General features: G+C 58.1%; 1 protein-coding gene across 2 annotated transcripts; it reads left to right on the top strand.

The window, feature by feature from the left end:
- Positions 1-7,502: 7,502 nt before the first annotated feature.
- EPHA8 (EPH receptor A8) lies at positions 7,503-42,804 on the top strand. Of its 2 annotated transcripts, XM_044769962.2 has the most exons (17): positions 7,503-7,713; positions 12,968-13,032; positions 18,683-19,346; positions 26,554-26,709; positions 28,817-29,152; positions 33,342-33,466; positions 33,535-33,697; positions 34,913-35,006; positions 36,211-36,278; positions 37,076-37,240; positions 37,407-37,592; positions 37,856-37,917; positions 38,460-38,669; positions 39,699-39,848; positions 39,942-40,132; positions 40,485-40,649; positions 40,797-42,804. In XM_044769962.2, the coding sequence occupies exons 1-17, from the start codon at positions 7,620-7,622 to the stop codon at positions 40,909-40,911; spliced, it is 3,009 nt and encodes a 1,002-aa protein (XP_044625897.2). In that variant the 5' UTR covers positions 7,503-7,619; the 3' UTR covers positions 40,912-42,804. The 2 variants fall into 2 exon arrangements, 1 of the variants encoding a protein (XP_044625897.2); XR_006527623.2 differs by lacking the exons at positions 33,535-33,697; positions 34,913-35,006; positions 36,211-36,278; ... (6 more) ...; positions 40,485-40,649; positions 40,797-42,804 and adding an exon at positions 29,822-29,932 and having other exon boundaries at positions 33,342-33,467.
- The last annotated feature ends 20,987 nt before the right edge of the window (positions 42,805-63,791 follow it).

The raw sequence follows: 63,791 nt of genomic DNA, 5'->3' as shown, positions 1-63,791 counted from the left end.
GGATATTAATGCTCCTCTTTCTGATAAAGAGCCACGGCCTGACCCCGCCTGCTCCCCGAGGAAAGTCTTGGGGCTCTGGGGTGGGGCGGGTGGTGGCAAGGGCCGTGATGCACAGGGGCCTCCTGTATGCCAGGCGCCTTTTAATTTCCACAACCCTAAAGAGCAGGTGGTGGTGTCCCCATTTTATAGATCGGGACCTGAGGCTCAGAGAGGTGAAGTGCCCTCCCAAAGCCACACAACACACAGGAAGGGTCAGGCCTGGGATTTGAACCAGGTCTGACTCCAGGGCCCAAGCTCTTTGCTGCCTCTCAACAAACCCCCCCCACTGCTGCCCGGGAGCCCTGTCACCCTCATCACCCTGACACTCCAAAGGAGGGCCCTGCTCCACCCCATGGTCAAGCAGAGAGTCAAGCCCAGCTCTGGCTCTGGCTCTGGCCCAGGCCTGGCCTGAGAATCCAGCCTTCCTACAGGGGCCAGGTGAGGCTCTGGGGACCCCAGATTTGGCAGAACCTCTGTCCCACATCCCCTGCAGCTGCCTGGCGGCAGCCCCCATGGGCCATGAGCTCCTCGGCCTTCCCCGCAGAGTCTGAGGGCTCGGGGGAGGGTCAGCACACCCACAGTCAACAGCTCTCTCCCTCGCCGCTGGCCAGCCCCTCGTTCCGGCCTGTGTACTCACTGGAGTGCCCGCCACTCTCCCCGCTCCCAGCTGCCTCGTGACTGAGCGCGTGGGCTCCCGAACACAGATCTGAGTTTGAGTCCTGAGTCTGCCACTTAATAGCTATGGCATCTTGGGCAAATCATGTCGCCCCTCCCCACCTGACTCTCCCCATTTACAAAGTGTAGACAATACCAGAACTTTCTTCAAGGGGCTGCTCCTAAGATTAGTAAGCATACTGACTGTTCTGCCATATTGTCCTAGAAGTTGAGAGCCCTTGGAGGCCCCCCAGGCTCAGCAGCACCCCAGAGAGGTAGCGAGATTTACCTAAAGTCACACAGGCAGCTCAAGGCAAGGAATCTGGCCTCAGTTCCAGGTCTGATGAGCCAGGCCTCAAAAGGGAGCCAGGGCCAAGGCAGAAAGTCCTTGTGGAGGGCTGCCCACAGGCCGGACGTTGAGGATGTGGTGCCCAGGAGGAGCAGAGAGGGTCCCTGCTCTCCCAGGAAGGTGACGTGGATCAAGGAATCACACACGTGCTGCAGGATTCCAAGCTGAGCCAGGTTCTGCGAGAGCCGACCTAGGCCAGCGGTCAGGCCCGGCTTCCCTGAGGATGGACAGGGGTCCTGGAGGTGGGGGGGGGGGCGTCCCGAAGAGGGAGCTGCAGAGGCAGAGGCTGTGTGTTGGAGAGCGCACGGTGAATTGAGTCAGTGCAGAGAAGGAGGAGGTGGTGACCGGAGAGGTGGCAGGGTCCAGACCACCTGGACAGGGGGTGAAAAGGATTTGGGTCTTTATCCAGAGGGAGAGTGGAAGACTCTGGAAAGGTTCTAACCAGGGGAGGGGAGGGCATGGGGCAGGGCCGACCACGATGTTTTGCACTGAACGGCCTTCCTGGCTGCAGTGTGGTGCACTGCACAGCTGGAGGGGCCCAGAGAGTGCACTTGGAGGCCAGGGATGTGGCCACTGCAGTTGCCCCGGTAAGAGGTGATGGGGCCTCAGACTCGGCTGGCAGCAGTGCAGAGGGAAATGGGGAGGAGCAGATAGATTCGAGGGAGGTTTGGGTGGTAAGATGAAAGGACTTGGGATGTCGTGGATACACAGCTGATGGAGAAGGAGGTGCTGGGACAAAGTTCAGGTTCCTTACTTGTACAACTGGGCGGATGGTATGCTGGACGAGGACCAGGCGTGGGGCAGAGAATCACGGCGTGTCGGCCTGGGGCAGGTGGAGCTGGGGAAGCCAGAATGGATGAGGAGAGACTGAGAGAGAAAGAAACGGAGTCCGTGCGAATAGACGATTCCTTCAAGAAGTGTGCTGGGAAGGGGAAGAGAGAGGCAGAAGGCAGGAGGCCAGGGGAATGAGAGACAAGGGGATGGTTTGGTTGGTTTTTCAGGACAGGAAAGACTTGAGCATAAGGATGGAGCAGCCCAGACCTCTGAGGCCATCCCGATCTAGTCATCATCTACTCCATTCTGCTGCTTGCAGTGGTTCTAAAAGGTGGAAGTGATTGATTATATGTAAACAGGAGGAAGCAATTAGTCTGTGCATGCCCGGCCATTAATAAGCCTCTTCTGTATTTATAACAACACCTCGTCTACCCTCCACCCTGAGAACAAATATCCCGAGAACAGGCAGGAATGAGCAGAAGAGACTGAGCAGCCACAGTCACTGACTCTAAACTCGCATCCTTGACTATTGGGGAAGTCCCTCCTTTAGAGCCCATTGACTCTTACTTTACGTACAATTCTAATAAGCATTCACCTTCTTTTTTTTTTTTTTTTTTGGTCCACAATAGATAGACGCAGCAACTTAGGAGGCAGTTGGGAACCGTCAGAGGCAGCAGAGAGAAGAGGCAGCTGACAGCCTGAGAGCGAGGGAAGAGAGAGAAACGCCATTCAAGCAGAGGAGTCTGGGGTCCTTTGGTCTCAAACGGCAAGTAGGTCCACACACCTCTGTGGCCCTGAAGGCACCTCTGTCTTACTCTGTCCCACAAGCAATGGCTTGAACTAACTCATCTCTAGGTCCTTTTCCACATCAAGATTCAATGATTCTTTGTTCACGGCAATGACTCTGAGGCACTGAGAGACGGCTAAATTACATTCAGTATTTTCTGCTTAAAGAGGACTTTTTAAAAAAATATTTTAAATTGTAAATTTTATTTTACGTTTTGGTGCCTACAGTTGCTGAAATATTCCTTTATGTGGAAGGGGATTTTGTGATTGCCTATTGAATTATCTGCTTCCCCGGCAGAGTGAGGCTCGATGAGAAGAAAGACCGCGTCTGTGTGGTCCGCCACCTGCCCGGCACCCGGCACCGGGCCACGGGCAGGGCTCGATCCAGCGCTGTGGAATGAGTGAATCGACTAAGAAATTCACATTACCTATGAGGCAGCATTCATGCAAATATGTTATTACACTTCATTTCACCTGTTTCTTTTTACTTTTTTAATTTAAAAAAATGGAATTACATATGTGGTGCACGCTGTGTCTCTATCCTACAGGGCTGTCGGAGACACGCCCGCCCTGCCCTGGCTCTTGAGACAAAGCACAGTTTAAACACATCCTGGGGTCCAGGTAAACCTCCCCTATGTGATGGGTCTACTTCCTCTCTCGTCCCTGGGGGCTGCCTCCCCTGCAGCCGGGGAGCCTTCGAGGGCAGGGTCACATCTTATCCCCTGGGAACTCCAGTACCAGCCCAGTGGTGTGCCAGCGCCGCACTCCCTTCATGCCCATCACAGCTCGGGAAACGGGAGGACAGGCCCATCTCCAGAAAATGGAGGCCCTGAGCAAGGAAGCAGCACGGGCCTCACGCCCGGGAGCCAGCTCTTCCTGAAGTCTCTGGCGGCTCGTCCTCCAGCCCAGGGAGAAGGACAGACTCCCGTGCAAGCGTGAGGAATGCCTGATCGCTCAGTCCCCTCACAGAGCGAACCAAGCCGAGGGGGAGAGGGGCTGTGGGTGCGGGGAATCTCTGCTGGAGTCTGGGCCCCGAGTGAGACAGCTTGGGGCAAGAAGACAGTCAGGGGAGGGCTTAGGGTGGCTCGGGTGCGAGGGGATTTAACCACTAAAAACACCGCCCCCGCCCGCACATGGGCACACCCGTCTCCTGTCAGAACATCCCTCCCGCCCGTGCCTGCAGTGGGCCCTGCGTAGTTCACCCTTTGCGGGGCAGAACTGCCCAGCTCCAGCCTCTCCTCTAAGTATAAGAATGCCTTGACCCAGCAATTCCACTTCTGGGTATTTATCTGAAGGAAATGAAGACATAACTCAAAAGGATATACGCACCCCATGTTCATTGCAGCATTATTCACAGTAGCCAAGACATGGGAGCGACCCAAGTGTCAGTGATGGATGAATGGATAAAGAAAATGTGGTATATGTGTATACAGCAGTATTATTTAGCCATAAACAGAAGGAAATCTTGCCATTTGTGGCAACACGGATGGACCTTGAGGGCGCTATGCTAAGAGAAATGTCAGACGGAGAAAGACAAACACCGTATGACCTCACTTGTATGTGGAATCTAACGTATATGGACGTATTTCTGTGCACGTTAATCCCTTCCAGTCTTAGCCCTCTTCACAGGTCTCCAAGTGTGTCTGCGTCTGTGAACTCACATGAGCGTCCCAGCAGCTCTCTGAGTCGGTGGCATACCCTCATTTGTATAGCTGGGGAGACTGAGGCTCAGAAAGGTGAAGTGAGAAGAAATACTCCTGGGAGGGTCCACGTGTAATGAAGGCTTGTCTGATGTCCCTGCCGCTGCCCTTCCCACGCCCAGAAAGTAAAGACAAGGGTCAGGAGGGGCCCTGAGGGAGAGGAAGGGCTGGCTCAGAGGCTGCCCTGCTTGGCCAAGTCCAGCTCCACCCCCCCACCCCCTCCTTGCCTGCTCCATACAGCAAGGTCCCCCATGTGCCGACGTGACGATGGTTGAGGGTGAGCCCTGTTCAGATCACCCTGGGAGAGTCGAGGTCGAGCCCACTTAGCAGGTCCGGCTGGCACACCTGCACAGCAGCGCAGAAACCACTGTCCTGCAACCCCGACCCAGCTTTCCAGCAGCGATCGCCTCCAGCTCTTGGCCCGTGGGGTGTGGGCCTTTGCACGGCTGCTCAGTCATTTGCTCAGTCATTCAGCAAACATTCCTGGAGCACCTACTCTGTGCTAGAAGGACCAAGCATGACCCAGCCGAGCCCCTGCCATGGCCTCTGCCCTCGAGCGGCTCAGAATCCAGTGGAAGAGAGGAGACAACTAACCACAGCCCTCGGGGATCCCAATCCTACACTCACCGAGCCTCCGCTGTCTGTCAGTCCTCCCGACTCTCAATCTCCTTGTCTTTAGAGTGGGGTGACAGCCCTGTGTGACGGGACTCGGTAAGAGAAGGGACGGGGAGTCCAGCCCAGGATGTGCGCAGCGAATGACAGCACCGATGGTGAGGCTGGGGAAGCCTCGCCTCCGGCCCATCCCAGGCCCGCCCTCTCCAGCTGCCCTGCCTCTGCTTGACCGCTCCAGAGAGGAGGGAAGGCACCAAGTCCAGAGGCCCTGGTGAGACGCCCGTTTCTCCAGGAGCGGGGTCCACTGGCTTCCTCCTTCCCACTGGCAGATTGGCAAGCTGCCACTTTGAAACACAGGCCAGGCAGAGGGGAAGGGGTGGGAGGCAGAGACCCTGGGAGTCCCAGAGGGGTCGGGAGACAACCGAAAGCAAGCTGCTCTTGTTGCACAGAACGTTTGCTGAAATGAATTTCTTATTTTGCTAAAGAGGATTTGGAATATGGAGCAGACCCCTGAGGGGGAACCGCCCTCGTGCCCACCAAGCCCTCAGGGACTCCCCAGCTCCAGGAGACCAGCTTTCTTCAGTTTCCTCAGCTGCGAAATGGGCAGGTCTGGCTGGCTCCACCGGGACCTGGGGATGCAGAACCCCAGCCCCTGGGAAAGCCCCACCAACAAATGTTCCTGGGAGCCCTGGCCGGCGTAGGGGATGCCCAGGAGCGCTCACGGCTGCATCCCGCACTCTGCATTTTTCTGCCCCTCCTCGCCCACCCCCAACACCCCAGGAGCGAGTTGCCAGCCATGGACTCTTCCATATTTGGAGCCCAGAGGAAGGTCTGGAGTCCTGTGGGCTGTGGCCACTCCACCCACAGGTTGGCCCACACTGTGGTGTTATTAAGATGTTTGCATGAGCTGCCAACTTTAAATATTAGGAAGCACCACATCAAAAGTCCCGATATATAACGTCTCTTGAAAATGCAGAGAATTGGGCTCCCATCCCCACGGCAATGTTGGCAGGAGCTGGGAGCGCTGCTGAGCAGGTTTCAAAGAGGCGCCCGTCTGTCGGTGTGGGCATTTGAGTTTGCCTCTCTGGGTCTCGTCCGATCTGCTCCCCTTCACAGCATTCCAGACCTGTCTCTAGCTAGTGTCTGCTTGAATGCCTCTGGTGACAGGGGGCTTACTACATCTTTGAGGCAGTTGGTCTGAGCTATTAGAAAAGGGTTCCTAATTTGGGCTGTCTTCCTTCTTTCTGTAGTAAAGGAAGGCGCATAGGAAAGAAGTGGGCGGTAGAGTCCAGCAGATCTGAGTCTGAGCACCTCTCTAACATTTAACCAGCTGTGTGATCCAAGGCAAATGCTGGCCTTTCTGCTCTTTACCTTCCTTGGCTGCACCTCTCCTGCAGGGCTGCACGAGGCTTAAAGTAGAGCAAGTTTGTGAAGCGCCAAAAGCAGGGTCTGGCACACGGCACGCACGCCCCAGGCAGCCTTTATCAGTCTACAGAACCGTAAGCCATGAGTCCAACTCTTCCTGGGCGAGCACAGGAGCTGGGAGTGAGTCAGAGGGTGCTGAGCAATGGTCTGTGCCAGCAGGGGGTCAGAGGCGGAGTCAGCACTTGCCTCCAGCAGCACCCACACTTCAGGGCCAGCCCCCAGGAGCTGCAGTCTCTTATCTGCTTCCCGGACAGCTGGCCCACCAGGTGCTCACAGGTGATAGAGAGGGTGGGAGGGACCCAAGAAGGAGCCCTGCGTCCTGACCCTGCCCTTCCCCACAGCCTGCAGCCTTCCCAGGATGAGATCCCTGCTCCTGGGAACGGAACTGGAGGTGGGGAAAGTCAGGGGAGGAAAAGCAGGGGGTGAGCTCCAGCATCCAAGCACAGCTGCCGTCACTGGCCACCTGGCTGTGGGTCCTTGAATTTAATTCTCACAACCACCCTAGGTCGTGGATACTGTTATCCCTGTTCTACAGGCATGGGAGGTGAGGTTCAGAGAGCTTAAGAAACTTGCCCAAAGCCACACAGCCGAGATTTAACCGCTTGTCTGGGGTCCCCGAGCCTGAGCTCATGACCACCGCACTCTAAGACCTCCCTGAACACGGGGCCCCCTTCACGCCCAGGCGTTGGGGGGGGGGGGGGGAAGGGAGAGAGTTTTTAACTACAAGTGCTTCTGAGCTCCTCTCTGATCCCCTGCCCGTGAGCTAGTGTGTGCTATCCGAGTGTGCCACCGCACGAGGCACCTTGAGTGGGCGCGTGCGTCTGAGGGTGGTGCGTGTAAGAGTGAGTGTGTGTGTGCGCGCGCGCGCAGGGACTCCCCCGTGGGTCTGCGGTCCCGGCGCGCGGCGGCTCCGAGTCCACGTGCGGCCGTGGGGCGCGGGGCGCGCGCCGCCCCCGAAGGTGCGGGCGGGTGAGCGCGGTGGGTGCGAGCTTGCGCACGTGCGGCGGCGGGGTCCGCGGGCCGGGTGTCCGCCGCGCGGGCTCCGTGTCCCCCCGCCCGCCTCGGTGCTGATTGGCTCGGCTCCGTGACGGGCCGGCCCCCGCCCGGGGCGGCGGCGGCGGCGGCGGGCGCGGGTGCCCGCGTGTGCGCTGTGTGCCGGCGTGTGCGCCGGTGTGTGCGCCCGGCCGCCGGGTGTGCGGGAGAGGCAGGGAGCGCGCCGACGCGCGGGCCGCCGCGGCCGAGCCCGAGGGTGCGCGGCGCCCCCGCCCGCCCGGTCGGCCATGGCCCCCGCCCGGGGCCGCCTGTCCCTCGCGCTCTGGGTCGTCACGGCCGCGGCGGCGGCGGCCACCTGCGTGTCCGCGGCGCGCGGCGAAGGTGAGCGGCGGCGGCGGGGTGGGCCGAGGGGTCGGGGGCGCGGGGGGCGCGGGGGGCGCTGCCCGGGGCTCAACTTCCTTCCTCTGGACCCTGAGCGCCAAAGGGGCTGGGTTCCCTGGGCCTAGGGGGGCCGGGATGGCACCGCGGGAGAGACCCAGGGTCAAGGGACAGAGCGATGGAGATGGTGACAGGACTAGGGGACAGGCACCAGAGGGCTTGAGGATGAGGGACAGGGGGACAGGGCTGAGGGATTCCGAGCTGGGGACAGAGAATTGGACACTGGGGAAGAGGGGACAGGATAGGGGGACAGAAGACAAGGGAAGAGGTATTGAGGAAAGAGGGGACAGAGAGACAGGGCAAGGGAGAGGACCAGGGGACAAGGGCGGGGACAGAGTGACCCAGGGACACAAGGATGCAGGATGAGGTTCAGAGGGCTGAAGAAAAAGGGATCTGGGGATGGCGCTGAGAGATGGGGAGCACAAACTGAGAAACAGGACCAGAGAACAGGATGGGGTTTAGGGGAGGGCAGGAATGGGGGGCAGTGAGTGAGTCTGGGGAGCTGCGGGGCTGGAAGACTGGGGGCAAAGGAGGGACAGCAGCTAGGGAGGAGCAGCCGGAGGGGAGGCGGCTTTGGTGGGCAGGAGGGCTGGCCTTGGGAGGAAGGGCCGTTGAGGAGAGGGTGAGTGGCTGCAGAGGGACTGAGGCAGGCAGGGCCCTGAAGAGCAAGGCCAGGGTGGTCCAGTCACTTGGGGGACATGGGGGTGGGGGGTAGGAGCATGGGTGTGGGCTGAGCAGTCAGGTCCAGAAGGGTCTGGGAGGTGACCAGAAAGCCTGGGAGGGGGCACCCATCAGGCTTCCCCAACAGCCGGGGCCTCCCAGCTGCACACACACACCCCTCTTAGCCCCACTGGACGCTCCAGGTCCAGCCCAGGATGCCCCCCTGCTTCTGCTCCTGCCCTGTCTCCCACCCTGGGCCTCCTCTGCTCCCCCAGCTCTGTCCCGAGGAGGCCGACTTGGCACTCTGTGCAGGATCCCGGGGTGACGTCCTGGGTTCAGCGCTGGGTTCCCAGCCTGGCAGGATGAACTTCCAGAAGCGAGGGAGCTCCAGAGCCCGTGTCCCTCATCCCCACTCGGCTCTACCGCAGATCTACCCCTCACACGCGGACAGCTCACGGAGGTACAGCTGTATCCACTAGCACACACGCACACACGGACACACATTGGGATTCACGCACATGAACCCAGGCCTGTAGAGACTCACACGCATGCACAGCTCCCCCCACACCAGCCACAGTCATGTGCACAGCCATGCAGCCACCATACATGTGCACAAACACACATGTGCACACACATACATGTACAGATGCATGCAAATTCATGGGCAGATAGCACATACATAAGGAGACCTTCAAACTTGCGTTCATGCCCACGGAAGTGCATGTGCACAGAAAAAACACGCACAGAGATAAATTCAGTCTCCAGTGAAACGGGACGTGCAAGGGAGCTGCAAGGCAAGGTGGCAGGCAGGGTAGGGCCAGCTGGGGGGATAGTGATGAGGTGCAGGTGCCTGGGACACCAGGAGAGAACTGAGGAGGGGGCTGGGTGAGTAGGGAAGAGGACAGGATGGGGCACAAGGGGCCTGGGGGCTCTCGGAGTGTGGCCTGAGAAGACTGCTTTCCCAGGGTAGGGTGGGGGGAAGGGGACGGTCAGCCAGGAGGATGCTGAGGGGCCTGCATCAAGGCTGCCGGTGCTGGGCCGTGCACCCCAACTCCTTGCTTCAGCTCTGTTCTCTGGGGAGGAGCCAGTACCCTCTAGAATTGCAGACTGGCAACCCCAGAGCCTCCTAGGGAGGGGACTTTGACCATCAGCCTGGGAGAGAGGACGTGTCAGGGAGGGCAACAGCTGGGGAAGAGGCGATGTCGGCAAAGAGAGGCAGGCAGGAAGTCTTTGTCCAGGATGGAGGGAGGCATCGTCCAAGGGCCAGTCCATATCTGTCCGATGGATGCAGCAGGGTACCCCAGCGGGACAGGGGTTACCCACGTAGGTGGGACAGCCCTGGGTGGAGGCCTGGGGTGTAGGTTCTACACGGGACCGCCAGGAGTCCTTCCTAGTGTCATCCCTGGGCTGGTGCAGAGCCAAGACCAGCCAGGGAGGTTGTTGGAACTCAGGCAGGGGGCTCTGTTCCCAGCTGGGGTCCTGCAGAGGTGACAGTGTCCCAGCCCGGCCAAGTGCCCCTATGCCAGGTCCCTCACAGGGCTGGGGGAGGGCCCTGCAACTACAGAGATGCCCCCTGAGTCCCACCAGGCTCACGGCTCCTTATCACTCTCCGGTGTGGATTACCCACCACTTTGGGGTAATCTCCGAGGCATTCACATCCTGGCTGCCATCCCCTGACCACCCCGAATTCTCCAGCCTCACCATCATGCGCCGCGTCCTCGGGGAATGTAAATCAATTTAAGTATTAGTCTCAGCGAAATGGAATGGGGGAAGGTGAAAAGAAATCACATAATGCCTTCCACAGTGGAACAGGAGAGGCTGAGGAATTATCTGTGCTTCTCAGAGCAGGAGAGGGGCCCGTCTGATCCCCCAGAGCAGCCCAGGCAGACCGGCTGGAGAGGGATGCTACAGACGTCCTGCAGCCGAGGAGGCTGACGCACAGAGGGGTTAAGTGGCTCACTTTGTTGAAGGCCCCGAGAGACTGTCCAGTCCGGTCCTTCCATTCGCCAGTGGGGAGACAGGCCCAGAGAGGGGAATTGACTTCACACATGTCACACAGTCCAGCCACACAAGAGGCAGGAGAGAGCCCAGGCCTGGTGACCAGAGAGTCTTGAGTTTCCAGGAGGACTCAGGCCACGGCTGGGTGGGCCTGATGCTGGAATTCTCTCCAGCCCTCAGGGACCCTCTTGTGGGCCTGGAGCTTCCCGTGGGGGACACTGTATTTTCCCCACGGGAGGGAACGTGAGGTGGAGCAGAGGGGGACAGAGGGAGAGAAGGGGAGGAACAGAGAAGGGCCTGAAAGGAATTGGAACAAGCAGCCGTGGAATCCTATAGCTCTTCCTGACTCTGATAGAATCGACTTTTGACTTATCTTTGGATTATCTGAGCCCTCTAGCTGACTGATCAAGAATCAGCCACATATGTGGGGCCTCCCAGGGGAGGGAAGGGCCTAGCAAGTGGGGTCTGCAGGCGGCTGCCCCTGGAGTCAGGGTGTTCCAGGGGGAGAAGTCCAGGCGGTGGACGGTCATTCGGATCGCCCCCCGCGTCGGGGCAGGACTGAGCTGCGTCCAGGGGAGGCTGGAGAAGGGGCCGCCTGGCTCTGAGACCCCGTCTGGGATGCGGGTTGGAGTGGGGGAGCCCACAGGTCCCCTCACCCCATCCTCTCCCCCAACTAGGCCCTGCTGGTCTGGGGGAAACTGCAGTGCGGCCCCCTCCCCCTCCCACCAGCCAGCAGGAGGAGAAGGCTCGCCTGACCCAGTTTTCTCTCATTGCCTGAGAGGGAGGGAGGGAGGCGGGACGGCGCTCTGCCTGCGCCCCTGGAGTGGGGCTGGTTCGGGGAGGGGAGATCCCTCTGTGGACGTTGGCTCCGTCCCCTGATCCCACCTGGCCCCTGGGGACCCAGGGAGGAGCACAGAGGCCCCTCCCTGGTTCTGCAAGCCGTCTTTCCAGCCTGCCAGCCTCCTGGGCCCCTGACAGTGGGGTGGGGAGAGAAAGGGGAGGGAGAAAAGCAGCAAATAAGAGCATCCTCACTCCAGCATTTCCTGAGGACACTTGTCTCCATCTTTGAGGGGCAGGCGCAGAGCTATGCACATCGCAGGCAGAAGGACACCCAGCCTCCCTGCAGGAAAGTTCCAGTAGGGCCCCAGCTTTAACCCTCTGTGACCTGCCCAAGCCGGCCGACTGGGTTAGTTGGAAGCCCATGATTGCTGGCTGCGAGAAGGGGTGCGTGGAAGAGAGAGTGAAATGGAAAGCCTTCCTGGAGAGATCAAAGGCAGCAGGGGCCCAGAGAGGTGAAGAGACTCACCCAAGGACACACAGCAGTTAGAGACAGCTGGGATTTAAGCCCTAATTTCTTAACAGCCAGCTAGGGTACTTCATCACTGTAAAGTGGGTGGGTGGGTCCAAGGTACGTGGAGAGAGGTGGGAGGGGCAGAGGCATTGACTCCAGCTTCACAGCTTACCCTCACCCACCCCTAGGTGTTATTATCCTCATTTTACAGATGAGGAAATTGAGGTTCAGAGAGTGAGGGTCACCTGCCACTAAGTAGCCATGTGGAAATGTGAGCCCAACGGCGTCTGAGTCTGGAGGCCGCTCTTCTCTCTGCCGTGTTGTTGAGACCCTGCAGGGTCCTCTCGGAGGGTCTGGCTTAGCAGAGGCTGGCCTTCTGGGCCAGCGCCCCTTCCCCGCCACGACTGCTCGGAGGGCCTGCTTCCTGGGTCCGTGGATGCTGCAGCAGGTGCGCTGGAGGCCAGCCCTGCCGCCACACCTGTGCAGCTCCAGGCTTGTTCCTGAACTTCCTGAGGCCCAGTGTGTTCATCATAAAATGGAGATAGGAACGACCACCTCTCGGGATTGTCGTGCGGGTCACAGATGAGCATCTCAAGTGCCCCTTGCAGAGCTCAGGTGCCCACAAGAGGCAGCCCTTGTGCCTGGCAGTCCTGCATCGGGTGTGCACAGGGGGCCTGTTAGATGCCGGGCACCTCCTGGGGGGCGCCGATGATTGCAGAGCTGGGCCCAGCCCGCCTGGGGAGGTATGCCCTCACAGCCAGTGCTTTGCATGCCATCCTGTCCCATGAGTGAGACAGGGCTGGGCCCTCCTTACAACCCCTGTGAGCCAGGAACCACGATCACCTCCATTTTCCAGAGGAGGAAGCTGAGGCCCAGGGAGGGGAAGGGGCTTGTTCAGGGACACATAGCTCCTAAGTGGGTGAGCTGGGATTCTGACCTGGGCCTCCCAGTTCCTGAACCCATCCCTCAGCCACCCACCGCACCACCAGCAGGGTGCTGTGCCCGGGGCGGCTTGGGTTCCAGGGGTTTCGAAGATCACATGTTGGCCGAGGTGGTAGAGGAAGGCTTCAGGGAAGAGAGGGAACGTGAGCTGAGCCTTGAAGGATGGGGGAAGGGAGACAGGACACAGAGACGCGGGCTGGCATGTGTGGGGCTGAGAGCAGACCAGTGGGGCCGGGTCGGGCCGCTCTTGAGGGCCTGGGGAAGGGGGTCCTCCTGTCTGATGCTCTCTTGTCTCCTGTTTTACAGTGAACTTGCTGGATACGTCGACCATCCACGGGGACTGGGGCTGGCTCACGTATCCGGCTCACGGGGTAAGTGATGGGCAGTGGGCCAGTGTCGTCCCTCTGAGCAGAGAGAGGCTGTGATTCCAAGCCTTATCATCAGATCAAAAGGAAGCAGAAGCCCAGGGAGGAGAAGGGACTCTCCCAAGGACACACAGCAGTTAGGACAGAGATGCAGCTGCTGATTTCTTAACGGGTCAGTGCATGCAGACCCTTGGGATTGCAAACCACCCTGGTGCCAGACTCCTGATTCTTCAAGTCTGAGGCCCTGGATGTGGGATCCTCATGTCTGTGTCCTTGGCCTACAGATTGATGATGTGCCACAGCCGGGCCCAGGGTAGACTGGGACGAGTTAGTGTCAAGGAACAGGGCAGGAGGGGGCCCCAGCCAGGCCCTTCACCACTTCAGAATTGACCCCCTCCCTCATAGCTGCCCCGCCCTCACCAGGAGCTGCCAGGACTCCCAGGGCCCCCGCTCATTTCTCTCTTCATCAGAACCACCACGTGGCACTGCCCGCTCCCACTGTGGCTGAGCCCCCGGGCCCACCTGGCCTCCATGGTGACCCGTCGGGTCCCTGTGGGTCATGTACTCATGGGCGACGCCCCCTCCCACCCTCCTGGGGGTGGGTCTGGTAACCCCCTGGCGTCCAGGGACAAGGCTGCACTGCTCAGTCCCTCCGTTTCTCTTATCCAGATCCCAGAGGGCAGGGTGGTCAAGCCAAAGTGAGCCCACGGCCCCGGCGGGGTCCCGGCTCTGCCATCGATGAGCTGGGTGGCCCTGGGTCACCACTTCACCTCGCTGAGCCTCAGTTTCCTCATATGTATAAAAGGATGAGCGTGTGACTACGTCAGGGGGATTGCTGCGAGAGTGAGGGGCGAGGACAGGTGGTCTTGGCGCCGTGCCTGGCACACGGCGAGCCCCCTCTAACTGTGTTATTACTGTTGTCTTTGTTGTTAGTGCTTGTTGTGATTGTATCTCACCTGGATTGCCTTCCACAGACATGCTCAGAAACACACACCCACATCCCCACCACAGGCACGAGACACATGCACACAGCTTCAATCATGAACGCTTCTGCTTCCATGGCTGGAGACGGAGGGATAATAATATTATTCATAATAGTAATGATAATGACACCAAGAGTTACTATTTGTGAAGGGAGGGTTTCTTTATTTTGGGGTAGGGTTTTCATCCGGGCCATTTGTTTCATGTGGCCTGCGGCTGGAGTCAGGACGGAGCCTGCTCCTCTCTCTCTGGGGGCCTCGTCCCAGGGTAGCAGGCAGCTGAGTGCGCTGTCATCAGCCCCCGGCACCAGGCTTCCAGGAGTTGTAGGGCTTTAAGCAGGTGAGGCACGTGACCGGCCTTGTGCTTGATGGTCACGCTGGGACTCCAAGGTTCTTTGTTCACGGGGCACAGAGTTCTCACGTTTCGTTTGGGAGTTAGACAAATAATAACTTATATTCGCATAGCTCTTAGCAATTCACAGACGTTATCTCATTTAATCCCCAAACCAAGCCTGTGAGTAGACACAGCCACCCCATTTCAGAGGCGAGGAAGCCAAGGCTTGGGGCGCGAGGAGTAGCCTGCCCGCCCTCAGCCAGGCTCCACGCGATGGACTCGAACTCAGATCTGTCTGGGCCTGGAGCCCGCGTTGAGTCCCTCGTCCTCTCTTTGGTCTGTGTCCCCACTGTGAGGGGGTGGGAGGCAATCCTGCATTGTCTGCCGAGCCAGGGACCATCTCCCATCCTCATGGGGCCTGGAGATCGAGCTTGTCCCGACGGGAAAGAAGGCTGGATGAGATCCCTGGTTCCCAAACTCTGGACCTTGATCTGTTCCAGGCTGGCAGGTGAAACGTGCAGATGCCCATGTCCAGGGGGGCTGGGGAGGGGCCTGGGAATGTTTGGTTTAATAAGCTTTCCAGGTGATTCTCCCGCCCTGCCGGGTAGGGAGCTCTGGACACGGGCCCAGTGGTCCCGTCCACGCCTCTGCTCCTGGAGTCGGTTAAACAGCCTGAGTACAGGGGTCATCAGGGCTGTCTCCAGCATCAGCAAAGTTGCCAGATTGTCAGGCAGGCCGCACAGCCTGAAGGCCAAGGGTGCTGGGGCTGGATGAGCCGATGGTCTGCGGCCTCTAATTGGTGAGACTCAGGCAAGTCACTTCACCCCGCCTCCTCATTTATAACATGGGCGTGATCACAGAACCTGCCCCGGGCGGTTGTCGTCAGGGAGGATGCTTGGGAAGGACACTTTGCTGATGAGAAACCAGCAGCCCTGAGAGCTTAAGGTCAGGGGAGGTCTGGCCCAGAACCCATGCTCTTAATCAGGCCCTGCCCCTCCCTCCACATGCTGGGATATGCCCCACCTCGTCTGGCGATTGACGGCCGCTCACAAACGCCGGCTTAGATCAGAAGGCACACTTGTTTCCATTCCATCGTCTCACTTGATTCTCACCACCCCCTGGAGTAGATGGAGGGGGCAGGCATTAGCTGCCCTGTTTCACATGTGAGAAGCCTGAGGCTCAGAGACGGGGTGTGCTGTACCCAGGGCTGCACAGCTGGTTTGCTGCATTCTGTTCCAGAAAGAGGACAGAGTTCCAGAGCAATGGTGGGGGTTGGGGAGGAATGTTCCCAGGGGCTGGGGAGGCAGCCAGGTGGGAGTGGCACCCAGCATGGGGTGGGGGCGCCCCAGGTGGCAAGCAGGCCTGATTCCACCCTTGCGCCAGCTTCCGGGAATTTGTGCCACCCTGGGTGCCTGCAGCAGCCCCTGGGGCTGGCGGGTCTAGGCCAGGCCATTGGCACCGGTGGGGCGGCTGGAGAGGACTCTGATCGAGCTGATTAATTTATCTGGGTCCCTGGCAGGAAACAGACAGGGAGCAGCTGGCTGGCTCTTTGGCGCTCCATTAATTGTGACATTGACTTTAACCCCAGATGTGACATAGCGCTGCCCAGAGACCCCATCTACAGTGTGGGGTGCTGGGCAGGGGTCCTTTTGGGATGCGGGGTGCAGGAGGCATAAACTCTTTCAGGTGAGGCTGGCGTGCCCTGGGCCTCTTCCCCAGTGGTCCCTGGAGGCAGTTATGGGTGGGCTGGGAAGATGCTGCCAGGTCAGCATCATGTAGTCCTTTCCCCGTGGTGCCTTCCCGTGCCAGGCCAGGCTAAGCACTTTGCAGGCTTCTCGTCCTTTCCCCCTCTCACACCTCGCTGAGGTGGGGCCCGTCTGAGCCCCAGTTTACAGATGTGCGCGCTCAGTGTTGAGACCACACGGCTGGCCAAGACGGGGTGGGACGGAAGGGCTTTGTCAGACAGGAAAGACTTGACTTGCCTGTGGTCCCCACTCTTGTGCTTGTGCAGTAGCTCAGAACCCCACAGACTCTCAGATCACCATGAGGAGTGGTCTTTACCTCCCTGCCCCAGACCCCCCTCAGCGATCGGATCTCAGGTTCAGGGACAATTGCACACAGAGGCCCAAGAGAGAGAATCAGGGCGTTACATCTCTGGTGAAGCTGGGACAGGGACCCAGAGCCTGTCCCCTCCATCTGCCCTTCGCCCCCAGCACCTCCTCAGGGCCCTCACATTTCCACTCAGCCAAAAATGACTGCTCCCGACCAACCGGCATTCTGCAGCGAGGAAACTGGGGCCAGAGAGGAGCAGCGACTTGCCCAAGGTCACACAGCAGGTTAGAGATTGTGCTGGGCCTAGAGCTGGGCCTCTCAACTCCCAGCTCATTTCTCAACACTGCGTCTTCGATGTGACTCTTCTGTGTCCAAACCGATGCTCCCTGGACAGTACCTAACACCCCCAGCCTCGCTGGGGCTCTTCCTCCCATGCCTGCAAGAGGGTCCTGCTTCAGCCGCGCAGCAGCTTTCGCCCGCCCCCCGGATGCCTGCTCCGTCCAGCACCTTGTCTGATGGACTGTGGGGCGTTGGAGGGAGGGAGTATTTCTGGTGTATTTCTTTCTTTTTTAAAAAAGTTGTAGTAAAATATGCATAACATAAAATTTAGCATCTTAACCATTTTTAAGTGTGCAGTTCAGCGGCGTTAAGTACATTGACCCTGTTGCGTGACCGTCACCATCCCCCATCTCCAGAACGCCTTTCATCTTCCCGAACTGAACTCCTGTTCCCGTTGAACACAACTCTCCATTCCCCCCGCCCCCAGCCCCTGGCAACCACCGTTCTGTTTCCCGTTTTCATGAATCTAAGTACCTCGTAGACGTGGAATCGTACGGTATTTGTCTTCTTGTGGCTGGCTTATTTCACTTTGCATAATGTCCTCTAGGCTCACCCATGCTGTTGGTCGCATCTGAATTTCCTTCCTTTATGAGACTGAGTATCATCCCAGTGTCTGGATGGACCGCATTTTGTTTATCCATCCCCCTGGCAATGGGCGCATTTGGGTGGTTTCCCCCTTTTGGCTGTTGTGAACAATGCTGCTGTGAACACGGGTGTACAGATATCTCTTTGAGGTGCCGCTTTCAATTCTTGTGAGTATATACCCAGCGGTGGAATTGCTGGGTAGTGTGGTCATTCCATGTTTAACTTGTTGAGGAGCCACCATACAGTTTCCCTCAGCAGCTGCACCATTTTACATTCCCGCCAACAGTGCACGAGGGTTCCACTTTCTCCCCCTCCTCGCCAACATTTGTGATTTTCTGTTGTTTTGATAACAGCCGCCCTAATGGGTGTGAAGTGGCATCTCGTTGTGGTTTGGATTTGTGTTTCCCTAAGGATGAGTGATGCTGAGCATCCTTCCATGTGCTGTTTGGCCATCTGTGTATGTTCTTTGGAGAAATGCCTATTCAAGTCCTTTGCCCATTTTTTAATTGGGCTGTGTGATTTTTTGTTGTTGAGTTGTAGGAGTTCTTTGTATATTCTGGATATTAATCCTTTCTCAGATATATGATTTGCAAATATTTTCTCCCATTCCGTGGGTTGCCTTTCACTCTGTTGATGGGGTCTGGTTTATTTCTGGATCACTGATGCCTGGCTTGCGCCTGGCACAGAAGCAGCCACACTCAACTCTCCCACATTCTGGTGCTCCCGTTAGTGGAACGCAGGCTGGCCCGCGAGCTGCCCGCCTTAGGCAAGGGCAGAGGGAACATCAAGAAGAGCACGGCAGAGGGAGTCTGTCCATCGCGCAGTCACTCAGTAAACACCAATGCAAGGCTGCTGCTGAAGGACGTGCTGCAGGGCTGCAACAAGGTCAGGGTCACGTGCTAGAAAGATCCCTCTGGCAGCTGATTTGGAAACCACCAGTGGGCTCACTGACTTCCCCAGCAAGGTCCCCCCACTCTGGGAGCGATGGGAGCAGCCACATGGAAACGAGGTCAGAGTGTTGTAGCTCTGGCATTGGTTCCAGTCGTGGCTCCGTCACTCACCAGCTCTGTGACCTCAGACATGTGGCTCACGTGTCTGACCCTCTATTTCCTCATCTGCAAAAAGGCAGCAAATAACAGTTCCCCAGAAGGATGTGACGCTCTCTGAGGTCGCATCTGTGGGTGCCAGGCATCTGGTGGCTGTGACAAGCCACTAGAAGATCAGCTCCTCCAGGGCGGAGAAGGTTCTGGCTCCTTCCCCAGGACCCCCGCCCCTCCAGCACGTGCCTGTGGCCCATGGCAAGGGTGACTGGCAGGAGGGCGAGGAGCCGACTCTCGTTTCAGCCGGCTGTGCTCTCTGCCCGCAGTGGGACTCCATCAACGAGGTGGACGAGTCCTTCCGGCCCATCCACACGTACCAGGTGTGCAACGTCATGAGCCCCAACCAGAACAACTGGCTTCGCACGAGCTGGGTGCCCCGCGACGGCGCCCGGCGCGTCTACGCCGAGATCAAGTTCACACTGCGGGACTGCAACAGCATGCCCGGCGTGCTGGGCACCTGCAAGGAGACCTTCAACCTCTACTACCTGGAGTCGGACCGCGATCTGGGCTCCAGCACGCAGGAGAGCCAGTTCCTCAAGATCGACACCATCGCGGCCGACGAGAGCTTCACGGGCGCGGACCTGGGCGTGCGGCGCCTCAAGCTCAACACGGAGGTGCGCGGCGTGGGCCCCCTCAGCAAGCGCGGCTTCTACCTGGCCTTCCAGGACATTGGCGCCTGCCTCGCCATCCTGTCCCTCCGCATCTACTACAAGAAGTGCCCCACCATGGTGCGCAACCTGGCGGCCTTCTCGGAGGCGGTGACAGGCGCCGACTCGTCCTCGCTGGTGGAGGTGCGGGGTCAGTGCGTGCGGCACTCCGAGGAGCGGGACACGCCCAAGATGTACTGCAGCGCCGAGGGCGAGTGGCTGGTGCCCATCGGCAAGTGCGTGTGCAGCGCCGGCTACGAGGAGCGGCGGGACGCCTGTGTAGGTGAGCGCCCCGCAGCCGGGCGGCCCGGGTGTGGGAGGCATCATGGTCAGCGGGCGGCCGGGCGGTGGACACAGCGCCTGGGAAGGCAGGGGGACCTTGGGGTTCCTGTGTCAGCAGATACTCCGGGCCACGTGTGTGTGCGTGTGCGCGTGTGTGGTGCAGGGAGAGGGAGGAGAGAAGGAAGTACTATGGCGGGTGACCCCGTCCGTGGGCAGGGTGGAGACGTACTTCTAAGGACCCCTGGGTGATTGAGTACTCTCCTGAGTACTTACTGTGAACTAACTTGTGTCGGGCATTGTTCTAAGCACTTTTCACATATCAACTCATTTAAGCCTCACAACTACCCTATGAAATAGAAAATACTGTCGTTCTGGTTTTATGGATGACTCTAAGGCACAGAGAGACAAAGCAACTTGCCCAAGGTTGCACAGCTAGGAAGTGGCAGAGCTAGGACTTGAACTCAGAAGTCTGGCCTCCAGAGTCCATGCTCAAAACGACTGACCTTCTAGCCCATGGAGTGTGGGGAAGGACAGGCCCTGGGTGAGGGTGTGTGGTGTGGGGCCACTGTGGAGGTGTGCGGCAGGGCGCTCAGGGAGCACTGCCCAGGTTGGGTACGTCACTGGGGCACCTGGAGCAGCCTGCCTGTGTTCAGGGGGCGCTTATCCAGTGAGCTGTGGGAGAGGACAGCCAAGGTGCCTGTGAGGGAGGACAGCGGAGAGAGAGACCCTGGTCATGAAGTGGGCTGGCACCTGTCCCCGTGGGGCTGCTGCTGGGGCCCCCACGTCAGACCAGCAGCAGGGCCCAGACCCCAGGCCGTGTGTGCGGGTGTCACAGCTGCACTGTGCCCCGTGTGGGAGCGGGGCAGCCAGGCGCCCTGAGAGCCGGGAACCCTGGGGGAGCTGTGTGGACAGACACCTGGGGCCCCAGCTGTTACTGGTCTCCGCCTGGTTGCCCTCTGCCCTTCCTTGGCCTCCCCAGGGACTGGAAACGTGGCAGCTCAGCCCCTCAGGGCAGTGAAGCCTGTTGTTGGGGTCATGAGTTCTCTGGGGGAGGAGGATGTGCCTTTGCGGGGGTCAGAGAGATCCGGGCCTGTCCCCAGGCAGCCTCAGTGAAAACTGGGACAGGGCCCTGTCAGCCCCCAGGAATATCCTCCGAGCTCTGTGGCCCTGAGGCCACAGTCAGAGGGAGCTTCACCCCCCTCAGCTCCATCCCTCTACCACTAGCAGGCAGGACAGGCCCCTTGGTGCTCGCAGGCCGGAGCAGGGCACAGGCTGACCATTTCAGTGATGCACAAGGTGGTGCTCCGGGACCAGGCCCTTCCATCCAGCCCCCAGGCCCTGCCCAGCCCCTCTCTGGGGCTCTCTGGCTTCCTTAAGGAATCTTTCTTCATGCTCCCAGCGGCTGCAAGCCTTCCCCTCTCCTGGACCCTACACCCCAAAGCACCACCTGTGACATTTGCCTCTTTCTGGAGTTGTTGTACCCTCTCTGGCCTCATTTGCCAGGCTTCCCAGGCCTCTAGCCTCTCCTGGGTCCTCTCACAGACATCCCTGACTTTTCAACTTCCCGCTGGGTAATAGTAACGACAAACATCCCTATTGCCTTTACAGCCTGCAAGGGGGTTCCTCACACATCAGTTCATTTGCTCTTTGTAGCAAGGTGGGTATTACAATTCCATTTTACAGAGGGGGAAACTGAGGCTCGAGAGGTAGTGTCGCCTGCTTCGGTCTCACAGCTGCTGAGAGGTGGGGCTGGGACCTGAGTCAGGTCGGTCCGCCTCTGAGCCATGTGTGGGCTTTTCACCCATCCCTGGTCCATCCCCAGCCTCCTTCCCCACCAGAGCTGCCTCCCAACGTCACGTCATGCTCGTGGGGGTAATAAGGTCCCTTAGTGACAATTTTTCGAGTATTTGCCGTGTGCCAGGCACTCTACTCAGCACTTCTTACACGTCACATCAGTTGCTCTTTCTGTTGAGCGTCTGCTGTGTCCCAGGCACGGGGGACGTAGGCACAGGGAGACCCTGCGTTCCGGGAATCTGCGCGGTTTCGCATCCTTCCAGCAGTCCTCTGGCTGGGGATTATGTCTGCATCCTACGGATGCGGAAGTCTGAGGCCCCTCAACTCAGGTAGTGGAGTGGGGATCTGCTGCCCCTGCACCTGACCTGCTTCTCTGCCGCCAGACCCCCTGCAGAGCCCCCCTTCCCTCTGACCTGGGGTGACGTTCAAGCAGTCAGTAACTGGTACAGTATAAGCCGTGGCAGTCGGGCCGGCCGGCTGGTGGATACCTGCTCAAGGTCAGCCGCTACCCCTGCTCTGGACTTGGCCAGTGAGTGCAGGCCACATGTTTGTCTGTGTGCGCCAAGGTACACTGCCCATGGAGGGGAGACTGGTCCTCCTGATTTCGGGGTCGAGGCCTCACTCAGAGCTCTGGGTCCTGCTCCAGCCTCCCTGTTTAACAGAGGAGGGAAGTGGAGCCCAGAGAGGGAATGCGTCTTGCCCAAGGTCCCACAGCGTGTCAAGGGCAGGACTCAGGTGGAAACCCCAAGGCCTGACAGCTGGACCTCCCGGGGCTGGGAGAGGCCAAGGCCGCTCCCATTTCCTGGTGCTGCTGGCACATTCATAGAAAATAATGGAGAAAAGCCAAAGCAGGGTTAGGGAATTGCAACGTATTTTGAATTTTACATTTAAATCACAATACAGCATCATTATGCCAGTTGCAAGATAATTACAGGTTTTATAAAAAATCTTAATTCATAGGGCACGCAGGCAGTGAGGTTTGGGAATGGAGTGCCCGTTTTAGGTCGCATGAGGAGAGATTTTTCTCAGCCCTGTCGGTGGAATTCTGTGACTGTCTGTGCGGCCTCCTTTGAGGAAGCAGCACAAACCTGAGGCCTCCACAAGTGGGGTGGGGCCAGCGGTCCTGCCAGGGCCCCATCCCCACCGCCCCCCTGGTGAAGGTGGTGGCCTGAGGATGAGGAGGATGGTGGCCAAGCAGGAGCCAGGAGCGAGTGGGCGGACCTATCTTGGGCTGCCTGAGACGTCCTCTCAGAGCCGTGCCCCCCAGCCCCAACCAGAGGGGGCCTCCTGAGGTCCTGGGGACCCCGGCCGTCTCTGCCGGGTGGTTCCCTCTGAGCACACTGTTGAGGAGAGGAAGCGGGAGGGGGTCCCGGCTTATCCAGCCCTGAACCCCCACTTCCTTCTAGTGATAGGAGAAGAGATCCAGAGCGTGAGACCTGCACAGGGACCAGGCCCACGGTGACAGCTACCGTCCCAGCCGCCAGGCTCCCAGCTTGCTGGTGTTGTCCTCACAGCTCCCCTCAGAAGTGGCCGGGCAGCCCTCTACTTTACAGAGAAGATGATAAAGCCCAGGAGAGGGGACCACCCCAGTCACACGGCTCTTTAGAGGCTTTACCAAGACTGCACCCAGGCCTCAGAGACCCGCGGAAGATTATCAGAGCCATGCGGAGCTAGTCCAGTGTACCAGTGGGGAGACAGAGGCCCAGAGGGGCAAAGTGACTGGCCCAAGGGCACACAGCTAGGACTGGTTGATTGAACCCCAAATTTTCCAACTCCCCAACCAGTAGGCTCCCCACGCCTCACCTTCCTGACCCGGTGACCTCCCCCACCGCTGGCTGCACTGCCCCCCTCACTCCAGAAAGGGGAAGGACCCCTCAGAGTGTCACCCGATGGGGCAGCAGCCCCGAGTCTGCGGTCCCGGTCGCCGTCCTTCCTGTCACCTGGACTCAGAATATAAATCACCCTCGGCGGCCCTAATCATCTTTCTATAAATACCAGAGTCTCATTTCGGAGGGGCGCATGAACGACGAGCTCTTTCGCCTTCCTGACTGTGTTTAAAATCTGATTTAGAATTAATTTCCTTTGGTCGTCCACCGGCGGACACCTTATTTGTCAAATCTTCAGCTCCTCGCGGGGGAGAGGCGAGAGGTGGCTGGGGCCTCCGGCAGCTGCTGGCCTGACAGGCAGCCGGCAAGGTGCCCTCTGCGGGGGGAGCCCCTCCTGGCCGGGGCTGAGGTGCCCGGGCCTCTGGAAGCGCCCCAGGGCGACGGGCAGGGCCGGGCCTAGCCCGGAGCTGCTCCATCTGTCTGGCCCGTTAATTCCCGGCTCGCCTCTAGGTCTCCAGGCTCCCCGAGGCCTGGTGATTAGTATTCTTATTAAAGATTATTTTATTTTCATTGCGAGGATTAATCTGGCCTTGACACAGTATAGCCGTGTGGGTATTAGCCAGGCGCGTGAGACGGCCCCCTGGTGAGCCACAGAATGGTGGGGTCTCTGAGCCCCACTGGTGTCGAGAGGCTGGGGGAGGCCCGGCTCCCTCCCGAGGCCCCTCTACCTGTGTGTGCATGGGGCCCCCGGGCCGCGCCAGCTCCCTGGCCTGTCTCCTCTGCCGACTACAGAGAATTGTACGAGTAGGTGCCGGGCGCTGTCCTGGCCTGACTTCACCTGTGTGCGCTCATGCCCTCCTCCCAAGGGCCCGAGCAGGTGGGTACTGTCATTATCCCCATCATGCAGACGAGGAAACTGAGGCCCAGCAGCTTGCCCAGTGTCCCTTTGGCCAGGTGCAGGGGTCAGACAGGAAAAGGCCCCCAGGCTCCTGCTCCCGAGTGTCTGCTCCTCCCCGATAGGGCTCGACGGTCTGAGCGGTCAGGGACTCATGCGGCTGCTCTGTGGTGCCTCCATCATGCCGGGCGTGACACTGAGATGTCACCATGTGTGTTCTGCCTGTCACTGCTCTGAGAGCTCCTTGAGAGCAGGACCAGCTCTTAGTTATCCTGGGTCCATAGTAGAAGCACGGGAAATTTGGGTGAAGGAATGAGTGAGAGACAGAATAAGCCAGGGTCCCCGAGATGCTCCTCAGCATGGATCCGATCACGTGAGGAGGATTGCTGTGTCTCGGGTCAACAGCAGGCTCCCCAAATATTTGCCCTCTTCCCCTGCAGCTTCCTGGGCTCTGAATGGAGCTCCTGGGCCGTGCCCCAGGCCTGGGCCTCCCGGGGGCTTCTGGGAGGAGGAGGCAAGATCCCAGTGTGTCAACTAGGAGCCCCCACCACTCCAAGCTCCCAGCCCCCGGTCAGGCCTGAGCCCTCTTGGGGTCTCCCCAGACTCCCCGACAGCTAAGCCCCTCTGCCTGCCTGGTCTCTGAGTCTGTGAAGCAGCTTCAGGGCGTTATCATCTCTCCTGATTTCAGGTTTTCTCTCAAGTTTGTAGAATTTTACAAATTAACCTAATTTTAGCTATTATAATAAAGAGATACGATCAACATCCAAGGAAGAAATGACAAGATGTCTTTTCAATGAAGCTTCTCTCAAGCGCCAAGTTCTCCAGACGGGATTTGTGCAGAGAGACACCCCGAGCTTCCTGGCCATCCCTCTGTGATTGGGTTCCGTTCCATAGGTGGAGCTGGGAGCCGCCTGGATGGGTGGCGTTGGGTCCTCCTGAACCCCCGGGGTGTCTCTCTGCCCAGAGCAGACAATGGTGGGATTAGCTCAATTTGAAAACTCCCACCAGCATTGACAACTTCTGCCCTGAGCCAGCCCTGGCCCAGACGCCGGGAATTTTGAGAGGAATGAGGCAGCCCTGGGCTTATTCTCAAGGATCTGCCCACAAGGACCTTCTGGTCTAGGAGGAAAGTCGGACACACAGATAAATAAAAGTCTAACCATAGCGTTACAGGTGGTGAGACTGAGCAGGGACTGCAGAAGCGGGGAGAGGAGTAGTGGCTTTTATGTATGTGTGTGTGTGTGTGTGTGCGTGCTCGTGTACACGTGGAGGTGTGGAGAGGTCCAGAAAGACTTCATTGAGGGTATGGTTAAATGAATCTTGAAAGAATTCCACAGGTAGACATAGGAGAAAAGGCAGCCCAGGAAGAAGGCATGGCACATGCAAAGGCCCTGAGGCAGGAAACAGCCTGCTGGGTGTGGGGAAACAGGCAATCCTTTAGTTCAACCTGAGGATGGGGCGTGAGAAGTGACACTGAAGGAGGCTGCAGGTGGGTTTTGGTCTCACAGAGAGGGCTTTGAATGCCTGGGTTTATTGTTTAGGCCGTGGGGAGCCCATGAGGGGTTGCACTGTTGGTGATGGAGTCAGATGTGCATCCGGGAGAGTCCTTTAACCTGGAATGTCCCCACTCCCCGCATGGCTGACTCTTCTCCTTGAGGCCACCGCTCAGATAGCCTCTCCTTCTCTGGGAGGGCAGCTCCTCCGCCATTTCCCCTCTGCCACATCTTCTGCTTTATTTCCTTCCTGGAGGTGGGCACAGCCTCGTTCACTGTGTCCCCCTCTGAAACCCCAGATCCTTGACGGCAGAGACCGTGGGGATCTTGTTCGTGGCTGTGTCTCCATCGCCCAAAGCAGCGCCTGGCACAGAGTGGGTGTTCTCAAGTCCAGGTGGAGTAACCAGTGGGTTGGGGGCAGGCTGCCGGCGGGGTTGGAGGCTGCTGCCGTCATGCAGGTGGAGGAGGAAGCAGGCGTGGCAGCGGCTGGAGAGAAGGCCAGATCTGAGACAAGCTGGTCCTAGCCACAGTGGCGGTGACGTGGGGTCCGGGGGGGATGGGAGCCTGTGATCCCTGGATGGTCGGCGTCGCACGGGGAGCTTGTAAAACACAGATTCTTGGGCCCCATCCCTAGTGGCTGCTGGGGGGCCGGGACTGTATTTGTGTAGGGATGTTTCCACGTCCACGCTGTCTGGGAACCACGGGTCTTACCATCTGTGTCCCTTTCCAGTCACATCCCCATTCTCTGTCCGCTTTCATGTCCCACCCAAGGCGCATCCCTGGGGTTTTGGCCCCGCTTTGGTTCTGAGCCTCTTGGCCCCCACCCCCGAGGCTGGTGTCTCACTCAAGGACCAGTGTCCCGTGAAGGACAGAGTCAGGCTGGAGACGGGGCCTGGCTGGGAGGGGCTGTTGCAGGAGAGGCTCTTTCCTGCGCCGACTTTGGGGCCAGGACTCAGGTGTGAGGGTCCCGGCCTCAGCTCTGCCCCCAACTTGCTGTGCAACCAACCCTCTGTAAGTCACAGGCCCTCTCTGCGCTTCAGTCCCTCATCTGCAAATGAGGGTAGGACTGGGTGATGCTGAAGCTCTGCACCTCTGTCCTCCCGGGAGACCCCCGAGGAAGCCCTCGGTCAGAGTGAGCCCCGTCCCGGGGCCCGCCGGTGTGGCCTGGCTGGCCCCCCTCAGCTGCCTTCTCCTCCACAGCCTGTGAGCTGGGCTTCTACAAGTCGGCTCCGGGGGACCAGCTCTGCGCCCGCTGCCCTCCCCACAGCCACTCTGCAGCCCCCGCTGCCCAGGCCTGCCGCTGCGACCTTAGCTACTACCGTGCAGCCCTGGACCCACCCTCTGCAGCCTGCACCCGTGAGTACCACCCCCGGACCCCAGCATCCTCGAGGCCCGGGCTGGACCAGGACCCCATGCTTGGTCTCACAGGCCCCAGGGAGCTGGTGCTCTGTGGATGAGTAGGACAAGTGACTCTCTTGGGCCAGGGGCCAGTGTGGGGTCGGGGGTGACTCTGACCCCCCACGATGGCCTTGAGCTCTCTCGGCCCAGCCTCTTGTATGTCACCAGCCATCTTTCCAGGGAAATCCCCCCTTCCCTCCCTGGTCTCTCCTCTCTGCTCCGGGGCAGACGAGAGCCCTTCGCAGCACCAGGTGGCCTTGGCCATCTTCTCATCCAGCAGTAATGCCTGTCCTGGGGACTGGGGTGGGCATGCGGGGGGGTTTCCCCGTGAGGCAAGGGGGACATCAAAGGAGCCATCACTGTCATCCTGGATGAACTGGTAGGATCTGCTGAATGCCAGGAGCTGTCTTGGTGTGTGCGAGGTGTGTGCGTGAGTGTGTACATGGAGTGTGTGTGGTTGCCTGCTTGGATGGCCGCATGCATGTGTCTGATTCTGTGTGCGCCCCAGGAGGCCTACCGCAATCGTGTGACTGTGTGTGTCTGTCTCCTACAGAAGCTGCCTGCAGAGTGTCTGTATGCCTGAGTGTGAGCGTGCGAGTGCTTGTGCCCATGTATGTAAAGGATCCTTAGGGGTGTGTGTGCACATCCGGGTACCTGTAGGGGACTCCTGAGTCCCTGCAGAGCTTGAACAAACCTGCCTGTGAGCTGAGCTTGTGCACGCCTGGCCGTGCAAGGGAGGCCTGTGCTGGAGAGGGTGTGGTGGTGTGCACGCGTGCCCCGTGTACCTGATGGGACGCCCAGGACTCAGGCACCGCGCCTGCAGGGCTGCGTGACTGTCCTGGCGTTCTGCTGACGCGGCCCCTCTGTTGCGTCCCCTCCCCTGGCCTGAAGGGACCTCTCACATTCCCTTCCCGGCCAGGCAGGGGCTGCAGCCAGCTCAGCCTGCCCCGTTTGCCAGCCTTGGGCTCTTGTGGTGGGTGGGGGGTACTTCACACGGTTCTGAATTGCCTGGAATTTGCCCCATCTCCCCCGCCCCCCACCTCCATCACCACCCAGCCCCAGGTTCCCTGCACGGGGCAGGTGAGGGCCCAGGTGTGTTCACACCACACCCACACGCGCCTGCATGTGCACACACACACACGTAGCATACATTCCCTCCATCCCTGCTCCTTCCACGGCTCTGTCCAGACCTGCACATCCCCCATGTGGGACTGGCAGGGCCAGAGAATGGCTGAGTGACCTGGTGACAACCGTGGGCTCCTCAGGCCCAGGGAACCCAGCTCTAAGCTCTAGCGGACACTTGCACTCAGCTGGCTGGACTCTGGTTTCTCTCCAAATGCACCATTCAGTGCCCTAAGCTTCTAGAAATCTGAAGACTGTAGAAGACGAGGCTTTCAGTATTCCATACCCTTCAGATTCTAAGATTCTCTGTGGTGCTGAGATCCTACAATTCTGTTTTCTTAAGATCTAAGACTCCTTCCCTGGGATTTTGAGAGTGGCGTTCTGAGCCCAGGGGTGCCCCAGCCCCCAACCCCACCCCTCTCTCCAAAGTCCTCTTGCTGCCGGGACTGGGGCTCCCGTCGGTGGGGGAGGGCGCTCAGGGCCACGGAGATGCCTCTGGGCTGCCTGGCACCTCCACTTCACTCTAGCAAAGTGCTCAGTGGCATTTACAGTAAATCCAGCACGGAGGGTCAAGGTGGAGTGTGGGACACAAACAACTGGGGCATTTCACATCCAGCCTGGCTACCCAGGGCTGTGCAGTCTCTGCCCCCATCTCTGGATGAAAACTCTGGGGAGCACAAACCCCGAGACCCCTGTGGTCCTGCGGGGGTGGGGGTGGGAGGTTAGGTAACTGTGCCCAGACTCTGACACTGTGGTCCCAGTCTGATGGCAGAGACACTGCCTCTACCTTCGGGGAGCTTCCAGAGGATGGAGTAGGCGTGACCTCATTCTTAGGGAGCCCCACATATGGTAGGGGAGCCACAGCCCTTCTCTGGTCTCATGGGAGGAGACTGGACCCACTCGCATAAATGCCCTCCACCCCTCCCATCATTCTCTGCTCCAGGGCCACCCTCGGCACCCGTGAATCTGATCTCCAGTGTGAATGGGACGTCCGTGACACTGGAGTGGGCCCCTCCCCTGGACCCGGGTGGCCGCAGTGACATCACCTACAACGCCGTGTGCCGCCGCTGCCCCTGGACACTGGACCACTGCGAGACGTGCGGGAGTGGCACCCGCTTCGTGCCGCAGCAGACGAGCCTGGTGCAGGCCAGCCTGCTGGTGGCCAACCTTTTGGCCCACATGAACTACTCCTTCTGGATCGAGGCCGTCAACGGCGTGTCCGACCTGAGCCCCGAGCCCCGCCGGGCCGCCGTCGTCAACATCACCACGAACCAGGCAGGTAGGCAGAGACCCCTGTCCCAGCTTCCCCAGGGAGGGCCCCTGCCCTCCCAGGCATCAGAGCTTGGCCACGGGCTGGCTGAGGCCCTCCAGGCGGTTCCCGCCTTTCCTGGCCGTGTCCTGCTCACCAGGACTCAGAGCTGCAGGCCTCAGGAGAGTAGACCACGTCCTGGAAGTGGGAGGAATCCAGAAGCACAGAGGCAGGCTAGCGTGCCATCGCAGGCCTGGGTTCCAGAACTTTCTCTGCCTGTTTCCTTCCTGGTGCAATGGGAGTAATAGTACCTACCTCAGGTACTGTTGTGAGGCTGAAATGATGGAAATGAAAATGCTTAGCCCAGCACCTGGCCCGTGCTGCAGGCTCGATAAACGTCATTAGAAAAAGAAAATAATTCTGATTATCGTTTTCCAGAACAGCTGCCACTGCTGCCCCTGGGATGGCTTTGGTTGCACTGGTTTGGACAACAGCCATTTCTCTCTCTGTTTCTAGCCAGTCGTTGGCCTGAATTGAGCCCCTGGAACCTCTTGTTTCCAAATTCTGGTGGGTCCTGCCCGTCAAGGGACAGCCTGTCCCCAGAGCCCACCGCGGGCAGCTTCCCCATTAACAGCCACCCTGGCACATGCCCTGGACCCCTCCAGCTCCTCACCTCCGTCTCCTCCCCACACCACGCAGGCCTGGCCCAGCAGACACTATTCCCACCATGTCACAGAGGAGGAAACTGAGGCGCAGAGAGCCACCCAGTGTCACCGCATAGGAAGTGGCAGAGCCAGGATTCGAACCCAGGTCTGTCTCACTCCCAAGTGACGCAGGCCTCCCGCCTCTGAGCCCAGGGCTCTCCCACCCCGATGCCAGGGCTCCATCCACTCAGGAGATTCATCTGGCCAGCAGGCGTGGGGCACCCGCTGAGTCCCATCTCTGTCCTGGTTGATGGGGACACCGTGAGGAGTCGACCTGTGTGCCCGGTTTTCAGGGAACTGCCTCACCTACTTCCTAGGGTGACTGAGGCAGGTGGCTGGCTGGCCGGGGGGAGGGTGGAGCAGAGAACCCAGCAGCATTCAGACACCAGTCGCTGTGCTCCGTCATATAAAGAGACCCTCCCTGAACCCACTCTCCCTTCCAGCCCCCCGCCCATTTCTCTTCACATGAACACGCCCCAAAGAGCTGTCTGCGCTCGCCACGTCTGCATCCTCTCCTCTGTGGGCCTCTCCATGCAGCTCCAGTCTGGCATCTTCCCCCGCTGCCTGTCCACAGAAAGTCAACATGCCCACATGGCCACGTCCGGTGGGCACTTCTCCCTGCTCTTCCTTCCTCCTCCTCGGACACTTTTCTCTTGCCTTCCATGCCCCGCCTGCCCGCGCTTCCTGTCTGCCGGTCTGGCCTGTCCTTCTCCGTGTCTGTCAGCCCCTGCTCTCTAGGCAACCTCAAGATGCTGGAGGACCCGCCTCTCTTCCCTGTGTACTCAGGTTCACCTTTCCTGAGCAGCCTCATCAGGGTCCGGGGCTTTGAATCCCACCTTCGTGCTGACATCCCCAAATGAATGGCACCACCACAGACCTCTCCCCGAGATGCAGCCACCTGCTCCTGTGTCCACTCGGATGTCTTTTAGATGAACAGCCCCCCAAACCTGCACCTCCCACAGGCCCCTCATCTCAGGACACGACCCCACCATTCCTGGGGTTACTCAAGCCTCAAACCCAGTTGTCCTCCTTGACTCTCTCAGCCACATCCATCCACCAGCCAGCCCTGCTCGGTGTGCCTCAAGCATCACCACCTCCACACTCGGTACCCACCCGGCGTCTCTCTTAGCTTGGGTTTCTGTAACAAAGTACCGCAGACAGGGGCTTAAACCACAGAGGTTTTCTGCTCACAGTTCTAGCAGCTGGCTGGCCAAGACCAAGGTGCCAGCCGCTGTGGTTCCTGGTGAGAACTCTCCTCCTGGCATGTGGTCAGCTGCTTTCTCCCAGGGTCCTCACATGGCAGAGAGAGAGAGAACTCTCTGGCTTCTCTTCTTAGAAAGGCACTCATCCCACCGGGAGAGCCCCACCCTCATGACCTCATCTGAACCTGATCACCTCCCTAGGGCTCCAGCTCCAAACGCCATCACACTGGGGGGTAGGGCTTCAGTATATGGATTTGCAGGGGGACACAGTTCAGTCCATCGCACCGTCCACGTCCCCATCACGTATTGCGTGGACAACCACAGGCGCCCCTCCCACTTTGCCCCCTGACTCCTTCTCACACCACATCCGGAATGAGCTTTAAAAATGTAAGTGAGATCAGGTCCTCCGTGAGCTGTTTAAAGCTCCATCCTCAGCTGACACAGTTCAGACCCTCCCGGGGCTGGGGGGACCCACGGGACCCGCCCTGCCCACCGCTGCAGCCTCTCCCCATCCACTCTCGCCTGGCTCCCTCCCTTCCAGCCACACTGGCCACCGGTCCCCATCCTTGAACGCACCAAGCCCTTCCCCACCCCGGGCCTTGGCCTTGCTTCTCCATTGGAGTGTCCCGCTCCTCCTGGGACGTTCCCGTGAGTGGCTCCTTCAGTCCTCAGTTCGGCTGTCACCCCACCTCAGGGAGGCCCACCCTGACCACCCCAGCTAAAATGGCCCATTTCTCTCCCGGCCCCCTGTGTCTGTATGGTCCTCTCCATCGCAGCACCCTCGTCATTCTTCAGGGCTCTTAACCAACCTGTATTTACGTGTTGACTTGTTTTCTTATTTACTTTCCGTCTCTCTTACCAGACTGTAAGCTCCTTGAGGGCTGTCCTGGTCACTGCAGTGTCCCCGGGTCCCAGCCCAGTGCCCGGCATGTGGCATTCAGGATACACTAGGGGGAGCTGGGTGTCTGGGGCAGACAGCAGCCCTGAGCAAACCGGTGCCTCCGCCCTCAGAGACCACTTGCCCCTCCCCCCTCCCCCCACTGCTTCCCCCCAACCACCTGCTCCTTGGAGCCCTCTCAGGTGCCCTGTTTCCCTCCTGCCTCTGAGCCCGGTCTCCCTCTGTCTGCCCCTGTGTCACAGCACCTCTTGCCTTGGAAATTTTGGGGTTTTCAAGAGGCGCCCACATATCCCTGGCCCTGGTGTGTGCTGCTCACATAGATGGTCGTATCTGATCCTCACCTCCTCCTGGCACGTGGTGCCTGCTACCTTCACCTTCTGGATGGGAAACTGCCACCCAGGGACAGTCATGGTCCCAGGCATGAAGGGAAGGGCCTGTTGTGAACCCAGACCTGATTCCCAGGCTGTGGGATCTCCCCTGCGCCACCCCCTCCAGCTTAACTCTGGAATTACTTGTTAATTTTTCATGTCGAAGTCATCCAGCAACACTTATTGGGGCACCTACTGTGTGCAGTCCCTGCCTACAGGGACACGGGAGGTGTGGGTCAGAGAGTAGAACTCGGGTTGGGCAGGGGAAAGAGGAGGGCTGCGGGCTGGAGGGGGCCGGGAGGAGGGCGTCCTGCGGGCGGTTCCTCAGTTTGCCTTTGCCTGGGTCTCTCTCTGGGGGGTGGCGGGGGGGGGGGGTGGATCATTGCACTGAACGCAGGAGGGAGGGAGGGAATGGATGCATCAGTGAGTGAGTGAGGGGGCGAATGGGTGGCCTAGTGTGACACGAGAATACATGAGCTCAGATGGGCCCCCGGCTCAGCTCAGTCCCTTCCCTAAATGTCCAGAGTCCTACCCCCAAAACCCAGGCAGTGAGAGTGTAGTTCTTTCCATCCTCCCTGTCCCGTCTCCTCTGCTTCCTCCTTCCTCAGCCTCTCCTGACAGCCTGCCCCACACGGGGCCCTGGGCTGGGGTGGGAGACGTGGAGCTAGAGACCTCAGGTGATGGGGCCCAGGGTGGACAAGAGCAGCTGCTTAATGGGGCGGGTGTGGTCCAGCATGCTTCCCGTGGATGGGCCTGGCCAGAGAGGAGGAGGAGGCAGTGAAGCTGGGGCTGCCAGGCCTCATCTGGGTCAAGCCAACCCCAGCATCTCAGACCAGAGCCAGGCTGTGCCGACCCCCGGTGACTGACCAAGGCAGTGGCCAGTGATTTTGCAGGAGGAGTGGAGGGTGCTGGCTCTCCAGGGCAGGGGCAGGACAGTCGGCAAGACGGAGCATGGCCCGAGCTGGGATCCCTGTTCAGGGCCCTGGGAAGGGGGACAGAGGCCAGTCCCCATGGTTGCCTGTCTGACTGCGTGGCCTCCTTCCCTAGCCCCGTCCCAGGTGGTGGTGATCCGCCAGGAGCGGGCGGGGCAGACCAGTGTCTCGCTGCTGTGGCAGGAGCCCGAGCAGCCCAATGGCATCATCCTGGAATACGAGATCAAGTACTATGAGAAGGTACTGCGGGGCGTGAGCGAGGGGGGGGCCAGGTGGGCAGGCCTTGGCTGACCGCCCTCCCATGGCAGGACAAGGAGATGCAAAGCTACTCCACCCTCAAGGCTGTCACCACCAGGGCCACCGTCTCGGGCCTCAAGCCGGGCACCCGCTACGTGTTCCAGGTCCGAGCCCGCACCTCTGCAGGCTGCGGCCGCTTCAGCCAGGCCATGGAGGTGGAGACCGGGAAACCCCGTGAGTGCCAGGAGCGGGGAGGCCGCGGGAGCTGGGCAGGGCCGGGTGCCAGGGCCCTGGTGGTCAGAGGAGGGGAACTGTGCTAGCTGAGCTGGCGGCTGTGGTGGATCAGCATATTTACAGGAGAAAAACCAAGGCTCAGAGAAGGAAAGGTACTTGCCTGATGTGGCAGAGCTGGGAACAGCGTGTCAGCCGCTGGCTTTTGCTGAGTGTCAGTGTGACTTGCAGGTATCACGAGGACAACCTCATAACCATCCCAGAGACCCTCTATCGAGTTGGCATTACCCACAGCCCCATTTTGCAGACAAGGAAAATGAGGGTCAGAGCAGTAAAGTGAATTGCCCAAGGTTACCCAGCAAAGCAGGATTTGAACGCGGACATTCTAGGGACAAATTCCGTGCCCCTTCCCCAGGATCATCCTGCCCCTGGCCTCCGAACAGAGGTTCTCAGTGTGTTCCAGGACCAGCAGCCTCGGCCTCACCTGGGAGCTCCCAGAAATGCTGATCTCAGGCCCACCCCAGACCTTCTGAATCAGAGGCCCTGGGAGGGGGTGGGGGGGCAGCAGTTTAGGTTTATCAAGCCTGCAGCGGGATTCTGAGGTGCGTTCCAGCTTGAGAACCCCGGCCCCATCTCCAGCCAATGAGGTCTTCTATCCTTGGGCACCCTCTGATAGAGGGTTCCAGGCTGTGTTCTCGACCCTGCTCCCCTGGCACCCGTGGCTTGTGGGTCTCAGGTGCTCCTCGGTCTGACACCATGTGGAGACTGCCCAGGTGGGAATCCTGCCCCACTCCATCCCATGTCCTGTGTGACCTTGAGCAAATTCCTTGAGTTCTCTGAGCCTCCGTTTTCTCATCTGAAAACTGAGCTAATACTGGGACCTCCCTGGATGGGTGTGGGGAGCAGCCACGGAGACTGAACTGAGCTCTCGGCACACTCAGCTTTGTTACTGTTGGGATAACAGGCAGGCCAGGCGTTTTCTGACTCACATTACAGATGAGAAAACTGAGGCTCAGAGAAGTCCAGTGACTCTCCCCAGGTCACACAGTCTCAGGAAGTGGTGGCACCGGGTTGGGAAGCCAGGAAGCCTGGGGCAGCAGGGGCTTGAAGGACAGGCTCAGTAGAGAGGGGGCTGGGGGCAGAGGAGGGGGTGCCTGTGTGCTGGCTCTGGGCTGGCTCACAGCTGAGCGGCTGCCCTTGATCTGGTGTCCCCCGCAGGGCCCCGCTATGAAACGCGGACCATCGTCTGGATCTGCCTGACGCTCATCACAGGCCTGGTGGTGCTTTTGCTCCTGCTCATCTGCAAGAAGAGGTGGGTGGTCTGGCCCCAACCCTCGGGCTCTCCTCTGGAGCGCTGTGTCACCCGCCTGCCCCCGCCCTGTGCCTGGAGCAGGGCTCACTCACACATCCACCTGCTCTTCCTTCCTCCTCCTCGGACACTTTTCTCTTGCCTTCCATGCCCCGCCTGGCCCCACTTCCCGTCGGCCTGTCTGGCCTGTCCTTCTCCGTCTCTGTCAGCCCCTGCTCTCTAGTCAACCCAGGGAGGCTCGGGGACCCGCCTCTCTTCCCTGTGTACTCAGGTCCACCTTTCCTGAGCGGCCTCATCAGGGTCCAGGGCTTTGAATCCCACCTTCGTGCTGACATCCCCAAATGTATGGCACCACCACACACCTCTCCCTGAGATGCAGCCACCCACTCCTGTGTCCACTCGGATGTGTTTTAGTAAACAGCCCCCCAAACCCACACACCCCACAGGCCCCTCATCTTAGGACACAGCCCCACCATTCCTGGGGTTACTCAAGCCCCAAACCCAGTTGTCCTCCTTGACTCTCTCAGCCACATCCATCCACCAGCCAGCCCTGCTCTGGCTCCTTCGAGCATCACCACCTCCATCTCATTTAATCCTAATGACACTCCAGGGATGCAGAGATTCTGACCTCTTTTTGCAGGTGAGCGTATTGGGGATCAGAGAGGTTAGGCTGCTTCAGCCAGATAGAAGCCAGAATTGGGACAGGAGCCCAGGTCTGTCACAGCCAAAGACCATGCTCTGGGTCACTCTCCCCTCCCCTGCTCCGTTCCAGAGGGAGGAGGGCCTGGGATACTGGCTCAGTGCAGGCTTAGGATCCCAGATGGCGAGAATGAAGGATCATCCAATAGATGGAGAAACTAAGGCCCAGGGAAGGGAAGGGGTTTGTCAATGTCACACAGCAGGCTTGGCATCAGAAGCCTCATCTCCTAACCCCTCCACCAGGGATGGTCTCCTGTAAAACAGGGCTAATGATGCCACAGACTTTGTAAATTGTAAGTGTCTGTAAATGTCAAGGATGTCGCAGCTCAGCTGGGTTGAGAGCCTGAGAGCGAGGACTCCCCCTGCAGGGGCAGGTGCTGGGGTGGCAGGCGCTGACCTGAAGGGGGAGAGGAGTAGAAGGGAGGGGTTCTGACTTGTCCCTGCGTGGGGTCAGGGCTGGGGCGAGGGGCGGTCTGGCCTCGGGCAGAACCGTGCCCCTCCTCCCCAGGCACTGCGGCTACAGCAAGGCCTTCCAGGACTCAGACGAGGAGAAGATGCGCTATCAGAACGGGCAGGGTGAGTGCGGGGGCCCGGCATCTGGGGGCAAAGAGGAGGTCACGGCGGGGCCACTGCTGGTCTGGGGATGGCAGAGGTAGGAAGGAGCAAGGTGCCCACAGAAAAGACCAGAGCCCTAGAGATGGACAGCAGGATGTCACAAGACTGGAGACCCCAGAGCTGTTCACCTTTCTTGGGTTCGCAGACCCCACTGAGGATGCTGGAGACCTTCTCCCAGGAAATGCCCTGATGTGTGCACCCACACACAATTTTGCAGACAGTCTTCTCGGGGGGAGTCATACAGTCTTGGACAAGAACCCCTGCTACAGAGAGCTTTTTAAGGACCCGGCAGAGCCCTGAAAATGAGGCAAATATGGGGATGTCTGCCTCCACACCCACTTTGCCCATGGAGACAGTAGTATCGGTCGTGGTACTGATGCCCGCTGAGCCTGAATGCAGCCCGAGGATCCCGCGTCACACGGTCTTCTAGAGAGCCACTCCCAGTCCATCTACCTTGGCACTTGTGATGAAACCTTTTTTGCCACATTCCTACCTCAAAACAATTTGGAAAGATCTTAAGGACTCTAGAAGTGACCCTAGAAAATGACAGACACTCTCAGAACTCACTGGAGACCCCAAAGTCCCCTAGAGACCCCACGGCTACTTCATAGAGACCCTACTTTCATTTGGCGAACTCTTATTGGGCGCCTACTGTTTGCCACCATATCCTGAGATTCCCAGAGACACGCCTCACCCCACCCCAGACCCTTCCCAGGCCCGGGAACCCAGCTGACAGCCCTTCTCTCCTGGCCCCTCAGCACCCCCACCCGTCTTCCTGCCCCTGCACCACCCCCCGGGGAAGATCCCGGAGCCCCAGCTATGTGCGGAACCCCACACCTATGAGGAGCCGGGCCGGGCGGGCCGCAGTTTCACCCGAGAGATCGAGGCCTCCAGGATCCACATTGAGAAGATCATCGGCTCTGGTGAGCTTCCCGGGCGGTGGGGCTGGGGCCATCACAGAGGGGCTTCCCAGGCAGCGGGAGAGGGGAGCGGAGGAGCCTGGCATGGGTGTGTGAGGCTGGGGGGGTTCAGGGCAAGGGGAGGAGGGACCCACCACCCTCCCCGGCCTGCCCCACTCGGGGTCCACAGGAGAATCCGGGGAAGTCTGCTACGGATGGCTGCGGGTGCCGGGGCAGCGGGACGTGCCCGTGGCCATCAAGGCCCTCAAAGCCGGCTACACGGAGAGACAGCGGCGGGACTTTCTGAGTGAGGCATCCATCATGGGGCAGTTTGACCACCCCAATATCATCCGCCTTGAAGGCGTCGTCACCCGTGGTAGGTGCCAGGCGAGGGCAGCCTCACCTGAGGGCCCCTCCTGTCCAGCATGGGCCTCTGGGGCCCTCCCTGGACCACCCTGCTCTGCCGGTACCCCCGGCTCAGGTCCCTGGGTGATTCAGGTGGGGAGGAGAAGCCCAGGCTCCCTGGGGCCCTCAGTACTCGCCCAGCTCCTGGCAGCTCATCAGGGGGCGTGTTCCTGGGGTCTCTGATATAGCAGGCCTGATCCCCCAAGAGCCACCCACGCCCCATCCCCTCCCCAGGCCGCCTGGCAATGATCGTGACGGAGTACATGGAGAATGGTTCCCTGGACGCCTTCCTGAGGGTGCGTGCCCCGCCCCCTTTCACGTGGGCTCGGGGAGGGCCATTCAGTCCGGGCGCTGGGAGACAGTGGCAGGCCTCCAACACCCCCGGAGCTTGGACCCGACAGCCCTGGGGAGGGGGATCAGGTGTAGGGGGTCCTAAGGATCAGCCAATCAGACTGCCTCTCAGCCCCCATCCCGTTAGAGTTGCCCTGCTGCACGGGTCCCGCTGCCCTGCACACAGGCTAAGCGGGTGCTCTGTGGGGACCCAGGGCCTCCGCAGCTGGGAGGTATGGTGGGTGTGGCAGAAATCACTGGATTCCCAGCCCCCGCCCTGCCTTTTATTCGCTGGGTGCTCTTAGGCACAGGGCTTAACCTCTCTGAGCCCCCATTTGTCCTTCTGCAAAATGGATGAGCAGCCATCGCTGCCCCACCTGCCTCTCAGGGTTGCTCCGAGTGTAAACGAGGCCGTGAGCCCGACCGTGAGCAGGACCCTGCTTCCTACGAGTGAGACACTTTGCGGGCTGCTCGGAGCCTTGCTGAAGCTGAGCCGTGTCCCCCGCAGACCCACGATGGGCAGTTCACCGTCATGCAGCTGGTGGGCATGCTCAGAGGCGTGGCCGCCGGCATGCGCTATCTCTCCGACCTGGGCTACGTGCACCGCGACCTGGCCGCCCGCAACGTCCTGGTGGATGGCAACCTGGTCTGCAAGGTGTCCGACTTCGGGCTCTCGCGGGTGCTGGAGGACGATCCCGACGCCGCCTACACCACCACGGTGCGCAGCCCGCTCCACCTTCCGATGGACCCAGGGAGGGCACGGGAGGGCTCCCCCAGGTCGTCGAGTGAAGCTGGCCGTTTCTAGGCTGCCTTCCACCTGGGGCGAGCCCTCCCTCTGCTCTGCACCTCAGTGTTCCCTCTGGGGAATGGGAGCCACCTTTCCTGCCTTCCCTCCGTCACCTGGGGAGACACCAGGGCTGGTCCCCACCGTCACTCACTCGCGGGAGATTTGGGGAGAATTGGCATCTCTCTGAATCAGGTCGATTCCACATCTGTCTCTAAGGTCGGGTAAAAACCAGTGTTTTCAACACGTGTTCCGTGGAGACTTGGGCTTCTCTCGAGGTGCCTGGGAGCTGCCTTACAGGGGGCGGCCGAGTGGACGGGGCTCTGGCTTCACCGCCTGCCTCAACCGGAACCTTCCCTGTGGAGCTCACCCACTGACCCTCTGAATAAGGTTTCACTTAGAGAAAGGATTTTGTGACCAAAAAAAAAGGAAGAAGAAGAGGAAGGGGGCCAGCCCGGTGGCGCAGGGGTTAAGTGCGCATGTTCCGCTTCTCAGCGGCCCGGGGTTCACCGGTTCGGATCCCGGGTGCGGACATGGCACCACTTGGCAAGCCATGCAGTGGCAGGCATCCTACATAGAAAGTAGAGGAAGATGGGCATGGATGTTAGCTCAGGGCCAGTCTTCCTCAGCAAAAAGAGGAGGATTGGCAGCAGATGTTAGCTCAGGGCTAATCTTCCTCAAAAAAAAAAAAAAAAGAAAAAGAAGAAGAAGAAGGAAAAGGAGGAGGAGTCAGGAGCCATTGGCCCATTCCCGCACTCTGTGCTGGCTGGCGCATCGGCTGCTGGCCCTTTCCTGAGCGTCCGCTGTGCCGGGCTTCACACGCGTCCTCCCGTTTGTGCTCACGGCAGCTCGTGAGCCGCTCTCCCCATCAGAACAGGCCCTGGAGGGTGGGAGCAGGACCCTGGTGCTCCGCTCCCTGGCTCGGGCTGCGGAGGAGCCCTCACAGACCCACGTCCATCGCAGGGCGGGAAGATCCCCATCCGCTGGACGGCCCCTGAGGCCATCGCCTTCCGGACCTTCTCCTCGGCCAGCGACGTGTGGAGTTTTGGTGTGGTCATGTGGGAGGTGCTGGCCTACGGGGAGAGGCCCTACTGGAACATGACCAACCGTGACGTGAGCTCGGGGCCCTGGCTGGGCAGAGACGGGGGTTGGGGGGACCTTGGAGGGGCGGACAGCCTCCAGCCCAGCGCCGTGCCCGCTCCCCAGGTCATCAGCTCTGTGGAGGAGGGGTACCGCCTGCCTGCACCCATGGGCTGCCCCCGCGCCCTGCACCAGCTCATGCTCGACTGTTGGCACAAGGACCGGGCCCAGCGGCCTCGCTTTTCCCAGATCCTCAGTGTCCTCGATGCCCTCATCCGGAGCCCTGAGACTCTCAGGGCCACGGCCACTGTCAGCAGGTGCCTGGCGCCCACCCCAGCTCTGCCCAAGCCCGGCTGCCTTCCCAGCATTGCCCCAGATAAGGCCCGGGCTTAGTCCAGACCGTGACCCCTGGACCAGACCCAGCCTGGGCCCTGGACCCCTGTCCATCCTAGACCCCTGACCCCTGCCTGGGCCCCTGATCCCTGCCTGGGCGCCCGACCCCTGCCTGCCTGGGCCTTCCTTGGCCCTTTCCTTCCAGGCCTGGGATCCCGGCCCTCATACCCCTTGCCCACTGCTGAGCCCGGATGGAGGCTGAGGGTGGCTATGCCCAGGGTCCCCAAGGAAGGCAAAGGCCTGGCAGGCCACTCACCAAGGGCTCCTGTGCCTCAGGTGCCCGCCCCCCGCCTTTGCCCGGAGCTGCTTTGACCTCCGAGGGGGCAGCAGGGGCCTCACCGTGGGGGACTGGCTGGACTCCATCCGCATGGGCCGCTACCGGGACCACTTCGCTGCTGGTGGCTACTCCTCTCTGGGCATGGTGCTGCGTATGAACGCTCAGTGAGTGGGAGGGTGGGGGTGGTCCCCGGGGGGTGGGGCAGGGGGAGAGGGCAGAGGGCCAGAGGCAGAGCCGCTGAGGAGTTGGCAGCTTCGGGGGATGGGTATGCCCCCCAGGTCAACCTGGTCAGCACCCTGCTTCCCCCACAGGGACGTGCGTGCCCTGGGCATCACCCTCATGGGCCACCAGAAGAAGATCCTGGGCAGCATCCAGACCATGAGGGCCCAGCTGACCAGCACCCAGGGGCCCCACCGGCACCTCTAACCCAAGGCCAGTGGGGCCTGGGCAGCACCCAGGCCAGCTCCAGGTCCAGGAGGACTTGCACGGCTGACCAGTGGTCGAGGCAGCCCCAGGCCTCTGTCCCTCCTCTCAGGCGCCAGGAGGCCAAGGGCTCCATGGCAGGATGTGGAGTGATCAGGGGTCAGGCTGCCTGCAAAGGGGCCTTGGGTACCCAGTGTGGCCGGGACACCCGCCCCAGGGCAGAGGGCCCTCGCCTTCCCAGACGCTGGGACCTCAGCACCACCGAGCCCACACCCTGCCTCTGTGTGCGTGTGTGCGTGCCTGTGTGTTTGTGTGCTCTTGTGCTGTAGGGGTGTGTTCTCAGGAGGTCGTGGTGACCTGTGTGAACGTGTGTGTGTGTGTGTGTGCGCATGTCCATCGGTCAGGTCCCAGCATGGATGTGTTCCAGTTACGCTGCGCGTGCTTATCCATGAAGACTGGGGGCACATATGCGTGACCGTGAGTGGCATGTCGTGAAGGAGGATGCGTGTTACAAGCCTGTGGGCAGAGAACTCCATGTGGCGCTGCCCATGGAATGCAGGCCCGGATCCCAGCACCTGCAGGGCCTGGGAGAGGCTCACGCCCCCTCCCCCCATGCGTGGAGGCCGAGCCAGGGGCCACTTCTGAACCAAACCAGCACCAGGCCCACCTTTGTCTCCGCCCGGGTGAGCCCACCCCCCGGCTCTATCTCAGGTCCGAGCCCTCCTTCTAGCTGGCAGGGGGGCCACCTGCAGCCTCCACCTGCCTCCCACCGCTGCTTCAACAGGAAAACAGGGTTCCCGGCCAGCCCTCTGGCCGCCTTCTGAGGAGGCATCGCCAAGGTCATAAGATGCCCTCAGCTGCACCGGGCTGCTGGGCCAGGGGCCAGGGGCCACCACCTTCCCCCTAGTCTCTGATGCCCTTCCACGGCCCAGGGCTCCTCACTTGGACGTCCCTCTGCCAGCCTCATTGCCCAGCCCTAGCCTCCCCCACAGCCCCACACCTGGGGTCAGGGACATGACATCACATCCTAGCTTTTCAGCCCCAAATCCACCTCTGCTGTGCCATCTGGGGAGATGGAGGCCGAGAGAGCAGTGTGCCTTGTCCAAGGTCACATGGCAGCCAAGTTTCCGAGCTGAGGCCTCTGCCTCCCAGCCCAGGGTTCTTTCCCCTGCAACATCCCACATGGACAGCTGTGGGTGCAAAGGGGCTTGGGAAGCCCCCCAGTCAGAGACTGACCCTCCCCCTTACGGCCCACCAGGGTATGTAAATATCTTTTTTGTACCATGTCAGAATATTTTTTCCTCACTCTTGACAATGCAAAAATGGTCGTCAAAGCACATAAAAGTCACCAGGGTGAGAAAGCCCCATCCCAGGGGAGGCTTGGCAGGCAGGGTCCAAGGAACCCCACCAGGCAGGATGCCGGGTGCCCCCTGCCGCCCCGAGGGAGGGCCAGCCCAGCCCCCACCCCTTGCCCCACCCTCCCCGTAGCCAGCACAGCTGTTCCGCGGAGACACCAGCACTGAGCCCCCCTCTCCTTCCTGCAATAATTTGGGGGGATCTCAGCCCCGCCCAGGGGCCGCGGCCAGCTCTCTGCACCTCTATATATTATATTACTATATAGCCAAGCTGCTCTTCCTTCCTATGGAAGTTGGAAACATGGTCAGGACACGATCCGGGGAGGACCCTGTTTTCCTCCCACCCCCACCCCACTCTCACCCAGTTCCTGGGCTCTGGATCCTCACGGTCGGGGGGACACAGTGGGCCTGGCACTTGCCAAAGTGTGACCCCTGCCCCTGGCATGAGTTGCCCCTCAGGATCCCAGAGATCTGTCTCTCTGTGATCTCCATCCTGAGTCTTGAACTTGCCCACAATGAGAATAAATTCTGCCTCATCTTTGCCTTTGTCTCTTGTTTTTTCCATCCCTACAACCTTGACATCTCCTGGTGAGGAAGGAGCAGCCTTATGCTGTGTGCCTCCTGTATGCATCCCATACATCTCTTCCTCTCTGGTCTTCTCACCTGTCCCAGGAGGTGGGTTCAAGCCCTCATTTTATACAGGGGGAGGCTGAGTCTTAGAGAGCTCAACTTGCCCATAGTCAACTTTGTGGGCAGCTGAATCAGAACCCAGGCTTGCCAAACTCCTGCGCCCATGCTCTGCTAGGAAGCACCCCCATAAGCCCCAAATTTTCTCTTCCAGATGTCCCGATTGCCCTTGCCTCATGTTCTCTTGTGGAAGAAAGTCACCTCCTGGAGGAGGAAAATATGAGGAAGGAGCATTTCATGGGAACAACTTCCTTGGGACCCAGGGCTCCATTGAGAGACCTGGATGCTGTGGGCTGGGGAAGGGAAGATGGTGTGAGCATCTTCCATAGTTACATTAGGGTGCTGAGGACCCACCTCTGCTCCAGGAGGAAGGGGACAGCAGCGGGAGCCGGGGTGATGGCATCAGAGGCAGAGCAGAGCCCAACTGTGTCCACTGGCATCAATAACTCAGACATTTGGGGAAGGCGCCCGTGCGGTCTTATCGATGAGCAGGAAGTGATCTCCAGCAGCCTCTGTAGCTGAGGGTCTTCATTCCTGCACCTCCCTCAAATTGGAAAAGTGGGACCAGGGAGAAAACACCTTTAGTGTGCCTCCTACAATCTCCCTCATAGGCACAGTAGCCCTGTGAGATTGGTACTACTGTCTCCATCTTACAGATGGGCACACGCGTGCTCAGAGAGGCCAGTGTCCCACGTGGCAGGACCAACTGTAGAGATAGATCTGATTTCAAGCCAGGTGTGTTTCCTCCTGAAATACCAAACTCCACCCCAGGATCTGTCCTCACAAGACCAGCTGTTTCCTGTGAGGAAGAACCTCTTCCTACACACTTCTCTTCCCTAAGGACAGTCATCAGAGCTTACTGAGCACCTGCTGTATGCTGGGTGCCGCTGGGGACGCAAAGATGAAGGGGATGCAGCGCCTCCTCTTCAGAAGCCCAGACTAGGTGAAGGTACAGAGTGCACACAAGTGGCTCCCCAGTCGGATCCGGCGTGTGAAGTGCCCAGGGAATGGGGCATACGGGAATGCTAGAGGGGGTCAGAGGAGGGGGAGCCTGGGGGGCCAGGGCTGTCATCAAGGCCTTCCTGAAGGAGGAGGCTAGGCATTGAAGGATGGGAAGCGTGTGGAGTTTCATTTCCTAGGCAGCCCCCTGTTCGAGGATGGAACGCAGAGGATGGGGAGAATAACGGCCAGAGAAGAACCAGATCGTGTGACAACGAGGGAAGCCTTGTTGTCGTGAAGTCGGCTAGTCCCCTCCAGTTGAATCTATACTCTTTATTTCTGATAAAATTTGCAACAGTTTTCTCTGCAAATTGACAAGCTCATCTGAAAACAGATATGGAATAATAAAGAACTCAGAATAGCCAAGACAACTGTGAAGAAGAAAGAGAAAGGGAAGCTTTACCCTGCCAGATATTAATAATTACTATAAAGCTCTAATAATTAAAATAGTTTTATTTGGCCCCAGGAATAGAGAAACAGATAAAAAGAACAGAGAATAATGCCTAGGAACAGATCCAAATATATATATATGAGAGTTTGAAACATGACAAGGAGTAAAGAATGGTCTAGTTAATGGGTGATATTAGGACAATTAAATACCTTCACAGAAAAAGGTACAATCAGATCTCTGCTCACACTGCTCCAAAATGAGCGCCAGCCTGATCAAAGTCCCAAATGTAAAAAACAGACTATAAACAAGAAAGTAACTTTACAACACTAGAGTAGAAAATAAACAAGAGCAAGAAGTACAAATGATAAAGGAAAACGATGATAAATCCTATTTCATTAAAATCAAAAACTTGCACATGACAAAAAATAAATTTGTTAAATCCACAGCTGGGAGAAGATATTTGCAACCTGTACAACCAACCAGTAGAGTTAGTTTCTGAAATAAAATTTCTTTAAAACTTTAAAAGAATCAATTTCTCAAAACATTCCAAAACAATAGGAAAATGAGCAAAAGCTATGAACAAATAACAGAGGAAGAAATTTGAATGGCCAATAAAGATTTTAAAAAGATTCTCAACATCACTAGTAAACATGGAAATGCAAATTAAAACAATAATGCGATAGCACATTACACCAGTCTGATCGGCAAAATGAGCCTGTAACACCAGTATTGATGAAAGTGGGGGTGGGGGGGAATAGCAGTGTTTAGAAACTTCTGGTGGGAATGTAAATTGGTTCAACTGCTTTGGAGAGCAATTTGGAAACACTTAGTAAATTTTAAGATGAGAAGATCTAAGCCCCAGCAGCCCCACCTTAGTGTATGGGTGTCTTAGGTTCGTGCCTGAGACTCTTGTGCAGGTGACACACTGACGGGCGGCTCTCAGGTGAAAGAGCGGGGGGATGGCAGAGAGGGTTGGAGGAAATGCTGACCAACGATGAGCTCTCTGTTGGAGGTGAGCTTCCACCTGATCCCATGGGGACCTCGTCAGCATTAATGACATCACCGGTTTGATCTGCCTTGAGGCAAGAGGGGCACTCTTTTGTAACCCCACGTCCATCAGTCGTTGGCTGTGGGCTGCTGAATGGGTGGGGAGGTCATATAACTTCCCGGGCGAGGAAGTTCCTAAGAGGGGAGAAGCTATGAGTCCTTAGCAGCCAACGCTCACAGCAGCTGGGGGGTGAGTGCACCTGCAGGACAGAGGAATCTGGGTGGGGCCCCCACAGTGTTTTCTGTGCATCCTAGAGAAACTCAGGCAAAAGGATACATGTGCAAGGATATTTACTGCACCTTAGTGTGTAATAGAAAATGAGGAGCAGCCTAACCGTGTCTCAGCAGGGGAACAGGAAAATAAGCTGCTTTATGAGTACAATGAAATAATCTATCACAGTTAAAACGAACAAACTAGATCAACACGTCCCAATATGGGTAAATCTCCAGGACAGACTATGGAGTGAAAAAATAAATGACACAGGAATATGTACAGTATTATACCATTTATATAAACTTTTAAAATACACGTAACAATAGAATTACAGGTTCAGAATGCATAACTAGATGATGACAGTACCTGCCCGGGCCAGATAAACACCAGCTTCAGCTCAGTTATCTCTGGGGAAGAAAGGCAAGGAGGGAAGCGGTATGAGGCTATATCGACAGTGTTTCGTTTATTTTCTTTTGAAAAGGGGGCTCCGAAACAAGCATGGCAAACTGTTAACACCCATTTAATCTTGGTGGACACGTGTCTGTTACGTTACTTTCTGATTTTTCTGTCTGTGAAAATGTTGTATGATTAAAAGTAAAAATGTTCAAAAGCCACAAAGGAGGGGGTTCTGGGGGCTGCCCTCTGGAATCGCGGCGTCTCCTGAGAAACGGAACCAGCCCCTCCGGGAAGGCGCAGGTTGCGCTGTCCAGGGTGCTGGACGTCAATGGCGGGGCTGGTTGCGCTGCGACAGATGAGCAGGTCCTGGCAGCCCTCTCTCCAAAGTGTGCCCTAAATCTAACAATTTCTCTCCATCCGCCCCCAGTGCGAGCCGCCGCCACCACCCCTCCCCTGCACGTCTGCAGGAGCCTCTCCATGGGTCGCCCTGCTTCCTCTGTCGCTCCGGTAATCCATTCTCCACAAGCAGCCGGAGAGACCTTCTGAAAACATAAACCAGACCACGCCATTTCCCTAGTTACAACCCTCCAAAAGCCTCCTATGAAGCTGGTAATGACATCTAAGTCTTCACCTGGCCTACAGCACCCTACGTGATCTGCTCCTGGCAGCCTCTTCGACCTCCCTCCAACCGTCCTCCCCTCACTCACGCCCTTCATTTTATTTCTTGAACGTGCCAGACCTCGGCATCAAGCTCTTCCCTCTGCCAGGGATGTTCTTCCATGGCTGCGGAAGGTTCAAGCCGAGTGTGACCGCCCCAGAGAGGCCTCCCGCCTGAGCCACTTTGTACCATGGTACCCAATGTTGTATTTATAGCACTTACAACGAGTTGAAGTTCTCCCTTTCATTGTTTATTTACTTGTTTTTGTTCTGCCCCCATCATTCGTTATGCTCTAAAAAAGCAGGTACTGCATTGAATTTCCTCAGTGCTTCATCCCCAGCATGCAGCACACTGATGGCCCTCATTTGTACCTAAAAGATATTTGTTGAATGAATGGATGTATATTTACTGAGCACCTCTTCTGTGACAGGCCCTGTGCTTGGCTCCATGAGCTCTGGATTAAATAAGATAAACTTTGCCCTCAAGATGCTCACAGGCTGGAGAAAACAGAGAAGCCAAATGACAGGATCATAGAATGTTAGAACAAGTCCCTTTGCTCTTATTACGGAATTAGAGTACTTGAACAGAATCAGACTGTTTGTTCTCTACACCCTCCTTGTTTCTTAAATAAAGAAATCCAGCCTTACTCAGAGAGGGAAAAGGACTTGCCCGAGTTCACACAGCATCAGAGGCATAGTCTGGGTCTGAACCCAGGTCACCTAACTTCTCACAGTTTGTCTTTAAAGGAAGGCTCCCCAAAGCAGCTTTGGACCCTGTTCCACCTCCTGGCTCATGGGTGCCCTTTCAGGCACCGCCTGCAGAAGAGAAATGAACTCCCCAGAGGAGTGATTTGGGAAGCAAAAGGAAATCCTCAGGGGGCCAGCCCGGTGGCATAGTGGTTAAGTTCATGTGCTCCACTTTGGCAGCCTGGGGTTCACGGGTTCAGATCCCGGGCATGAACTGACACACTGCTCATCAAGCCATGCTGTGGAGGCACCCACTTGCGAAATAGAGGAAGATTGGCACAGATGTTAGCTCAGGGTCAATCCTCCTCACCAAAAAAAAAAAAAAAACAGAAAAGAAAAGAAAAAGGAAATGCTCAGGCAGAGGAGCACCTTACCCTTTAATCAGAACCAATACCTGAGTTTTTGCCACCAGGATCTCACCTCTTTGGAGCAAGCCTTGCTTTCTTGGGACTCCCCTGGGCAAATAAGAAGCCTGTTGGAAGAAGAGCTCTCTGTGCCCACATGTGGGTAAAACCGGCTCCCCTGTGAGAGGCTCTCTGGGAAGGAGAACAGACAGTATGACTCGGGGGTGGAGGAAGTGTCGGAAGAAGCGGTCCAAGGCACCAAGCAAACCTTTCTAATCCGGCCGCACCCACACCTCTCACCTCACCCCCTGTCCTTACACCCCAGCAAACTCACAGAGGACCTTCTAGTCACAAAAAATGCCTGCAGGCCATGAGAAAACACTCCTGACTCTCTCCATGGCGGTGCCATGTGTGTTTTCCACTAGAGGGACTTTCTTCCTCCTCCTCCCCCTCGCTAACTGCTGCTCCTACTGTGGCTCTCAGCCTCTGGCACCTCCCCTAATTGAGGACTGGACGCCTCCTTCTCTGAGAGCCCGCAGACCCCCAGGCTCCCCCATTACAGCACTAATATTGCACTGTGATAGATCCCCCACCTTCACCATGGACTGATTAAGGCCACAACTGTCCTTATTTAGCCAGAGAACCCCAGTGCCCAGCCAGGGCTGGCTCGTGGTAAGAACTCAGTGAGTGATAAAGGCACAAATAGCCCTTCGTGGGGCCCTGGTATCAGCCTTGTCTCGGGGTCAGTTCTTCATCCTTCCCTTCTGTGTGACCTTGAACACATCACTTTACCTCTTTGAGCCTCATTTCATCACCTGTAACATGGGGTCAATACTTATACACAAGGCACAGGCTTGTCATGAGGATTAGAGGATGATATGAGGATAGGACACAGGGACAGTGTCTGGTGTTGGTCACCATAATTGGAGGAGGGTGGCTGAGTGTCTCTGGGATGGTGTCAGGGTGAGGCTGTCGGTGAATATGAATGAGGCTTTGGAAGTAGGAAGAGATGGGAAGCCCCAGTAGTCTAGGATCCTGGCCCCCAGGGGAGCCCCCTCACTCTTGTTCCTCTATCTCCCACTCCACCCAGGGTGAGATGCCCAAGGCCTGTGGGCCACCACCTCTCACATTCCATCCCCGATGACTAGCCACCTCATTAGGACACCTCCATCTCCCCCACCGTAGGTGGCTGGGGAACGGTCAGCTGCTGGCGTGAAATTCACAGTCCTTGGAGGGTTTGAATTTCCATGTCTCCTGTGTTGGGGCTGGTGGAAGGTGATGAATAAAAGATGGGAAAGGGGGGAGCTCCTGTGGCTTTAAGAGAAATGTGATGAGCATTTAGAGTGGGGAGATTAGTGAAGAGTTTCTCGCTGAATACCAAAAACGAGGGGTCCAGCATCAAAGGTAAAATAAACCAAAATAATCTAGAAAGCCACTTTCTGGTTAGAGGTGGCAGGAGCCCAAGGGAAGAAGAAGGGAGCCGGGGGGCCGTGGCTGGGCAGGGGGCGGGGGCAGGGGCAGAGGTGATGCAGATTCAGGTGAAGGAAGCCAAGAAGTTCAAGTGGAGGCATGGCCAAGGTGACCCAAGGGCTGGGGCCAGGTGGTGAGGGAGCCCAGGTGCTCCCCCTCCCTCCCAATGCTGACATCCTCTTTGGATGCTAAAGGCAATTATTCTCCCCTACGCGCTCGAGTGAAAAGAGCTGTGAAGAGAAGGCTGTCTGTATGGCATCTGATGAGAGCCTATGTGGGTGGCTTATTGTTATTAATAATAATGAGTCACTATTTACCACACTTTTATCATGTGCCAGACACAGTGACAAGTGCTTCCCATGCATTACGCCTTCCTCTCCCCACAGCAGCCTAGAGAGAACAGTACTATTACCATCCCCTTTTCATCAGTAAGGAAACCAAGGCACCGCGGGGTTATGTTACACAACTGGTGAGTGGGGAACAGGGTTCAAACCCGGGTCAGCCTGACTCCTTGGGGAGGGCAGTGGTGGGGTGTGCTGGAGGGGTATGTAAGGATGTGGGCCCTCTCCTAAGCTCAGGAATCACCCGGCCAGCCAGCAGATCACACCCGATTCTGTCCTTTGCACTTTCTCCTTGGGGAAAGCATCCGGGGCCCAACGGTCAAAGAGGGCGAGTGGTGGGGCAGAGGGGCCCGTGACACGGACTTGTGCTTCCGTGTAAGTGGATGACTGTGAGGACTTGTGTGGACATTTTTGTGCATGTGGTAGCATGTGACTATGCAAAAGGGTATGTGTGGCATTATCTCCAAGTGTGTGTGTGACTGCTGCTGCCTGATTGTACATGTGTGTCTCTGTGAGCATGACTGAGGTGGGTGAGTATATGCCCTGGAGGTGGGGGCAGCTGAGGTTGGTGGACGTACCTTTGTGTGTAGAACCCAGTGACTAAAATATGTAAAACACGCGCATGTCTGTGATTGGTGTAGGTATGTGATTGCATGTGTGTGTGTGGTGTATATGCATTTCCTCGACTGTGCCACGGGCCAATGTGTCCCAGTGTATCAGTGGTGTGCCTGTGTGGAGAGGGAGGTAGGAACGTGTGTGCATGTGTGTGTGCACGCATGCCAAACCCAGATGGTCACCTCTGATCCCCTCCCTCCCCCAGTCTCTTCTCTTCTCACAGAATTGCATGTCTGTCGAGATGCTCAGAATAGGAATCCTTCTGCCTCAGTGTAAGGATCCTCACAGGGACATCCTGGACATGGAATGTCCAGTTGCACATGCACAGAGAGTCCCAGAATCCTGCTTAACACATGTGTTTGGCTCCTCCCCTGAGATTCTCCCAGCATCCCTCCCTCCCAGTCCAGGTAGACACTCCTGGCTGTACCCTCAAGAAAGGCCAAGTGTCCAAAGGATTATGCACAAAGCCGTCTCTATTTCCGTCCTTCTTCCCACCCTTTCACAGTTGGGAAAAGTGAGGCTCAGACAAGATGCTTGCCTCCAACTTCAGGTCCAAATTCCTTTCCCCGAGGTCTCCTAATTTTCTGAACTTTTTGCTCCATGCTTTCCCCTAACTCTTGTCCTGGCTGAAACCAAGACATTCAATCAATCATTCGTCCAGCAGCTATCCATCACTTCCACTCTGTGACCAGACGGCCTGGTCTGACAGCCTGTAACCAACTGTCTGAGGACCATCACCTTCTCAGGTCTCCCCTGAGCCTCAAACCCAGTGGGACACGCGCACAGCCCAGCGGCTCTGCGGAGCTGTCCGTGGTGCTGACGCCGCGCCTGCAGGCCCCTGCCTCCAGGACCTGGGCTGGGGCCACCTCTGGACTTTGAGAGGACCTGAGGCTGGATTATTAGAAGCACAGGGTGATGGTCAGGGTGGGTGATTTTCCCGCCATGCTCCATGCTGGACTGTCATGTCTACAGCCCTTGCCTCTCTTCTTGCCTGAACACTCCTTTATGGAGCTTCTCAGGGGCTGGGTGAGGCTGATGCAGCCCCGGTTCTGGTTCCGTAACATTTGCTGGACCGAGATGAAGGAGAAAAACAGGGCCTTGAGTATTTCCAGGGGAGGATGCCAGCGCGGAGGGGGTCTTGAAGCCATGGCAAGGGGAGACGGTGCAACGACCCTGGTGAGGATGGAGGAGCATCACCCACCATTGTCTTCAGGTCCTGGAAGGGATGTCCCAGGAAACGGACTTGGGATTTTCTTCTCAGAGTCAGACAGTGGAGGCTTCAGAAAGACAGACATCAACTCTACCCTAGAAACCCTTCTTATAGTCAGAGTTCCGCCAGTGAGGGATCATTTTGCCGCAGGAAGAGATGAGCTTCCAGGCAGGGAGAAAGGCAAAACATTCCATGGTTCTAGGGTCCTCATGAGGGCAGCCCAGCCCTTAGGACAGCGGCTGCCACTTGTCGGACTCCTACTGGGGTTATGTTACTACAACCCATGAACATAGATATCATTAGCCACATGTTGCAGAAGAGGAAACTGAGGCTCAGAGAGGGGCAGTGACTTGTTCAAGGTCACGTGGCCAGTAAGTAATTGAGCTGAAATCACGCCCAGGTATGTGATTCCCAACCTGAGCTGTTAACTTCTGTGCTACCACGGCCCCTCGAGCCAACGCAGAAGGTGTAGCATGCCCACCCTCTCCCCCGTGTCCTCCCACAGCCTTCTCTCAGCTCCCTCCCCCATGGGTTGAGTGTCAAGGAAGAAATAAATTAAAAATGGATGAAGTGCCCAGCCCAGGGTGTGGGCCCTGATCCGATTAACACTGATGTTTCTTTCATGAGCGATGGGACAGTGTTTCTCACCTGCAGCAGCCCAGGGCGGTGGAGGAAGCTGCCTGGAAGTCACCAGGGCCACCTGCCTCACAGCTCTGCGGGTTCTCTGACCCGCCCAGCCCCACCATCTGCCACCACCTTCCCCTCCTCCCGTGCTCGCCATGGTCCAGCCACGGCTCTCAGAAGCCCCACCAAGCTCCAGCTGCATCTCCAAGACAGCCTGGGGCAGCAGGAAAAGCCCGGGCTCTGCCTCAGACCGGAGTCTAGGTCCTGGTCCTGCCTCTTACTACGGGACTTTAGAGAAACCACGTGCACTTTGATGTCCCTCCAGCAACATGGGGAAGACGCTGTCCTCACAGAGTGACCCCGAGGTGTGAGTTAACACATCCAGGGCTTGGAACACAGTTTGTCTTCTCTTGGTTAACACTCCGTGAGTGGCCATTACTGCTACATCTACTACTATCATTATATTGATAAATGGAAGCATTTCTTGTCCTGAGTGCTTGATGACCCAAAAGAGAGATGGATGAAAACTGAGGTGGTGGGAGTTGAGGCCCATTCATGGAGGAGCAGGGCACTCCTTAGGAAAGCCCCGAGTTTCTCCCCACCAGCCACATTCTCGGGGGTTGGGGGGAAGCCACAGGGACTCAGTCTGACCAGGGCCCCAGTTATTGGGGGCTCACCCCACCTAACATTGCAACTAACGGAGACAGATGGGAGTCCCTCAGATGGAGCATCCTGATCTCCGGAAGAGCTGATGCTGGACGAGGTGGTCTCCATCTGAGGGCTAGTAGGATTCCTATGGCAAACCCCAGGGTCCGGCAGACTCACTGGCCACAAGCGCATTGGGCCTGGCAGCCCATCAACTGCAGAGCAGCAGAGCACACATGGGCTTCCTGTAGGGTGCCTGGCTCCCAGAATAAGGTAGCTCCAGCCACCCTCATGCTGAGAGTCCTTGACCTGAGCACTTACCCTCTCTGAGCCCCAGTTTGCCACTCTGTTAAATGGAGGTAATAACAGAACCTATCACACAGAGTTGTGGCCAGAGTCAGAGGGGGCCAACGTGGCAGAGGGGCAGCAGACCAGAAGGCTGCCTCCACGGCTTCCCAACCCCTCATGTCCCCAGGGCGAGGACCCTTCGCTCGGTCCCATGCAGGGTCCAGGTGCTGCCCCTACTCCCCGACCGCGGAGCAGACGTCAGCAGTGGCTCGGAGCCTCCTTGCCTTGCGTGCCAGATGAGGCACGTGTCTGTGAGGAGGAGAAGGAGGGGAAGAGGCCGGGAAGCCTGGGCCCAGGGGAGCACCCCGCACGCCAGACTCCCTCACGCAAGGGGCTTGACACGCGATGCGAAGGCGTCCACGGGCCTCCTCCTCCCCCTGCCCCACCCCCACACCCATCTAGGGAGGGTCAGCAACCCCATCCGCTGCCCCACTGCAGCCTCCACTCCCTGCTGCCCGTCAGTCCATCCGTCCATCTGTCCTCTCAATGGGCAGACTGGCTGCCTGCCTCTCTGTCGATCTGCTTCCTGGACTGTCACTGTGCCCGTCTGTCTGCCTGTGATTCTGTCAGTCTGCCTGTTGGTTGTCAGGCGTCTTGTGGGTCAGAGTGGCTGTCCATCTGTCTGTCAGTCTGTCTATCGGTTGGTCTTCCTCTCTGTTTTCCCATTAAGTCTGTCTGTCCTCCCAATGGTCAGACTGGCCTCCCATCTCTCAGTCCACCTGTAGTCCGTCATCACAACTGTCTGTCAGTCTGTCTGTCTGGTAACTATTCTCTTATTGGTCAGCTGGCTGCCCACCTGTCTTTCAGTTTGTCTGTGTGTTTCCCTCTATCTACCTGGCAGTCGGTCAGTCCTGCCTTCCCATCTGTCTGTCTAGCTTGTTACTCCCCACCCCCATTTCTCCCTGCATGTCGAGCTACGTTCACTCATCTCAAAAGCACCTCTCTGTGCCGTGGACCAGGGCTGGCTGCCCCCAGCGAAGCCCAGCAGGCAGCCCTTCCAGCCCAGTAGCCTCTCCCCGCCTTCAGCCCCTCCTCCTCTCTCCAGCCCCGGCGTGGTGTAGAAAGATTTAGTGAAAGACATTTGGGGGAGACTAGGCTCAAATTAATGATGAAAATAAGGTTTTATGATTCCATTTCAGTTTCATTCCTCGACCGATTTTCTCCATTACCACGGAGCATCAGCTGAGAACGGCTGTTCCCTCCGTATTTATGGTAATGCAGGTTAATGTCTGAGTTCGAGGAGCTCAATTAGCAAATTCATGGACATGGGGGCCTGTTCGTGCTTCTCTTGTGAAGCCGGGTGACTCATTAGCCACAGGGAGAAGCTGGTTTCACGTCTGCATACAAAACACCGGCCGCCGCTCTCCTGGGCCCACGCGGTGCCCGGCTCGGAGGTGGTGCTCAGGGATCCTGGGGGTCTTTGTTCCCTGGACCCGGCAGAGCGCTTGGCACAGAGTAGGGCCTCAATATTTGTTTGGCACTCAGCACAGGGCCCGCGGCAGGTGATGCTAAACATTGAATAAATCAATTATCACTTTGTCCCCAGTGCCAGGCACAGAGCCCGGAACCTCAGAAGTGCTTAATTGCTAAAGAAATTGACACATCCCTGATCTCTTGTGCTTAACATGGGGTTGCCACATGGTAAATGCTGGATGAGTGTTTGTTGACTGACAAACAGATTGGTGATGAATGAATGAATGTCAGTGGCCTTCTCTAGCAGCAAGGTTGCCTAGATCCCCAGAATCCTACCCTGGGGGCACTAGAAGAAACAGGATTTCAAGGAGGGGGTCCTAGTCTGGAAGGTCTAGGGCTGGGGGAGACGTGCAGAACTCCTGCCCCCACTGAGGGCCAGACTTCAAAAGGTGGAGCAGCCATCTGCAGGCTTGTGCTTCGGGGCACTCCAGGCTGGGGTGTCCAGGCTGAGAGAATTGCCACAGGTGGTGCCACCTCTTCTCTGCCAGCTGCTCAGCCCCGAGTCTCGGGGGAGGGACGCTGTGCGGGCAGAGGAACCCTATCCTCCGAGTGACTTCTCAAGTCTGCTCTTGTTGGAGACTCATCTCTTGGTAACGCAAGGCTGGGTAATTAGTCCCATTTTGAAAATGTAGAAACTAAAGCCCAGAGAGGGAAGTGCTCTGTGCAAGATCACACAGCAAGTTAGTGGCTGACCAGGATTTGCACACAGGTCTTCTGTGTTCTTTCCTCCACTTCCTGCTGCTGCCCAGCCTGGTCCTTTGTCCTTTCTGGGCCTCTAGTTTCCCATTCCCGCTCCCACTAGAATATCAACTCCACAAGGGCAGAGGTCTTTTCTGTGTTCACCGATGTCTCCCCAGCGCCTGGAACTGGGCTGGCAGATTGTAGCAAGCATGCGATAAAGCCTTATTGAACAGTGAATGAGTGAATGAATGAATGAATCCCATGCCCCACCGTGAGGGCAAGAGCGTGACAAGATTCACAGCATCTCCCACTTGCTGTGTTCCCACTGTGTGTGTCAGGCACTGGCATTGTCCCAGTGTCCCCAGCAGCCCTGAGGGGAGAGTACTCACCCCGGCCCCGTTTTCAATTGAAGAACCTGAGCAGAGAGGCCACTTGACTTGCCCCAGGTAGCCCAGCGGGTGAGCTGTGGCGTCCGGGTCAGGATTCCAACCTGGTTCATCCAGTATCTGAGCCCTGAGACCACATCCGCCGGGCACCTGCCCTCTGTACCCGTTGCCTGGAGCTGAGCCCCCCCAGCTGCCCACCCACCAGCTCCATTTAAGGTTGGCGCCCAGATTGACAGCTCCCCAGCCCCAGGCCACCTTCAGGGTCACCTCCCGGGGCTGCAGCCAGAGCTGTGACAGGGAGGCCAAGGGAGGCCGGGCCCAGGGGGAGCGAGGCCGGGCCCTGGGTGGCTCCTGGCCTGCCCCACCCGCTGGGGTCTCATCAGTGTCAGCAGAGGCCCCGCAGCGAGATGCAGTTGACGGTTCCTGCACGGCCTGCGGGGCTGCCTGTCTCTCTCAGGAACGGGCTCTGGGGGAGGGGGCGTGGCGCAAGAAGCAGACGTGACAGCCAGGCCCCGGAGACTGGCCCCGTGTGCTCTCCTTCTGCAAGTGCTGGACGAGGAGAACAGACGCGGCCCCAACCCCAGGCTAAAGGCTCGCAGGGGTGGCTGCCAGCCTTCAGGGAGAGCTCATGCTTGCCATGCACCGTGCTGGTCACCTCCTGTGCATCCTGTCCCTTGTCCTCACAGCTACACATAAAGAGGGCATGAGGAATAGCCCCATTTTGCAGTTAGAGCAACTGAGGCTCAGAGATGGGAAATCAGTTGCCTAAGGTCACATGAACAGCTTGGCAGATCCAGGCCCAAGTTCTGCCTGACCCGAGATCCTCAGCCTTAAACTGCACTCTCAAGAGCCTCCGTTGAAAAGTGTAAGTCACACTAGTGTGGCCCCTGCTCTCTGGGAACTTCCTCAGGCAGCTTAATGAGGCAGGAGAAAAAGCCCCTGGCTGGGGAGCTATTAAGACACATTCAGTCCTGCTTCTCCCATGGACTCCCTCGCTGTGTGACATTGGACAAGTCACTTAACCCCTCTGATCTCCAGCTGTAACATCCTCAAAATGGAGCTTTGATGCACTCACGTCTGAGGGATCATCCTGCTTGGCTGGTCCCCAGAGGCCCCTCCACCCCTCTCTCTCTGACTTCCCGGGCTGAGGAAGACTTTGACACAGAGAAGGGGGAGGTGGCCAACGGCAGTGAGTCTCAGGGAAACAAACAGTCTGTGAGAAGGTCCCCGAATGTGGAATGGGGCAGACCTGGTCAAACCCTCAGCGGAGAGCTGACGGCAGAGAGAAGTGACTTGCCCAAGGTCACACGGAACATTGGCATCCGTGAGAGGATCCCGGCCCTGCGCCTTCCCCCACGCAGCTGCCGCAGCAGGAAAAACGTTCAAAGAAATTGAAAAGCTTTACCTTTGGCCCCTGTTTTTTTTTTTTTCTCCCAAATCTTTATTCCTTTTTCTTTGAAGAGAATTGCACATTGGGGTTCTTGGAAACTCTTTTTTTTTTTATTGTCCTTTTAAACAAAAAATAAGCAAACTAGGTTTAGCAGACCCTGAGGACTGAAGTGGCATCTCGGCTGCCTCTCGCTACCCCCCCGGAGACCCAGCGGCTGCCTCCCCGAGTCCCTGGCGGCTGGCACCGTCACGGAAAGCCCCGGCGGGTGGACTTGCTGGACCAGCTGCTGCATAAACAGCGAGCGACTTCAGACAGACTGTAAAATCAGGCGTCACTTCAAAGGCTCCATGACAGGCGGCAACGGCAATGGGATCACGGAGGTGGCCTCCCCTGATGACCAGCGCGAGTGGGAGGCTGGACTGGCTGCTGTGTTCTCCCCGAGAAACAGCCGACAGAAGGACAGGCGCCCCTGTCCCCGCCAGCGAGGACGCTCTTACAATATTTGTCAGCCCCTGAGCTCCGGGGCGGCAATGAGTCCACTGGGGGGTGGGAGAGAAAGGACTCTGGCCCAGGGTCCCCGGAGTCCGGGCCAGCGGAGCCTGGGGCCCCCCAAAGCCACCTTCACCTGCAGAGCTGCGGGTCTCGGACAGGGGGCTGGGCGGCTGGGAGCCCCATGTCCCCTGCCCGGCTGAGGTGGAGGAGGAAGGCCAAGCCCTCTGTGTGCTGGGCAGTGTGCGGCCACAGTAGCCTTGGGGCCACCTGTCCTCGGCCTCTTTAGAGATGAGAGAAAGCTGGGCTCACTGGCCCCAGAGAGGCAGCAGGAAGCCCCGCTAGAAAGGGCGGAGCAGAGCCAAAGCATTGGTGTGTGTGCATATGCGTGCGTGCTTATGCGTGTGTGCAGGTGCGGGTGTGCCTGTGTGTGCATCTGTGTGTGCTTATGTGTGTGCTTCTGTGTGTGCAGGTGCATGTGTGCCTGTCTGCATGCATCCGTGTGTGTGCACCTGTGTGTGCTTGTATGTGTGTGCAGGTGTGTGTGTGCCTGCATGCCTGCTTGTGTGCATATGTGTGCATTCACCCATGTGGGCATCTTTACACCACCTCTTTCATACTCACCCCTTGCTGGTATTCCCGGATTGGCTCACCCACCTCAGGGCCCCTCACTCTCCCTTCTCTCTATCCTGCCCCCCCTCCTCCGTGTGTCACCCTCAGAGAGACATTGGAACGAGACAGCCCAGTTTCCCGACCCGGGTTATCATTCCCAGGCCCTGTGACCTCAGGCAGGGGACCCACCTCTCGAGCCTCAGCGTCCCCATCTGTAAACAGACGTGTGGCTCTGCCTCCGTGTATCGGTGGACGGACGGGAGGCCCTGGCTGTGCCTGGCACACACAAGCCCCGGATGCACGCAGTCCTTCCCTCTCCTGCCCTCCTTTCCCTCCATCCTGCTCTCCCCCGGCTCGCCTCAGTTCCCTCCCAACCCCTCTCTGTGGCTCCGTTTCCCCATCTGTAAAACAGGGATGTTTTTGCCTATCTCTGAGGCTGGTGGTGAAGGTTAGGAAAGAGAAGTTAAGCAGGGCGTGTGGTTTCAAGGCTCACCAGCTGTGCTCCCTGTCACTCGGATGTCTCAATGCCTGGCACATAAGCGTGAGTTGTTATTCTGGATGGGGAGGGGCATCAGTCTGTGTGTGTCTCCTGTTTGCACTAGTCTTAAGTGTACAGCAAAGTGGCTTGTTCCGTAGGTGTTCACCAGTGAAACCACCACCCAGGTAAGAATGCAGCACCCTCCCAGCATCCCAGCTCGGTCCCTCTCCCAGTCAATACCCGCCCCCGCCACTAGAGGACACCACTACTCCAGATAAGGCCAAACTTCCAGCCTGGAAAGCTCTGGGCTTAGACGGCAGGCAGGAGAAGTGATGGGACAGGCAAGGGCGGAGCAGGGGGACCAGGACACGAGCACAGGGGCAGAGACGCAGCAGAGACTGCGCTGGGGTGGGGTGGCAGGAAAATGTTGTCAAAGAAGGCTCCTGAGCCTGGGCTCTCAGGGGACCCCTTCTCCAGGAGCTTCCCATTACCCGAGGGAGAGGCAGGGAGGCTGGTGGTCACGTGCACCTGGGGGCTTGGGGCTGGGCTGGCCCAGCAGAGCCAGGATTGTGGGCAGCTGCCGCCCAGGGCCCTTTGATGTGACAGAGATGGAGACACACACACGCCCGACAATTAATTAATTGTGACTTTCACCGTGCAGCAGCCGCTTCCTATTGATCTCCGCCCGTCTGGAGTGAGGGAGACAATTAGGAGGGAGCGCAGCGGGGGCAGCTAATTACCCGCAGAATGAAAACCGTGCCTTTCAATTTATTAAACTTTTATCACAAAAATAACCTGGCCACCCCATCCTGCCAAGAAGCAACGAGGGTGCTCGGGAACGGCGCCCCCAGTCAGCCCTTCGAGGTGCTGACAGCCGTAGGAGGGCACAGCCACCTCGCTTCACGGGAGACCCCCACGCCCCGGGGCTCTGGGAATGGAGCTGCCAGCGAGGCCAGCGCGTCCTCGAAACCAGCCCCGGGCGGAGGCCTGGGCTGCGTAAAACCAGGCAGCAGGCCAACGAACTCAGGCGGAGGCCTTCAAGGAATCCGGAGGCTCAGATGAAGGCCTGGGAAGGTCCCAGCCAGGCGGCCAGTGCTCTGGGCGATCCCCGGGTCCCACTTCTCGGGGATGGAGGCAGCCTGGAGCGCAGGCAGGGCCAAGGGGTCTTGCAGCCCCTGGTTCACACCTCAGTCGGGCCTCCGAGTTTTGCTGCCTGCCATTGGTTAGCACCTGCACAGGAGAGGCTGCACTGTGCTTTACAGAGGGGGAAATTAAAGCTCAGAGAGGCCCTGGTGCTCCCTCAAGGCTGCACAGCTTTATAGGCGGAAGCTCAGTTTGAAGCTCCGCTCTCTCAGTGTGTGGCCTGGGGCAAGTGACATCACCTCTTGGAGCTCCCAGTTTTCTTATCTGCAAACTGGGAATGACAAATCCACCAGGCAGAGAAGTTGTGCACATTTACATATAATTAAAGAATAAAGACCTGCCTGCCTGCAGTTTAGCTAACTGCCATTGCCAGTCTCGTCGGGAAACTGAGGCTCCGAGGAGGCATCACTCACTCAAGGCCTCACGCGGCTGCAGAGGGAACAGAGGACGCCCAGCCAGCCTTCTCTCGGCTCATAAACGTCCATAAGTTCAGACCCTGTTCTGCCTCCTGCTGCACGTCTGCGGGGACCCGAGCATGTCACCCACTGGTGGGACTCTGATGCCCTGAGACCCGCCTGGCTCTGGGGCCGCTCCTTCATGAGCATCATCCCGTGGCGTCTGCCCCCAGCCCCACGAGGTAGGTGGGATGGCTCATGTTAGAGACGAGGACACTGACACGCTGAGATGGAAGGTTGAGGGCTGGGGCAGCACAGACAGAGCTGGGCCAAGCACCGGGCTCCAGGCTCCCAAGCCGGGGCCCTCACGGGGCGTCTGGGCAGAGCTGGTGCCCCAGCCTGGCTCTAACAGCAGCTTGGATGCCACACCCCAGGCTGTCCCCAGAGGCCAACCTAGGAGCTTGGCTCCCTCTCCTCCCCACCAGGGTGAGGCAGCCTCCAGAAGCCCCCTGCAGCCTCGGCTCCTGCCAGTGATGGTGGGAACGAAGGGAGAAGGCTCGTGCACCAGCCCCTACCCCTGTTTGTGCCACCTCCCACCAGGTCCCCCAGCAACTGCCCATCTGCCTGGAGCCAGGAGGTGGGAGAAATCAAGTGGGGGTCCCAGAGAAGGCTGCTCGGATCCCTCTCCCGGGGGAGGAGGTTGCTGAGCCGAGGCCGTGTGCCCTGTTGCCCCAGGCCTTTGTCCCCATCCCCCCAAAAGGCCCATGGCAGCCTCGAAGTGTAGGCAGTGGGCATCACACTACTTATGTTGTGGGGGCAACAAGGAGACTCCCAGAGGCCCAGCGGCTCTCTGCAGGTGGCCCTGGATGCCTGCAGGCTCGGAACCCAAGCTGCCTCCTCAGGCTCATCCTTCTCGTTAATTTGGCCAAGGCTCCCGGAGCAAGCACTAAGTATTTCTTGAATAAATGATATCTGGTGTTGTGGAAGCACCTGCTGTGTGCTCAGCGCTGTTCTACAGCATTGCTGTGTTGACTCCGTCCATCTCACGGAAGGCGTGTGCAGCGGCTCACATTACTCTCCCCACGTTACAGAGCGACGCACTGAGGTACAGAGGAGCGAAAGTAAGGGAACCTGCCTCGTGTCACCCAGCCTGGAGGGGAAGGGTTGTCTAGGAGGTTCTCCAGCAAGTGAGGAATTCAGTGTCCATCATGACCCTTCTCGACCCGCCTTGGGAGCAGTCCCAAGGACCGTCCACTCCAGGCATCACGGAAGGGCAAGCGGCCTCTTACCTGGGGATTGGGGCCCACAGGGGGAGGGGGAGCCCACGGTCCCTGCCCCTCATCCCCGCCCTACCCCGTTTGTCCTCTTGGGGAGGACAAGATAACAGGCGGGAGGGAGCTGGCTGGGCCTGCACGCCCATTTTCAACTGCATGTTCTCCCAGAGAAGCTCCTGGGGTCCGGCCGGGCCTCGAACCCCACCCAACGCAGCGAGCTGACCTCAATCCAACGAAGTGAACTGAACCCCACCCAACGACACGAACTGAACCCCACCCAACGCAGCGAGCTGAACTCAATCCAACGAAGTGAACTGAACCCCACCCAACAACATAAGCGGCGGCCACGGGCACTCAGCCCTCCTCCTCTCTCGCCCACCCTTTCCTCCCCCCGCCTCCCTGCTCCCCGGGGCCTCCCCCTCCTCCTCCCAGGGCTTGTTCGGCTCTGAGTGCCGCTCAGACAAGGGCCACTTACCTGTTGGTTCCACTGCCTTTTCTAGCTCAAACAGTCCCAAGTGTGGCGAGACTCGGGGAGCCACGTGACCCCTCATTTGTCACACCAGTGCCTTAAACCAGAGTCTTTGGTCACCTGAGCTGGAGAGTTCTGGGGGAGGACTCTTGTGTTTTATTCTCTTCAGGGGGCGATCATCTCAACAATATTCTGAAGGAAATTCCCTTTTCTGGAGGGCACGGGGAGGTGAGACCAGGTAAGGGTAACAGTACGCTGAGGTTTAAGGTCATTGGAGACCTAAGCGAGGGATGGACGAGGGTCAGGACCGGAGGGCAGGAGAGGGTGTCAGAGGGCAGAGAAGGCTTCCCAGAGGGGGGTGCTTTTAAGACGAGCCTCGGAGAACGGGGGAATTTGGACTCTGGAGATGGTGCGGAAGGACACGCCAGGCGGGGCAACTGTGACAGCAAAGGCAGGGAGCTGACGGGGCAGCAAGACAGCCAGTGGTCTGTGGGCTGGCTGGGGGTCCAGTTCCTGGATCACTTGGAACTGTGGATCCTGGCAAAGCCCCTGGAGTGGCCCCTGGGGTGGAGGCAGTAGTGGGGTGTCATGAAGGCAGGGACACTATCAGAAAATTGTACACCACGTTAATGGCAGCATTATCCACAATAGCCACAACATGGAAGTAACCCAAGCATCCACAGATGGGTGACCGGATACACGAAATGTGGACCATACATACAATGGAATATTATTCACCTTTAACAAGGAAGGAAATCCTGACACACACTAGAAATGGAGGAAGCTGGAGGACATTGGGCCAAGCGAAACATGCCAGTGACGAAAGAACAAATACTGCATGATTCCACGCGTATGAGGTACCTAGAGTGGCTAGATTCACAGAGACAGAACAGAAAATAGCAATTGCCAAGGATGGGAAGAGGGGAACGCAGAGTTACGGTCTAATGGGAACGGAGCTTCAGTTTGGGAAGATGGAAAGAGTTCTGGAGGCGGATGGTGGAGACGGCTGCACAACCATGTAAATGTACTTGACGCCGTGAACTGTACACTTAAAAATGGTTAAAATGGTAAAATCTTTGTTATTATATTTTACCAAAATAAAAAAGATAGTGGGATCTCAAAGGCCAGGCATCGAAAGGGCGGGAGGTGTGGTCAGGCCAGAGGAATCAGGCAGGCCCAAGAGCTGAGGACACAAATCCTAACCCCAGACAGGCTCTTGCGAAAGTCAGGCCCTGCGTCCAGTCCAAGCTCAGCCAGTTCTTAGCTGTGTGTGTTTAGGCAAGTCACTTGCCCTTTCTGAGCCTCCATTTTTCTCCTCTGTAAGTGGAGTTAACACTAATTATTTCTATTCTCTTGCAGGGTTGTTCCAAGGCCAAATGAGGTCACAGCAACAGCTGTTTATTGAGTGATTACTACATGCCAGGGACTGAGAGAAGCACTTTACAGGGGCTAACTTGTTCAATTCTCACAACAACACTACGAAGATGTTCTTTTATTGCCCCCATTTTACAGATGAGAAAACCAGGGCTTTAGAAGAGAAGCCGCCTGCTCTGCGTTACACAGAGGGAAGTAGAGAGGCTGGGACTCAGACCTGAGTTGTGGTGACAGCCTGTGAGCACTGAGGTGGGGAGTCACCGCTGCCACCTTCCCTTCCTCCTCCAAGAAGTCTCCCAAGATTCCTGCACGGGGGTGGCGCTCCTCTGAGCCCCTGGGAGCTCCCTCCTCTGGTTTCTATGTGTCTCTGGCTCCCCTTGACCTGCTCACTTTGGACGTTATTTCTGTCTCTGCCCCCAGCAGAATGCAGGCTCTCCGAAGGTGGGTCTGGGTGGCTTTCATTTTGGAATCCGGGGTGCCCAGCCCAGATGGCACAGAGCTGACAGAAGCCTGGGCAGCGGTGGAGAGCTCGGCCCGAGGGCAGGACCCTGGACAGCTCAGCTGGGATCCGCTGGGCGCGGTGCCGCCTGCAGCCTGCAGGGTTTTGTGACGGTGTTAGTGACCACGAC

Source organism: Equus asinus, chromosome 5, assembly GCF_041296235.1.
Source record: "Equus asinus isolate D_3611 breed Donkey chromosome 5, EquAss-T2T_v2, whole genome shotgun sequence".
In the NCBI taxonomy this organism is placed as follows: domain Eukaryota; kingdom Metazoa; phylum Chordata; class Mammalia; order Perissodactyla; family Equidae; genus Equus; species Equus asinus.
Note: the sequence above shows the minus strand (reverse complement) of the source record. Positions and strands in the feature narration are given on the sequence as shown.

Bases quoted from the DNA above. Each gene is read 5' to 3' on its own strand.
- EPHA8 (XM_044769962.2), top strand. From the start codon at position 7,620: ATGGCCCCCGCCCGGGGCCGCCTGTCCCTCGCGCTCTGGGTCGTCACG. The intron at 33,698-34,912 runs GTGAGTGCCAGG...TGTCCCCCGCAG, and splicing joins GGTGGAGACCGGGAAACCCC to GGCCCCGCTATGAAACGCGG. The intron at 40,133-40,484 runs GTGCCTGGCGCC...CCTGTGCCTCAG, and splicing joins GCCACGGCCACTGTCAGCAG to GTGCCCGCCCCCCGCCTTTG.